Below are 72,089 nucleotides of genomic sequence, written 5' to 3' on the forward strand. Positions count from 1 at the left end.
TTGAGTAGACAACGTCAATATAGCATTATCAGACTGAGAGCAGTCTGGCCTGTAATGAGGGTACTTCTAGGTTATAAAACCTAACAAATGTAGACAGCGAGGCCCAGCCTGCTGCCATACAAATGTCATGGATAGAAACCCCACTTGACCATGCCCACGACGAGGCCATGCCTCTAGTCGAGTGGGCCCTCACCCCCAAAGGGCAGTTTAAACCCTTGGATGCATAAGCTGACGCGATAGCGTCCACTATCCATCTGGACAGGGTCTGTTTCAAGATGGCTAGCCCTTTAATGCGGCCACCGAACGAAACGAAAAGCTGCTCCGATTGCCTGAAAGCGGCGGAGCGCTCCACATAAATCCTTAATGCCCTCACCTGGCAGAGAAGGTTAACCCCTGCCTCACTATCAGACATAGGGAGGGCCGAGAGGGAGATAACTTGCGCTCTGAAAGGAGTCGTAAGCACTTTAGGGACGTAACCGTGTCTTGGTTTGAGGATGACCTTAGAGTCATTAGGCCCAAATTCCAAGCACGTAGCGCTTACTGAAAGCGCGTGCAGGTTGCCCACCCATTTTACTGAGGCTAGCGCCAACAGAAAAGCGTTTTTAAACGATAGGTATTTTAGCCCTACCGTGTGCAGAGGTTCAAACGGTTCGCCCTTCATGGCCTCGAGGACCGTAGAAAGGTCCCAAACCGGAACCGAGGGTGGCCGAGGAGGATTCATCCTCCTAGCACCCCTTAGGAAACGAATTATGAGGTCGTTCTTTCCTAACGACTGGCCGCTTGCAGGGTTTGTGAACGCTGCTATAGCCGCCACATACACTTTGAGTGTGGAAGGGGTTCTCCCGCTGTCCAACAGCTCTTGTAGGAAAGAAAGAACCACCGTTACCTCTGCTTTTAGCGGGTTCAAATCATGAGCTGAGCACCACTCAGCAAACACTGACCATTTAGAGTTGTAAAGCCGTCTAGTAGACCGAGCTCTTGCCTCTGTGATCGTGTTCAGCACTCCCTCTGGGAGGTGCAGTGATGGTAGTTGATCGCCCACACATGCAGAGCCCACAGCTCGGGGTATGGGTGCCACACCGTTCCCTGGGCCTGAGACAACAGGTCTTTCCTCAGCGGAATCGGCCATGGAGTTCTACCAGTTCTGGGAACCAGACTTGATTTTCGAGAAGTATCAAGCATTTGCTCTCCCTGAGTCGTTTGATTACCTGTGGTAACAGAGCGACCAGGGGAAAAGCATACAGCGGGCGTCTGGGCCAGGTTTGGGCCAGCGCGTCCATCTCTTTCGAGAAGAACATTGGGCAGTGAGCGTTGGCTTGCGACGCGAACAGGTCTACCTCTGCTCTGCTGAAAACGTCCCAGATATTTTGCACCGCGAGGGGGTGCAGGGACCACTCTCCTGGGGAGAGCTTTGCCCTGGATAACATATCTGGGCCCACATTCAGGACGCCCGGCACGTGCGCCGCTCTCAACGAGCGCAGATTGTGCTGGCTCCATAAGAGGAGGCGCTTTGCTATTAAAAAGAGGCTCCAGGATTTGAGGCCGCCCTGGCGATTTATGTAGGACACCACTGACGTATTGTCTGTTCTGACTAGAACGTGGTGGTTCCTCAGTGCAGGGAGGAAGAACTGAAGGGCATTCTCAAACGCTTTCATCTCCAGTCAGTTTATGTGGAGACGCTTTTCTGCGTCTGACCACAGGCCCATAGAAGGTCTCCCTTCGTATAGGGCGCCCCAACCCGTGTTGGATGCGTCTGTCGAGACCACTTTGATTCGTGAAGCGATGCCCAAGTTCACGCCTGACTGGTACCAGCCGGGTCTCGTCCACGGTTTCAGGGCGGAAACGCATGTCTGATTCACCGTGAGACGGAGCAGACCTGAGGTCCATGGTACTCGCCGTCTCAACCATAGTTAAAAAGGGCGCATATTCATCAAACCCAACTGTAGAACTGACGAGGCTGAGGCCATGAGACCCATCATCCTCTGGAACACCCTAAGGGGGAGATTTTTCCCCACAGTGAATGTCGCTGCCAGGCGCTGTATCACTGCCGCGCGTTCTCGCGTCAGGCGTGCCGCCATACAGTTGGAGTCTAGTTCTATCCCCAGAAAGGAAATTTTCTGGCTGGGGAGTAGATTGCTTTTGGCCCAATTGACTCTGAGACCCAACTGCTCGAGATGGGTCAGCAGTAGTGTTCTGTGTAACACCGATTCTTCTTCTGACTGTGCTATAATTAGCCAGTCGTCCAGATAGTTCAGGACTCTCACGCCCCTTCGTCTGAGGGGCGCGAGGGCCGTGTCCATGCACTTCGTAAATGTACGAGGTGCCAAAGACAGGCCTAAGGGAAGAACGGTGTACTGATAAGCCCGGCCCTCGAAGGCGAACCTCAAGAAGGGCCTGTGACGGGCTGCTATTTGGATCTGAAAATAAGCGTCTTTCAGATCCACTGATATAAACCAGTCCCCGGGTCGAATTCGAGCGAGAATTTGTCTGGTTGTAATCATTTTGAATGAGTGCTTCACCAGCGCTTTGTTCAGGTGTCTGAGATCTAGTATAGGGCGGAGCCCGCCATCCTTCTTTGGTACTGAGAAGTAACGGCTGTAAAACCCTGACTCGCTTCCTGCCGAGGGGACTGCTTCCACAGCCCCTTTTCTCAGTAAATTCGCTATTTCGGTGCGAAGTAGGTGTGCTACTTCCTGATTCACCGAGGTTTCGACCTGGGCTATGAAGCGCGGTGGTCTGCGAGCGAACTGAAGCGAGTATCCCCGTTTCACTATATTTAGCACCCATTTCGAAGCCCCTGGAATGCTTTCCCACGCTTTCGCGTGAATGGCCAGGGGTTGAATGAAATCTGGGTTGTGGTCGCTCGTATTCGGGGACCCGGAGACCCAGCCATGATGACGTACTTTGTTCATCACATTCATTTCGAGTGGGGCATACAGTGTTTCGCGCAGTATTTCTGTAACTGGCGGCCCAGCCATGAGCGCGGGCAGCTGCTTTGATACAGATACAGCTCTGTGGGCTCGCGGCGCTTGGTGCTGCGAGCTGTTCAAAGTGTGTGCGCTGAGAGGCAGACACGTGACCTGCACTCACCACACTGGCAGCGCGCACACTCACACATTGAGGCTCTATGTGTGTGCGCGGCGCAGATACAGTCATATTCACAAGCAGGGGTGAGCACTGTACAGCGGGCACATTCCCTGCACGTAAAACATGAACGGCGTGAGCCGGTTTGACTGATATGGACCCTGTGGTGGTGTGGGACACTGCAGTGGTGTGGGACACTGCATTGGTAGTGCTTGTGTGTAAGAGTGAACACTAGGAAGTGGGCACAATTCTTACACTTAGCGGTCGGGCGGCTAGAGCCAGCTTTATTGTTTTCGACCTTGAATGAGCGGTTCGTGCATACTTCGATGGCTGCCCGGCCGCAGCGGGGCTTGACCATCGGCATTTCCTAGAATGGCTAGGAAGACTTGGGAGGCTCAAAGCTCGGCGCGAGCTTGTGCCTGGGTCCCCGGGCGGGAGGCGGTCTGCGGCGGCTGGTGGAGCGCGAACGCTGACTTGCATCCCGGGCCTGGCGTTGTGAGGTGGGCGGTTGAGGTGGTGGGGGCGCTGTTTTCCGAGCGGGCGGCTGCTTCCTAGCGCGGCCCGCTACAGAAAATGTCTCATGGCCTGGGACGTTTGCTGCACCTCTGTATACCGCTCCATGAAGCCCTTCACCGAGGGACCGAACAAACCCGCTGGTGACACGGGGGCGTCGAGGAAAGTGGCGCGGTCAGACTCGGACATGTCGGACAGCGTCAGCCACAAGTGACGCTCAGTGACGGTGAGGGCGGCCATGTTGCGGCCGATAGCTTGAGCAGCGGTCTTGGTAGCTCTGAGAGCTAAGTCTGTTGCGCTTCTCAAGTCCGTCACGCGCTCTGCAGATGGGCCAGCCTCGTCCAGTGACCGGAGAAGGTTGGCCTGGTGGATCTGTAAAACGGCCATAGTATGCAGAGCGGAGGCAGCTTGACCGGCGGCGGCGTAGGCGCGACCGATCAGCGATGAAGTCATCCGGCAGGCTTTAGTGGGTAGGCTCGGCTTGGACCGCCATCCCGCAGGAGCGGGCACAAGTGAGTCGCTACCGCTTCCTCGACGGGAGGAACACAAAGATATCCCCTGTCTTTCGCGCCGTCAACCGCGGAGAGCGTCGAAGAGACAGAGGATTTTAGCCTGGCTGAGAAAGGAGCTCCCCAGGACTTGGAGAGCTCATCATGCAGTTCGGGGAGGAAGGGAGCAGGCCTCGAAACAGGTGCAGAGCGGCATCCAGGCAGAAAGCAGCCGTCCAACCTGTTAGGCGCGGGCTCCTTGGGCGTTGACCACTCGAGGCCGAGGTCTTCTACGGCCTTAGTAACAAGGCGGAGAAACTCGGCGTCGACAGAAGCCCTCACGCTGGATTCCTGCGTCGATGGGGCGGGGTCCGGGATGGACCAGCCCTCACTCTCGGACGCCAGAATGGAACAGCTGTCTTCCTCCTCGATGTCCCGCTCCATCTCGTCGGGCGCCGCGAAAGCGGGGCGCTGGCCGTCGAGAAAAGAGACGGGGGACTCAGAGAAAGAGGCTCACGGGGACCCCGCCGGCGAGTGCTCTTTCACTGAGACTTCTGGTGGCCTTTGTGAGTGGCGCTTTTTACGGCGCGGCCCAGCAGAAGGCGTAGAGGTAGCGGTTTTGGTGGTGAACAAAGCCTGTCGAGCCCGCAGGGTCGAGAGAGGCAAAGATTCGCACTCACGGCAGCCGCACTCAGAAGCACACAGCTCGTGGCGGTCCCCGTCGCTGAGAATGGCTTGGCACGAGCCGCAGGACATGATGGGCATTGAAAAATGCCTTTGCTCTTTTAGGAAGAGAAACGTGCGTGTCGCAGCGGCGAACACACACGGAGAGATTTGAAAAAGGATATGACCGCCGGGAGCGCAGCAGGTACGGCGAGCGAAGGTGGTGAATATCCATGCCGGTATGCTATCCCGCTGATATGCTGAACGACGGCGTTGCTTCTCTCTCTGGATCCAGCGAAGTCCTTCGCTGAAGGAGACGAAATCACTTGTGCAACCTGTGCAGTGGGGTTTTATAGGCGAAGCCACACCCTGTTCTGGCGGGCTATGACGACAGCGCGGGAAGGCTTCCCATTGGCACTGGTGTCATGCCAAGACGCACTGATAGGTTGCAGCAGTTGCCGCAGAGCAGCCAATAGGCACGCGAGCTGTCTCGCCTATGTCTGCCTGCTGCAGCAAATGCGTTTTACATTCTAAAAATTAAAAGGATAATTTTTGCTTCAGTATTCTCGAGAAAAGGAGTTTTCCCGTAGCGTAAGCTAAACTTACGCAACACGAGAGTACTCTCGTAAGAGAATCACAGTTATTTTCTGTAAAATTAGGATTTTCTTTTACAGTGCAAGTAAAACAGTGCGGGGACCGGATGGTCTGATTCCAGCCTTTTGCCAATAAACATTCATTAAATGATAAATTCTATTTTGAAGCAGAAGTGGCTGCTTTACAATAAACTTAATTATTTTTATATTTAGATTCTATATTCAGAAACATAAGTTTTCAAACTTGAAACCTATTATTTTGTTAAATAAGATAAAACATTACATGATTACAGTTTCATCTTTTGTCAGCAAAAAACTAAACAAAACAAAAACTTGTACTTTTGCACAGCCTACAAACCTGTCACTTTATTGAATGTGTAAATTCTTAGCCATGTTCTTTTTGTAAGTTATGGAGTTTGCTGTTGTTAAATGTGTCATTTAACTATTATTATGCTATTATTATTATTATTGTTAACTTTAATAATAATTATTATTATTATTGATTTTGTTGTATTATAAAGCTGTAAGAGAGCAATAATTAAAAGAAAAAGGCGGTTGGTATCTCCCCATAATAATAATAAGAACATCCCTGCTCGGACCATAGACTGTAAAAAGGCTCGGACCCGGAATAAAGTGACTTTTATTTTGAAACGTGCAACTTCCGGATGACGTCCGTGTTTACGATTGAACGCGTTTACGTTGCATTTCAAAACATTAGCAGCTAACGATAATATCTTCCAGTCAGAGATTTATTTACAGCAAATGATTACTGGTGAGTAGAGCTACTTACTATTAGTGTATCTATGGAAGGCTGTAAATATTTATTTTGATAATCCGATTGATCTATCAATCTGTCGATGGATAGATTTGACAGTGGTGTGGTGTGTAACTTAGTGTTTGTAGATGGTCCAGTAGAGTGTCCTGAAGACTCCAGCCCCTTCTCTTCCTCCCCCTTTTGATCCAGACCCTTATAATGTGGCCCCTCTACACCTATCATCAACTGCTAGCCTTCCTCCTCACCTTCCTCAGGTATGCTGTCCTGTTCCTACCACCTTCTGGTCTGTTCGTGCAATGGTAACTGTTAATCAGTTTCTACCTGCGTTACTGAGAGTATCTAGCTTTTCTTTAATATTGCTTTAATATTGTTATCTTTTCTATAATATTAATATAATATTTTCTACCTGCGTTGGCTGAAAGTCTGTGTGGGGGTCCCTGGATCTGTAGTGGATGAAAATACCTGCTTGAATGATTTGGTGACGTGTCAGGCACTGTTTTATGTATACTGACTCATAAATCTGTCTTGTTTGCCATCTTAGATGACGTAGCGCAAAGTTCTGTGTGCTGTCATTTAACTAGCTGTATTCTGATTACTTAAAATGTTATGGGTCATTCCATATCAAATCAACCAAATTTCAGAAACATACTAAAATGATTTTGTTAATACTTTTGAAGAAAGACAAATTGAAATAGTGACAAAAGCCAAAATATTAAATGCCATGGATCAATATTTACTGAATACTTTACAATTTTCAGATTTGGAGCCAAATTACATGAGGGTGAAAATGACTTTAGAAAAATGGCATCATCATTTTTATTTTCATACAGAAATTGGTAGGTCAGCTAGTAACTTTTAAGGGAAACATCACTTTTTGTGTTCCCCTGAAGTTTGCATGCCTGTACTTTGAGAAATATTAAAGGTATCTAAATATCCTTTTAGAAGTTGGTTCTTATCAGTTGTTTCTTTTGCATACAGCGAATACTTGTATACAAAGAGGAATGTCTGACTAACAAATAGAGACTAGAAATGTATCCTGTTTCCTTTTATCAGAATGATTGCATAGAACATACTTGTCAGACTGGCAAAATACACTTAAATTAACAATAGTGTATTCAATAGTTTTCAATAGTGTATTCATAAGTTTCTTTATTTGAATATAGATATATTCTAAGAGTTCAAATACACAGTATCGTAACTACATGCTTGAAACAAGTTTCATGGCAAACAGGAGAGTGTGCTTTCTCTCCCCACACATGTGTATTCAATAAACCAATATTTACCTCACCTGGATTGTTTAAGTATTACATTTTCGTCTTGTTATAAAATGTGCACATAGACTTAGTAGTATCCACTGCTGAGGAGCATATTTAACAGAATCACTGATATCACCTCAAACGAAAAGACATTCAAGGGATAATTTACTGGTATACCTTCCAGAGCTTGTTCGATATACATGAAATCCAAAAATTAGGTATTGCACCAGCTAAACTTGTTGTTTATATACAATGTATAGATTCAAAAATCAAAAGTCATTATTGTTTCTATGTGAATAAATAAAGGTGCATTTCTAGTTTTAACGTTGTTCTTATTCAAATATTCAAAAAGTATTTTCTGCGTGCAAAATTACCACATTAAAAATTGGTAAAATTCAACAGTTTGTAAATAGAGCCACATTGAGTATCCCAAATCCTAGGCTTTAAAAATTAAGATGCGAAAAGAAAAGGAAGGTTTGCTAAGAACCAGAATCTTTATTGATATTGCGATATCTTTAATACTTCTTGAGTTACAGGCATGTAAACTTTGGAAAAAGAATATTCTAGGTGTTCAGACAGTTACGTTCTAGGTATGTTATTGTTTTGATAAAGGGAAACAACATTTCTAGTTTCAAAATTATTTGTTCTTCAGACATTTCTCTTCAAAAGGAAAAAAAAAAATTAACTGTATGCAAAGTGACCCACATATGGTTTTTGACTACTGAAAATGTGGACAATTTAACAATTTTCTCATGAAGCCACACTGAGACCATATTTCTAGTTCTAAATCGTAGGATCTTGAGTTTGTTAAGAACCAGGATATATAAAATGTGAAGATATCTTTTATATTTTTTGAGTTATAAGCATGCAAACTTGAGGTGGGAAAATGCAAAAAGAGCTTTTCCCTCATTTTTGGACTGTCACCATTGCTGTCTAATGCAAACAAAGGATTGCTAAAGTCATTTGATTAAAAATAAATAACATCTCAGATCATTATCTAGTGCACAACAAGCACAATCAGGCCCTTAAGAGAGCAGCCAGATAAATGGAGTGCAACTGGAAGAAAACAAAACTAGAGGTATTTTGCATTTCATGGAAAGAGAGCACGATTGCATACAGAGAGGCCTTAAAAGCTGCTAGATCTGCTTATTTTTAAACCCTATTAGAAGAAAATAAACAAAACCCTAGGTATTTATTTGAAACAGGGGCTAAACTAATGAAAAATAAAGCTTCAAGCCCAGACGTTTCCAAGCAGCACAGCAGTAATGACTTTATGAACTACTTCAATTATAAGATTGATAATATCAGGGAGAAAATTATAACTATGCAACTGTCTACTACAGAATCGCATCAGGGAGTGCATTGTAGTCTCCCTAAGGAAAAATTCTATTCATTCATTGCTATAGGAGAGGAAGAATTTACTAAACTTGTTAAATCATCTAAATCGACAACATGTATGTTAGACCCTATACCGACTAAGCTACTGAAAGAGATGCTTCCAGAGGTCATAGATCCTCTTCTTAATATCATTAATTCATCTTTGTCATTAGGATACATACCAAAAACTTTTTAGCTGGCTATGATTAAACCCCTTGTTAAAAAAACACAACTTGATCCTACAGAATTAGTCAATTACAGGCCAATCTCGAATTTACCTTTTCCATCAAAGATACTAGAAAAGGCAGTATCTTCACAACTATGTTCCTTTTTAGAAAGAAATTATATCTTTGAGGATTTTCAATCAGGATTTAGACCGTATCATAGTACTGAGACAGCTCTCATTAGAGTCACAAATGATTTGCTCTTATCATCCGATCGTGGTTGTATATCTCTATTAGTGTTACTCGATCTTAGTTCTGCATTTGACACTATCGACCACAACATTCTTTTAAATAGACTTGAAAATTATGTTGGCATTAGTGGAATTGCATTAGCATAAGTTCCTACTACTTAATTCTCTGTCAAGTCTTCGTCGTCGTCGGTTAGGAACCTGAATGTGCTCTTTGATACCAATCTTTCATTTGAAAGTCACGTGTCTAGTATCTGTAAAACCACATTTTTTCATCTTTAAAATATATCTAAATTGCGTCATATGCTCTCAATGAAAAATGCCGAACAATTAGTTCATGCGTTCATGGCATCAAGGCTAGATTTTTGTAATGCTCTACTGGGTGGTTGTCCGGCACACTTAATAAACAAACTACAGCTGGTCCAAAATGCTGCAGCTAGAGTTCTTACCAGAACCAAAAAGTATGACCATATTAGCCCGGTTCTGTCAACACTGCATTGGCTCCCTATTAAACATAGTCAATTTTTTTTAAATATTGCTGATTGCTTACAAAGCACTAAACGGTTTAGCTCTGCAGTACTTGAGCGAGCTCTTAACGCATTATAGTCCTTCACGTCTATTGCGATCTCAAAATTCCGGCCAGTTGAAAATAGATTTTAGAATATCAAAATCGACTGCTGGCGGTAGATCCTTTTCCTATTTAGCACCAAAACTTTGGAACAATCTTCCTAACATTGTCCGGGAAGCAGACACACTCTTGTCAGTTTAAATCTAGACTAAAAACACATCTCTTTGGCCTAGTTTACACATAACACATTATAGACTTCTATAATTCAACGTTAGGCTGCATAGTTTAGGTCAGCCGGAACCGGGAACACTCCCCATAAATCCTGATGTACTTGTTACATCATAAGAAGGATGGCGTCTACGTTAATATTAGTCTCTCTGTTTATCCGAGGTTTACAGCAGTCCGCCAGATCCAGGCTGTATCCAGATCTGATGAAGGACCTGCACCTGGACACGGGCAACGCAGTCCTGAAGTGTCAACCAGTCCCTCCCCTGTGAACGCTTCCCTCCCCTCCCTTTACCTCAGTACAGATAAAATGTTGTCGGGATAATACCGGTTTGCATGGCTACGCAGACGCGACAAAAAAATTCTGTATTATACATTTTTTAAGGCCAGACATGTAGTTTATTGAGGGTTGATTTGTAAAGATGGACTACACGCCTGCGCACATATATATTCAAACGTGCATACCTTTGGACTGACCACGTAATGCGCATGTGCGTGACGTCTGCATTTTTGAGGTTTGCGCAGAGATAACAGATAATCGTTTGCACCTTCGAACCTATTTCAGGGAGTGCGTTCTCAAGACACCAGGCACTGTTTTGTGTGGATTGGGCGGCCGGAGCGCGTTAAGGGTTTTCCTGTTAGAACGGTGTTGTGTTAAGTTAGTAACTAATGATCTTCGCAATGGAAGGGAATCAATCAATCAAAACTAATTTTAGCTGGACAATAACTTTATCCTAGAGTTGTTGTAAAGCCTAAACAATCTTTTACGGTAATTTCCTATGATCACTGTAAAGCTGCTTTGAAACAATCCATATTTTTAAAAGCGTTATATAAATGAAGGTGACTTGACTTGAATAATGATGCTGACATTTTTCTAAAGGCACCCCCCCCCCCCACACACAATAAATATTCATCCATGGAATTTATTATTATGACTTTCCTTATGTATTTCTTTGACCAGAACCAGACATTTCAAAATCAAATTTTTTAGCCAGGTTGACAGAATTATGTAGCCTGGGTTTGCCCATGCTGCCTTGAGCGCAGCACGATTTTATTCACGCTGCTAGGCAGCCTGGATACCATGGACCAGATTTTCCCCTCAAAAAGGGAACCAACCGCAGAACGGGGAGGGAGCAGCAAGACGATGACGATGTCTATGCGACACACCGAAGCAGTTTGTTTATATCTATGGATCCAACATGGCATCAGACGCGAAGTTACCTTTCGATGCAGCCTTAGATAGTGTTCTAAGTAGTTTAGAACGCAAGTTTATTTCGTCTTCTTCCTCGTCGAATTTCTGTCGCTCTACATACGTCATCTGGTATAATTGAAACGATTGGCTATGAGCTACATACAGGCGCATTTCATAGACATTCTAGCGCCCAATAAACGGCTCTGGGCATTCGTAAACCACCCCTCAAATACGAGAAAATGAACATGTGGTTCCCAGACCACGTCTCAATGAGAAGAGGTCTGACGTTAGCCAGGCTAAGAATTATGACCTTTATATGATTAATCTACAGTAACTGTTATGCAGAAACCTAGCAGTGATTGGCTATAAATTAGCAATATCACAATAAAAAACGTTCACTCACTTCCACACTCAACAAAGTATTCATTCCCCTTCATTTTTTTCCACATTTTGTAATGTTGCAACCTTATGCTAAAATGCTCTAGATTACTTTTTTCTCCACCATTCTACGCCCCATATTGGCAAGTTGAAGACCAGATATGTAACAATGATAACAATGGTCTCTATGATCATCACCTTAGCTCATTGTTTTTGGGAAATGCTGCCCTGGTTATTTTAAACCTCTTCCATTTAAGAATTATTGAGCCCATCTGTGCTCATGTGAACCCTTTACTTAAAAAAATTTAAGTCTTTCCCAAATCTGTTTCTGAACTGTGCAGGTAGTCCCTTTGACCTCATAATTGACCTCATGGGTTTTGCTCTGTAATGATTTTTCAGCGGTGACTTGTAGGCAGGGTGTGTGTTTTTCCAAATCATGTGAAGTAATTAAATTTTTCACCAGTTAACTGGACAAAATAAGTGCCACAAGAAAGACTTTGAATACTTATGCAATGTAATGTGGTATTTTCCTTGTCATTATTGGTGCAACATGACAAAATGTGAAAAGAGTGAAAGGGAGTGAATACTTTTGCAAAGAACTATACGAGTGTTCACGATAAAGAAAGGAACATTTTTTAAAAAGAAGGAAAATCTAGTATAAACGCACATGGCAAGTTCTTAGAAATGCATGCTTTGTATTAATGTTGGTTTCATGTGGTTTTGAAAAGTCTAATTTTTCATGTATAATCATGCAGAAATGAAAAACATTGAGGAGTTACAGTAAGTGTATGTGTTGGCCCATATACATGAAGAACTAAATGAAGGACATCGTGTTAATGAGCTTGCATAATACATGTACTCATCTCCATTCATACTGTCTATTCTCCCCACTCTCTTCAGCTATGTCCTGCTTCACTCGTCACGTAAGACTTTTAGTAATGTGAAAGTGAGTATCTCAGCACAATGGACACCGTCAGGATTGCAGCAGAATGGCAGCGCTGTAGCGTTGTCTCCTGGAGTGGTACGCATATATTACATACTTCCCAATTTCTCTTGTTTCATTTCCCATTTTTTTTTAAATGATTTCTTTCTATATAAAGAAGCATAATTTTCCCTAGCCTGATAGATAATGATGTTAGTAATGAGTATTTCCAGTAATTTTGTTGTCGAAAAAAAAAAGTTACTGATTACTCAAATTTGAATCTTAATTCAATTGAAAAAAAAAAAAAATATATATATATATATACAGTACCAGTCAAAAGTTTGGAAACGTTACTATTTTTAATGTTTTTGAAAGAAGTCTCGTATGCTCATCAAGCCTGCAGTTAAAAAAAAAAAAGTAATATTATGAAATATTATTACAATTTAAAATAATGGTTCTCTTTTTTAATATACTTTAAAATGTAATTTATTTTTGTGATGCAAAGCTGAATTTTCATCAGCAAGTACTCCAGTCTTTGGTGTCTTATGATCCTTCAGAAATCATTCTAATATGCTGATTTATGATCAATGTTGGAAACAGTTGTGCTGCTTAATATTTTTTTTATAACCTGAGATACTTTTTTCAGGATTATTTGATGAATAAAAAGATAAAAAGAACTGTATTTATTTAGAATAGAAATCTTTTGTAACAATATACACTACCGTTCAAAAGTTTGGGAACAATAACTATTTTTTTTTTTAAAGAAATTAGTACTTTAATTCAACAAGGAGGTGTTAAATTGATAAAAGGTGATGGTAACGATTTATGTTGTTAGAAATGTTTTTATTTTGAATAAATGCTGTTTTTATGAATAAATGCTGTTAACGTTTTACTCATCAATGAATCCTGAAAAAAGTATTCCAAAAAAATATATTAAACAGCACAACTGTTTCCATCATTGATAATAACTGAGTATCAAATCATCATATTAGGATGATTTCTGAAGGATCAAAAGACACCAAAGACTGGAGTACTTGCTGATGAAAATTCAGCTTTGCATCACAAAAATAAATTACATTTTAAAATATATTAAAAAAGAGAACCATTATTTTAAATTGTAATAATATTTCATAATATTACTGTTTTTTTTTTTTTTTTTTTTTTAACTGCAGGCTTGATGAGCATAAGAGACTTCTTTCAAAAACATTAAAAATAGTAACGTTTCCAAACTTTTGACTGGTACTGTAAATAAAAACAGAAAATCAGAAGAAAAAAAACTTTTGAGAAGTAGATTGCAGCAATTAGTGGAATGCACAGAAGCTGTATAAGGTCTTTCACATTTGTTATGGTTTAACATAGTCTTATTCAAAACCAAGTAGTCCATGTCTTATCTGTTAACTTTACTGTGTGCTTTGAAGAACATGTGCTCTGCCATGTAGGGATGACACAACACTGTATTGATGCTTGTCTTTTGAATGCCTCACAGTACTGTATCAATATTATATTTCACATGAATACTTTTGTGAAAAAGGCGATGAGTCTGTGAAAGGGCAACACATGGTCAAGCATTAAGTCAGTACACACTTTATTCTTTCTGTTTGGCAAAAATACAAACTAACATTCTCACAACTTGCAATATAGTTGTACAAAGCATTGGAAAAGTCCAATGCAGACTTTTCAGTTTTTAATATTCATATAATAATAATGCTACTTTTTTGTTTTTACTTTTGTAGACATGGGAGGATAACAAACTGTTTGCTGATGTGAGGGAGGCCACTTTGTTTTTGGGTGCTCTGGACTCAATCTTTCTCTTCTCTTATGCTGTGGTAAGTTAAAAACAGTAATATTTTGTGTGTTTGCACTTTTTACTGTTTTGTTTCTGTATTTTTTTCTGTTTTGTGTAATTGCACTTTTTACTTGTGCAATTACACAAAACAGAACAATAAAGCTTGAAATCATTTTTAAAGTAAGAAAAGTTAGGTTTGGAGTCAGACCATTTCATTTTATTAATTAATTAATATTAACAATTGTATGAAGTGTGCCTTATCTTTCTCAATCCCATGATCATGAAGTGTATCATTATGTCAAATCCACTCAGCTGCAAATCAGTGCTCAATTTTTCATTAATTAAATGCTCCACAATCAATTCAAAATATTTTTGTATGTATGCAATGGAAAAATAAATAAAAAATAGTTTCCTTTTCACCTTTACAGAAATTACAAGAGTAATCAATATCTAATTTAAAGCGTTCCAGCACATGTTTTACTGATATATATATATATATATATATAAGATTATTTCAAAAGAGACTTTTGTTATTAATGTAAAATTTAGCCACTGTTCGCCAAGCATTATGCCAATTTACATCTTTAAACACAGATGACCAGAAAAGGTGAGCTGGAGGATAAACAATATCATTAAATATATTTGTAATGTAATTATTTGAGACTCTATTTTGTAAAATATTTGTATTGTAGAAATATGTTACCCATGATATCTGTAAAATTTAGATCTTCCTCCTGTAATGTATTTCTCAGAAAGATCAATACTTTTCCAGAGGATTGAATCCATTACAGCAGCAAAATCTTTAGGTCTAACTGGATGGAAAAAAAAAAAATCTCTATAAGGCATTGTTTAAAAGCTGACTAACTTATATAATATTATTTTCTTTGAATTTTTAAACAGTGTGATATCATCTATATCGACTTTATATTGGCATCGGCCATCAAAAATTCCTTATCAGTCGTGCACTAGCATATCCTGCTAGGCTGCATCAAGCAGTTTTTGTTTGGTTTTTGAAAAGTGAGTGAGACTTGATAATGTCAAATCGCATATAAAACAATAATTGTGATATTGTCGTAGAGGATTGCACACATCCCTATGTGACAGTGATTTGTTTGCTTTTCTTTTAGGGTTTGTATATCAGCGGGGTGATGGGCGATCGGTTCAACCTCCGCTATGTTCTGTCATTTGGTTTATGTGGATCAGCAATCACGGTTGGTATACTGTAATTAGAGCTGCGAAACAATTCAAATATTTAATTGTGATTAATCTAATATTTTATTAAGTTGAGCTGAATGCATTAAGTATAAAGCGAAGAAAACCTCTCGGTTACGTTTGGAGCCCTTGTTCCCTGAATAGTAGATGGTGCTATGGAAACACCCACCAGGTAGTACAATTCAGTCCCTCCAGGATTTCACGATTTTTTTGTGTGATTTTTGCGATCAAAATGACTGATTTTGTGGTGGTAATTTCCAGAAATTTGTGAAAAAATTTGCGATTTTTATATTTCATAATTAGGACATCACATTTACCATAAAAGTATTATGTCAGATGCACAATCGTCATACATGACACAAATCACAAACAAAATGCATAAAGCTTGTTTATTTTGGTCTAATCAAATTCTCATCAAATTAACTTTTAAAACAACCTATGGGCACAACCAGGAACATCCAAGAAATGATTTAAATAATCAAGTAAACACTCAGTAATGAAATAAGAACAAAGGAACAAATAACAAAAAGAAAAACTGGAGGGACTGACAATTGCTTGAATTGATATAGAATCAATGCGCCAATAGTGCAACAGTTGAATTCCGGAGGTAAAATTTCCATACATTATCTCCATGGTGGAATTGATTTGTAACAACAACTTATAAATGTTAAATGCTTTTGTTGAAGTCGTTAGTCAACATTTTCAACTTGTTTTTTATAATCATGTTTTACAATGAAATTCTTGGTAAAAAAAACGACATTACCCAAGATTCTGCAAAGAATCTCCACCAATCAGAGAATCGAAATAAGCAAGTTGCTGCAGAAGAACTCCTTAGTGTTTGATCAAATTGTTAATCAAAAAAGCACAGTTGAACTGTTGTCATCCAAACCTGGCCAGATAAACCTTCATTAAGAAGAACAATCTGTGGAGTGATGGCACACACATGTCCTTTTAAAGCACTGATGATGCGGTGCTTTAGAGTGCAACACTATCAGCCAATGAGAAAATTGTCACTCACACCTGGTTGGCGTTCCCATTATGTCAGCTACTGACACAGTGTCGAGCGAACCTATGAAAGGGAACAAAAATTCATGTCTTTATTTAATTACATTCACCCTCTCTTCTCTTTAGGAATTTATTTTTGGCACTTTGACAGAATGGCTTCACTTTTATAATGTGTACTTTTATTGCGTTTTGTGGGTGATAAATGGACTGCTGCAATCTACAGTTTGGCCCTGTGTGGTCGCCATCATGGGCAACTGGTTTGGGAAATCTGGGTAGGTGTCAGTATTTCACCTCATCCTGTAATTCACACACATGATTCCAAAAATTCCTGATTATTAAAAAAAATATATTTTATGCATGACTTCAGACTTTCATGCAAACATGCAGAATTTTTATGCAAAAATATCTGCAACTTATCATCCTTGATCTAGTTTAATTAGGTGCTAAATGCATTGAAATGACACTGCTGTGTGTTTTTACGCCAGTGCAAACTTTCTCCTTTCTTAGGCTTATTAAACACACTTTTAGCTGTTTTGTACAATTTATGTAGTAAATTGAGTGCTAAAACAATGAAGATAGCATGTGCCAACCCTGGTGTAGTTGCAAAATACAATTATCTTTCAAATTATGAATATGAATATAGTCATTATAAAGGGTATTTATACTAACAGATGATACACATTACACATTAACAACTGATGCAGGTGCACAAAAAAATATACACCCAATATCAAAACAAAATTGGCATTGTGCATGTGTGCACCCATAATTACATCATGATATACTTGTCACATGACATGGCATTATTGCACACGTGGTGGGACACATGATCAAAAATGTATTTCACGAACATACCTAATGTGCAAGTTTTTCTTTGAGAGAAACTGTATGTTTTGATTTCAAGGAATTCACAGACATGTAACAGTATGTTTCCTTATGGCAGTAATTTTACTTATACATTTTTCATATCTTTTATCTGCCAGCCGAGGCTTTGTGTTTGGACTGTGGAGTGCATGTGCATCCGTGGGGAATATTCTGGGTGCGTTTCTTGCCTCCAGTGTCCTGAAGTATGGCTATGAGGTAAGAGCACAGTACATTACTTCATTTTAGATCACGTTTATTAATGTTCCCATGAGGAAAACAGCTTAGTAAACATGATAAATAACATCTTAATGTAAATGTCAAAATGCAAAAAGATTTCTGTGAAAGTTATATTATATTATATTATATTATATTATATTATATTATATTATATTATATTATATTATATTATATTATATTATATTATATTATGTTAAAATTCATAAATGTATGTGTGAGGGTTATGCTTAGAGGAGGGGATCATTAGGGCTCAATCCCAATTCACCCCTTGGCCCTACCCCTCCGTTTTGCGCGTTCCCGTGAAGGGGTAGGCAGTCCCTCCAGGATTTCACGATTTTTTTGTGTGATTTTTGCGATTAAAATGACTGATTTTGTGGTGGTAATTTCCAGAAATTTGTGAAAAAATTTGCGATTTTATATTTCATAATTAGGACATCACATTTACCATAAAAGAATTATGTCAGATGCACAATAGTCATACATCAAACAAATCACAAACAAAATGCATAAAGCTTGTTTATTTTGGTCTAATCAAATTCTCATCAAATGAACTTTTAAAACAACCTATGGGCACAACACAAGACCAGGAACATCCAAGAAATTATTTAAATAATCAAGTAAACACTCAGTAGTGAAATGAGAACAAAGGAACAAATAACAAAAAGAAACAAAACAGGACAAATAAATACAAGGATACAGTTACAAACAGTGCATAATTAACGTTTTTTTTTTTTTTTTATTGTACTGTATTGTTGTTGCTTGATTAACATTAACAACACTGACAACAGCAGGTAAATTAGGTTACTGTCACTTTAAGACCTACTACAATAATGACAAACGTCCCATTCAGTTATTACTGATAGTTTTACGTCAATACTCGCCAAGATGAATATTTTGAAGTAATTGTAGCTATGTGTATTTGTTCAAGCGCTATAAAGAGAATTCAATACTCTAACGCTGACAGGCAGTGACACACACACACACACACACACACACACTGCAGTCAGGCAGTCACTCGGTCAACACAAAACAATTTACCCCCACTCTCGTGCAAGATATCACACACAGGATATATCAGGAATATCATGATATTGCTTAGCCCGCTCCTTGGCGCTTATGTGAGAGGGCAGGTGAGACAAATTTTCTTTCGCCATGTTTCTGACAGACCGCTCACAGACATCACGCCATGCGTGCGCAACATCTGTATCCACGTAAAATGCATTGCAACTTTAATTAAACGATATATTTCAATTGGGTGATTATAATTCAATGTTTTGTGAGGTCTTTCATTTTTGTGAATATTTTGCGGTTAAATTAGGAACTATGCAGGATCGCAAAAAAATGCGACAATTTGTTGATTTTGCGTTGTATTCAGCGATCGCGGAATCGCGAAAAACTGGAGGGACTGGGTAGGGCTGTCTCGATTCTCTTTTGGTTGGAGGGGTACCCAGCCAACATTTGTATGTGGGGCCCATATGGGTATGAAATGGGCTGAAAAATGGGCCCCATGTAGGATTGTCCGCGGGTTCCATAATGGCCCCATGTTAATTGCCCAGATAGATTTCATGTAGGATTGCACTTGGTACTAGGTGGGACCCAAGTGGGCAAAATGCACAAGACCCTTCTTGGTCCCAGCTTAGGTTTTTTGTAGGTACTACAAGGTTACTTCATGGGCCGAAATACGGGCTGTAAGTGGGTTTGTCCATGGGTTCCATGTTGGCCCCAGCAACTTACTTATTTAGGTTTTATGCAGGATTTCACAGGGCTTTAGGTGGGGCCCAACTAGGAATCATATGCATGTGGCCCAACTAGAGATCATCTGGGTTCCATCTAAATGAGTAGCAACACCACAAAAACAAGTTTTAAAGCATTAGAGCACACAGTGAGATTGAAATCTTTTCAAATTTAAATTTGATTGAAATTACCCATCATATTATGCTATATTCTGAAATTCCAGAGACAATAAAGAAGCAGATTTATGTCAGATTAAAGAGTCTCTTTAAAAGTTCTATAAAAGCTCTTTAAAGTTCTATACCTAATTGTTAAAATACATACTTTTAACCTGTATTTGACCCATTCTTTACTGAAAGCTTTGAACATTTGAACAGGAAATAAATTGGGGACAGTTAGAAGAAGCAGTAACTACACATGTATCAGTACAGCTTACACTGCAGACAGTCATTTGTGCATTCTGGACACTGTCCTCCATCTCTTGTCCCAGACTATTTTGAGAGTTCCCTCTCAGTTTCTTGCCAGTTGATCTGAGCAGTCTTCTTAAGAGCCTCTGCAAAACAAATTTGTTTTTGTAGTAGGGCTGGGTATCGTTCAAAAAATTTCGATACCGGTTCCTGAACGATACTTTTTTCGATACCAATTTTATGAAATCCATTTTAACAATATTACATAACACATTACCTCAGAAAAACTTTGGTTTTATTTTTTCAGTTTGACTCATGCTCCTTAGCCAGTGCACAAAGGAACACATTTTTTTTTTATAAAGAGCCTCATGCTCACCAAAGCTGAATTTGTTTGTTCAAAATTACAGTAAAACTTTTAACATTGTGAAATAGTATTACAATTTAAAATCTTATTTGACTATATTTCAAAATGTAATTTATTCCTGTGATGTCAAAGCTGAATTTTCAAAATCATTACTTCAGTGTCACATGATCCTTCAGCAATATGAAAACAGTTTGCTGCTTAATATTTTGGAAATTATGATACATTTTTTCATGATTCTTTGATGAATACAAATTTCAAAAGAACAGCATTTATTTGAAACAGAAATCTTTTGTAACATTACACATGTTTTAAGGTCATTTTTTATCACTTTAATGCATCCTACTGAAAAAAATTCTGACTAACCAACACATTTTTGAACGGCAGTGTACATTCAGTAGGTCATTATTGCAATATAAACACTGTCAGAGTGATCAACAAGGTATTTCTTCATTTACCAGTCTAAGACGGAGCAACTTTCTGCTCTTATGTTTACTCCGTGCACTGTCAAGATCTTCATCATATCTGTCGTGGTACCGGTCATGCAGCAATTATTTTACCGCAATTACTGCATCGCGCGCTGTTGGCATCGAGCCTGGAGAAATGTAGCCACACTTTTGATCGACTTTTCCACATCTTTAGAGTATTGTGTGTGTGTGTGTGTGTGTGTGTGTGTGTGTGATTGCGTCTCATATGAGTAGCCTATGTGAGCGGAGAGTTTGTGTGTGTGTGTGCTCGCGTCTCATTGAGTATGTGCGCGAGTTTGTGTGTGTGTGTGTGTGCTCGCGTCTCATATGAGTATGTGCGTGGAGAGTTTGTGTGTGCGTGCGCGTCTCATATGAGAATGCGCGTGGACAGTTTGAGTGCGCGCACGCGTCTCATATGAGTATGTGCGCGGAGAGTTCCTCGCGTAGAATTTTGTTCTACATCTCACTACCACTATGGTGATTTTCATGTTGTTTTACTGTTTTATTATTTAATAATTAACTGCCAAAGTCATATACTGTATACCTGGCTTTATAGCAATATTTAATAAATTCATAAAAAATGCAAATCAATTTTTTTTCTGCAAACTCCAACAGATTCTTTTTCTACATCTCACAGACTTACCACTATGGTGATTTTCATGTTGTTTTACTGTTTTATTATTGAATAATTAACTGTCAAACTGTCCATTGTCTTTGCATGAGGAATTGATAGATATGAGGATTGTCATGATTAGATGATGTATGGTGCATTAAAATAGAATTTTTTTTCAGCGTGGTAATGGAAAAGATTACTTTTCTTTCTTTCTTTTTTTTAAATTTTTTTTAAGAAATGTGTGTTTAGTTTTATTTCTATACTATATTTGCAATCCTCTATGGTAAGCTTTAGGCAAACACAAAATTGTAAGTCCAAACAAAATCACACAAAGCAAAAAGTTTCTGCTGCACTTCTCTCTTGAGATTGAAATTATATACATTATTATTATTATTATTGTTAATAATATGATTATATTTTAACATAAATTTAGATTTTTGAAGTGGTGTTTTGATCAAAATATCATACAATGCTAAAATAACAAAATAATAATTAGAAATAATAATAATTCAAAGATTATGTATTCCTTGAAGACATGACATTGATTCAACATACAGATTTTATAAAAAACAACAACAACTTTTCAACTCTTTAGTATTAAACGTTTCATTGTGACAACATTAAAACAACAACTGACATTATTTCAACCATATTTCAACTTTGAGGGTCAGTCATGTGCCAACTATGACTGAAAAGAAAAGTCTGTACTGTTGGCCTCGAAAGAAAACTGAACACAAAACACAATATGTTAAATGAATGAAACTGCACTTTATTCTGTACACCTGTATATGATGCAAATATGATTTCTGAATTTACATTGGATTTTCCCTTCAAACCATGAATTTCCATTCTATCTTTCTTTACTTGGGCTATTTCATCATCTGAACTGATGTGCCCCTCTCAATAATCAAAACCCTAACCCCAATATTCAAAATCAGAATTACATTGTCACTAACCGACTGACCAGAAAACTCTGGAGTATCTCCATTGAATAAGGGCTGTTGCTAGGGGTTTGATTTCTTCTACCCATCTCTAAGCCATTATAATGCCATTAATATGATAGATTTTGATAGACAGAATTTGATAGCTTCTGTAACCCATTCTTCATATTGTACAGTGACCATTTTCTGGATATTTTGAACCATTTGTATAGATTTTATATATAACTATATGGAGATAAGCATTTTGCAGTAACTCACAAAATCAGACCACTAAAAGTTGACACTTTGAATATTTAAAGTCATGGGTTGGAACTAATGTCTGCTGAACACCAACACTCCAGGACTGGATTTGAAGAGCCATGGCCTATACTGTAACCACATGCACTATATTGCCAAAAGTATTGGGACACCCCTCCAAATCATTGAATTCGGGTGTTTCAATCACTTCCATGGCCACAGTTGTATAAAATCAAGCACTAGACATGCAGACTTTTCTACAAACATTTGTGAAAGAATAGGTCGCTTTCAGGAGCTCAGTGAATTCAAGCGTGGTACCAGGTTTCCCCTGTGTAATAAGTCCATTTGTGAAATTTCCTCACTACTAAATATTCCACGGTCAACTGTTAGTGGTATTATAACAAAGATTATAAATTACAAATGTACTGTATATAACTGTTTTAATGATTGTGAAGATATGTTATTTACAAGTGTATAGTTTATGATGTAATTTACAGATGCACAATTTATATTTACTACAAAATTCATTATATTTACAATTATACTTGAATGTATTTCCCCATTCGTAACCCATATAGAGATTACCTATGTGGGTACCATCTTGGGCTCATGTTGGCAGCCTATATGGGACTGATTGTGTTTGCCCATGTCTGACCCATATGGTTTATCAAAGTGGGCCCCATATGTTTTTCCCATTCATAACCCATATAGAGATTACCTATGTGGATACCACCTTGCGCCCATGTAGGCAGCCTATATGGGACTGATTGTGTTTGCCCATGTCTGACCCATATGGTTTATCAAAGTGGGCCCCATATGTTTTTCCAATTCATAACCCATATAGAGATTACCTACGTGGGTACCACCTTGGGCTCATGTTGGCAGCCTATATATGACTGATTGTGTTTGCCCATGTCTGACACATATGGTTTATCAAAGTGGGCCCCATATGTTTTTCCTATTCATAACTCATATAGAGATTACCTATGTTGGTACCACCTTGGGCCCACGTTGGCAGCCTATATGGGTCTGATTGTGTTTGCCCATGTCTGACACATATGGTTTGGCCAAGCGGGCCCCATATGTATTTTCCCATTCAGAACCCATATAGAGATTACCTATGTGGGTACCACCTTGGGCTCATGTTGGCAGCCTACATAGGACTGATTTGGTTTTCCCATGTCTGACACATATGGTTTATCAAAGTGGGCCCCATATGTTTTTCCCATTCATAAACCATATAGAGATTACCTATGTGGGTACCACCTTGGGCCCATGTTGGCAGCCTATATGGGACTGATTGTGTTTGCCCATGTTTGACCCATATATTTTATCAAAGTGGAACCTATGTGTTTTTCCCATTCATAACCTATATAAAAATTACCTATGTGGATACCACCTTGGGCCCATGTTGGCAGCCTACATGGGACAGATTTTGTTTGCCCATGTCTGACACATATGGTTTGGCCAAGCGGGCCCCATATGTATTTCCCCATTCAGAAACCATATAGAGATTACCTATGTGGGTACCACCTTGGGCCCATGTAGGCAGCCTATATGGGACTGATTGTGTTTGCCCATGTCTGACCCATATGGTTTATCAAAGTGGGCCCCATATCTTTTCCCCATTCATAACCCATATAGAGATTGCCTATGTGGGTACCACCTTGGGCTCATGTTGGCAGCTTATAGGACTGATTGTGTTTGCCCATGTCTGACACATATGGTTTGGCCAAGCGTGCCCCATATGTATTTTCCCATTCAGAACCCATATAGAGATTACCTATGTGGGTACCACCTTGGGTTCATGTAGGCAGCCTATATGGGACTGATTGTGTTTGCCCATGTCTGACCCATATGGTTTATCAAAGTGGACCCCATATGTTTTTCCGATTCGTAACCCATATAGAAATTACCTATGTGGGTACCACCTTGGGCTCATGTAGGCAGCCTATATGGGGCTGATTGTGTTTGCCCATGTCTGACCCATATGGTTTATCAAAGTGGACCCCATATGTTTTTCCGATTCGTAACCCATATAGAGATTACCCATGTGGATACCACCTTGGGCTCATGTTGGCAGCCTATAGGGCTGATTGTGTTTGCCCATGTCTGACACATATGGTTTGGCCAAGCGGGCCCCATATGTATTTCCCCATTCAGAACCCATATAGAGATTACCTATGTGGGTACCAACTTGGGCCCATGTAGGCAGCCTATATGGGACTGATTGTGTTTGCCCATGTCTGACCCATATGGTTTATCAAAGTGGGCCCCATATCTTTTCCCCATTCATAACCCATATAGAGATTACCTATGTGGGATCTACTTTGGGCCCATGTTGGCAGCTTATATGGGACTGATTGTGTTTGCCCATGTCTGACACATATGGTTTGGCCAAGCGGGCCCCATGTGTATTTCCCCATTCAGGGCCCATATAGAGATTACCTATGTGGGTACCACCTTGGGCCCATGCAGGCAGCCTATATAGGACTGATTGTGTTTGCCCATGTCTGACCCATATGGTTTATCAAAGTGGGCCCCATATCTTTGCCCTATTCATTACCCATATAGAGATTACCTATGTGGGTACTACCTTGGGCCCATGTAGGCAGCCTATACACGGGTTTCTTGTATACAAACAATACCGGATGCGCGTGCATCCAGGAGGCAGAAAACCGCTAGCTGTTATGCCGAGTTCTGTAAAAAGAACATTGTAATTAACGTAGATTTCGAATTGTTTGTAATTTCTTGTTGACTCAGTAATAAACTGCAATTTCAGAGTTGGATCTGTTTGTTTGTGTTTCATATTAATATAACATTATGTAAAATGACCAACTGTTTACGAATCAAAATCCGGACATACTGTGATGTATGTATGAATTATCATGTTAGACTAAGTTAGTAATGTAATTAGGGTGACCACCATCAAACAAACCAAATGTGGGATGATTATAAGTTTGTGTGGGACATGTTACCAACACCAAAACATAACCTGAAACTGTTATATAATGTTTATCTAATTTAATAAAACATTTGTATTCTGCCTTTCAGCTGATAAAAATTCTTTGTTCTTTAGTTCCTTTCCTTCCAGAAAACACCATTACATCACTATGTAACATAACATGTCTTTATTTTACATGTCATTTAAATTCAACATCACTGAGCCCAAAGGCAGCAGGCATCATGCACATATATATATATATATATATATATATATATATATATATATATATATATATATATATATATATATATATATATATATATATATATATATATATATATAATTTATTATTATTATTATTATTATTATTATTATTATTATTATTATTATTTAAACAGTTCTGACCAACTCCAACTAAAACCCAACAAAATAAACAATGAACAAATAAAATATAAAACATGAAATTAGATCATTCACAGTCTTATATATTAAGAATATATTAAACCAAAAACGTTCATATTTTTTAGAAAGGATGTGAATTAAAACAACCACAGCAGGCACCAAGTTGATAAATTCTGTTAAATTTAAATGTACCAAATTATCTATTTGTTTTCTGACAGGAAACACATGGAACGAATACACCGCTCCACATTTTGATTGACAGCCGTCACAACCTACTAGTGACCGTGTTTACTCCTTTCCTTTCAACCATTGGATAGGATTTAAAAAAAGGCTCTTGTATTTGTACTTCTGACGAAGCGCTGTTAAATATAGGTGAAAAACTACTCGGCAAAAAGAATAAATAAAACTTACTCTCAGCAATGGTGAGATCTTGCTGGATCCCTACGCAATACATGACGATCTTTGGATTGTGGATGACAAGAAGTGGCCAGCAATTGTATGGCCTGATATATAGCCATGATTATCTTATTCAAGCAAGTGTGTATACAAGAGAAATGATTAGAGCGTACAAATCCCTTGATGCATACAACTACGTGCTATGTGCAGCTCGTCAAATTATGAATAGAAAGAATATAACATACAACTTCCTCCTTCTGTCCCACTCTTCCATTTGCCTAGATTTGGAATTACTTGCAACATGTATAATTTAAATGAGCAGATAAAACAACAGATAGACCTGCATGTAAATAAATTACGCAACAACTCCTTGGTATTTTGACTTAGCGACAACACCACCACTATGCTACTAGCCTAAACCCTTTATTCCAGTACGAAGCCCGCGGGTCTTTCTGCCTCCTGGTTGCGTGCGCAAGCAGTGATGACGTCGCCGAGAAATCCATGTATATGGGGCTGATTGTGTTTGCCAATGTCTAACCCATTTGATGTCTAACCCCCATTTGTGTTGCCCATTTTGAGCCCATGCACTCATTTCCCATTAGTGACCCAACTAGGACCCACATGGGGAGCCCACCTGTTTTTGCCCATGTGGGACCTACTTAGCTGACCCAAGTGGGCCCCAGATAAGATGCCCATTTTGGGACCATGCCCACTTGGTACCCACGTAGCCCAAGCATAAACCATGTGGGGCCCACATATACATGTTGGCTGGGTAGGGGTAGGGGTAGGGGTAGAGGTGGGGGAAGGGCCAGATAGCCCTTGAAACGAAGATTTTTCGGGACCACACTTCAAACATAGGGGTATGAGAAATGTACCTGCATACACCGGCTACAGAGGCAACATGACTGCCAATAATAATTTTCTTTATGTCACATTCAATCTTGTGTTCATATTTACGGTCGTGTTCTTCAAAAAAAACATTTGCAAAAAAATCGCTGAAGTTCGTTAACGATAGTCCCGCAACATATTTTCATGTCTGATAACTGGTGAATGTAATTGCGGCAGGGAATTGGCTTATCTTTTACCGTACGTCTGCTATGAACGCATTGTTTTCTTGTGGTTATTTGTGAACACAATATAAACGAACAGTGCTTACACAGTTTCGTGCTTTTTGCAACATGATCAAACAGTCTTGTAAGTTCTTTATCAAACAGGGACACCTGAGGAAACCCGGAGGCTTATTCGTTTTCGCGCTGACAACGAGCAACGTTTCCTGAAGTCCAAAAATACTTAGGCGTCGAAGATATCGTCGTCTCCGTTGTTTTCTGCGAACTTCAGAAGAAAAATGCAAAAAAATAGCTGTAACTCACGCAATTGAGATGACTACAGCTGACGACGGCATCTTGGAAGTTTGTGATAAACATTGGCGCATTTCCTGTGACGTAGGCGCTAGCAACGACATATAATGATGTGTAACGGTGTAGTAGTGGTGTCCCATTTCTTAGGGGAATATTTTCAACCCTACGCCTTGCCACTCTGTTTCAAGGGGCAAGGGTTAGGGGTAGGCGAAGGGGTATAAAATAGAATTGAGATTGGGCCTAGCTGTGTATACAAACAATATATTCTTGAAAAGTGTGTTTTTGAATGTGTGTATGTGTGTTTCAGTATGCTTTCCTCGTGACATCAGTGGTGCAGTTTGCGGGTGGTGTGGTGGTGTTTTTTGGCCTGCTCACATCCCCAAAAGAAATTGGTAAGTTCATTATGGACGCTGCCGATTCTTTGTTTCTCAGTGTTTCAGTTTATCAATGTCTCTTTTATTTTTTACATCCATGTACAGTTATAGGATTAGTTCACTTCAGAATTATAATTTACAAAGCGAACGTGCAAAGACTTATTCGCCCTTTACAAAAAAATAAAAGGGAAAACAACGATGTTGGACAATTTTGAAGTTGGAGGAGAAGTTTTTCGCCCTACCCTACATTTTCCGCCTACGTTAGGTTACCGCCTGGCCTGACCTTTCCAACGTGATTACGTAATGCGTGAAGTCGTGGAACGTGAAGGACGAGCATTTGTGGTTTTTTGGTTGTTGAAAATGACAGATGGTTTGGCTAAATAAGACCCTTATTCCTCGGCTGGGATCGTGTAGAGCCCTTTGAAGCTGCATTTAAACTGCAGTTTGGACCCCGTTGAAGTCCAATATATGGAGAAAAATCCTGGAATGTTTTCCTCAAAAACCTTTATTTCTTTTCTACTGAAGAAAGACATGAACATCTTGGATGACATGTGGGTGAGTAAATTATCAGGAAATTATAATTCTGAAGTGAACTACTCCTTTAAGACCATTTCACACATTCATTCTGATTTCGCATGTGCAAAATTTTTAGACAGACTGAATGAAAGTGCAAATTCACTGGTTACCTCGGTTACTCAGGCACACAAATCACTTGTCACAGAGATGAAAGGCAGTCACACAGTGTTTACAAGTTTAATAGCCTTTCAGATTTTTGTATTTACAGTGGTGAAAACCAGGGAGCATCGATGCTTGCTATGTTCTCTTAATGGAAATTCTGATGCGTGAAACATAAATTGCGCAAGCCAACTCAGTACACATTATGACATGTGAAAAATGTTATTTAATTGTATTATAACAGTTGGATAATACATTCTTCAGCATAAACAAACATTGATAGGTAGTTAACATCTTGCTACCATTTACAATTAAATTACAGCTGAAACGTTGAAGGGATGTGTAACAATAAAAGTATTTGTCATAATGTACTTTTCGATCTTACACGATATTGGGAGCTGATTGAGACGCACCCCCAGTGCCGGCCTGAGCCTTTTGGGGGCCCTAAGCAGAATTTGATTTGGGGGCCCCCTCCCACCACGCGGAGTCACCTGTGCTTGACGGTTATTGACACAAATGTCACGCTATAATGTTACATTATAAATTAATACAATGAGGTTATGTATTAATACAAAATAAATACTTAATAAAAAATAGATACTTAAAAAGTTTTAACTTTTTCTTTACTCTTTTACTAACTCTTTGAAACTTCTGAAAACAAACTGTCACAAAACATATTAAATAAATTATTTGCAAAATATCCTCCAACGTGTTGCAACACTTTGCAGTTTGAATGATGTCTTGTATGAACATGCCGGAGTATGTTTTTATGTTTCCACTGTTCGATCGCGCCCGCGCCCCACACACATATTCCAGCATTGTAATCTTGACAACGCAGCCTGTTCATTATAGCCGTAATAAAATATTATAGTCAACCTAACATATAAAAATTACGCTGCTCTGTTTAAATAGTCAGTAATACAATTTGTACCATTCAGCGTGAGCTCCGCTCCACTGTGATGTTTCCAAGCACATTTTTGCGCGTGTGAAGAGGATGATTTTTTCCGTCGATATTGGAACGTGAGTGAAGTACAAAGAAGCCTATGATAAAAAATAGTTTACCATCCAAATACATCGCGAATGTTGAAACATTTTGATTCTAATGAGAGAGATACGTGAGCCCAACGCCGCTTACTTTCACTTTCGCTTTTTAATTATTTAGTTTCGGATTGTTTATAGTTCTTTTTTTATTCTTGTTCTGTTCTGAATATTATTAAATTTAAAGGATAAATCATTGATTTAAATGTCAATCATCAATCACTGATCAAATCTAATTTTTGTGACATGGCTTAACATTACCGTGACTTTGTGCACGAATCGTCTATGCACGCGAGGTGTCTAGTTTATGCGCATGACTCAAACACTGGCAGACACAGCAGCAGTTGTAGGCAGGTATATTGATCATGAAATCAGAATTTTCTTGTCTTGAATTAGTCATTAATTCATTCATTTATGTCACTTGTTTAAGTCAATTCATATGTAAAAATAAAAAATAAAAAACAACTCAATTGGTGGCCCCCTGGTGGCCAGCTTATGCCTCGGGCCGGCTCTGCGCACCCCATAGTTGTATGTAACAGCAGCAGCTCTGGGCATGTGAACAAAAGCACACATCTTATTGGTGTTTTTGCTGTGTGATGGAAAAGAGATTAGATCCATAAAAAATCTTTCACATTAATGACGTGTCTGTGTCGGTCTGATCAGGCACAGATAACGACACAAGTCGTTAATTCATATCCAAATGTCTATCATACTAAATCAGCTCTCGGCTCCAATCAAACTCTCAAACACTATCAATGTCACTTAGAAGCTAGCCAAATTAGAAAGATACACATTGTTTATTCATTAACTTCATCAAATTCATTAACTGAATAAACTTATAGCACTATTTATTTAATTTGTATCTTTGTTCTGTTGTATTTATTTGTGCTATTGACTTATTTGTTTATTTGGTCTTATTTTATTTCTGACTGTTTATTTGTCTTTAATATTTTTTAACTTTATATTAGTTAAGCTAATAGTTTTTGCTATGGTTTTGAAATTGGATTGGAGAATAATGAAATTTCACTGGTATCTAATATTTTGTTGTCGTAACAACCTTATTTATTCAAATACAAGGTTACATTGGTCAAAAACAATGTAAACAATGTTTTATTTTTGGTGGCGGGGCCAGTAGAAAAATGTTTTTGTGTTGATCCCACAAATGGGCCCCTGCAATATTGAACTTGATGTAAAAGAGTGTTTTCATCTGTTGGTCTCTTTTTAAGGACTAAGTGACCCCTCTGAGACAGGTCTGAGATCATTGACAAGAGACTCAGACAGTCAGCGTCCTCTGATGAGTGATGATGAAGATGAGTTATGTGAGGAATATTCCTCCATTCAGCAGCAGGAAGAGGAACCTGAACCACAGCCCAAAGCCATCGGCTTCCTACAGGCCTTCTGCCTGCCTGGAGTCCTTCCCGTCTGTGTCCATTTAAACACTTCCTTACTTATCCTTATCCATTATTGTCGACTAGATTTGACATCTATTTATTGTCTGTCTCTTGCAGTATTCCCTGGCTTATGCATGTCTGAAGCTGGTCAACTACTCTTTCTTCTTCTGGCTGCCATTTTATCTCAGCAATAACTTTGGCTGGAAGGAAGTTCAGGCCGACCGACTATCTGTGTGGTATGATGTGGGTGGAATTATTGGTGAGTACCCAGTTTAGTCCTAAACAGATGTTACCAATCAAGTTTAAGGGCCAGATTTACTAACAGTAACAGTGGACACAGTTATTTTTGCGGCTGACCTTATTACATATGCATTTGTAGGAGTTTCGCTTTTTCAGGCACAAAATTTATGGGAGGAGAGTATTTAACCCTCAGAGGTCGGAGATCACGCCGGCGTGATCTGCTCGCTTTTTTCCTTATGAGTTGAATTGAGACCCAAAATACTCTTTTGACTTTGATTTTACAAAACAAGTTTCATACATCAATCGATTCTGTTAAATGTGTATTATTTTTGTGTATACTCACAATAAAAACAAAGTGCTGTGCTTTTTGCCAAATAAAGAAAAATAAACACGAAGCGAGTTCTGCCTTCTCTCTGCCAGTGTAGTCCATTCTGAAACGCGTCCGAAAATGAACAATAACTCAGCGAATACTCAGTCAAACAGGCATACAGTCACACAGGCATGAAGCTTGAATTCTCTTCTTTTTAATGAAGTAATTTATATAAAAAACAAATATTCTCATCTTGTGAAATCTGTATTAAAAGAGAGCGATTCCAGTCGAGCTAATTACATCTGATTCAGATGTAATGTGACTCCGCCCACGGAGAGCGCGCGCTATTCAAACGCAAATGGCTGAGGCAATCCGCGCAATCCTGTGAACGCCCCCATATCAGCTCGAGAAAAAACACAAGTTTATTCAGATCATTACTTGTTGACACCGTCTTGCAGCTGTGAGGAATAATAATGGAAAATGTCCCCCAGAAGTGCGGGTATATCGAGGAGCGAGCTGAGGAATACTAGTAAGTTTTTTCCTTCTCACGTGAATTTCTTCACGTGGGTTTCTGTTTATGAATGAATGAACGGCAGAGATGCGCGCTGTTTACCACAGCTGGCAAAGACAGTTTAAATTTAAATCGCGTGTGTGAATGAATGATGATGTTTCAGCAAGCTGTATTGCTATACTGAGATGAGTAAAAATCGACTGAAATATGTTGAAATAAAATGTAGGCTATTTGTATAAGCAACGTATTAAACTGCAAATTAACAATATGCCCTAATATTTCATGAAAACAACGTTACAGTCAGGCGAAATATGAAAGTAATGAATACATAGATAAAATGTAGGCCTATAATCATTTTTTTTTTACAAAGAAAGAGTACACTTGAAATATTGTTGAAATTGTAATATTGTTGTAATTGTAACCTTTTTAATAAAATGGCAAAACATATTTACAAGATAGATGTAAGCAAAATCTTAAATGGTCAATATAAGTCTTCTTCTAAATATATCTTTTGTTCTTGCATTGTGCCTCAGTCAGTGTCACACCTGAATGAATGGCTAATTATGCAGAGTCATTATGCAGAGTGGGTGGGACATTGTTGTAAACCACTCCTCATTCACGCCTCCTCGCATATTGGCTTTCCAAGCAAAACCTGTTTTACATCAATTTAAATAAATGTATGGTTTTATGTGAACGATAAAGCAAGACTATTTTCACATAATTTTGAAGAAAAAACACTAGGCGAGGACATCCATAAGTCTTATTGACACATATTTACTATGTGTTTTGTGGCCTTATTTCAGAAATTTTAGTTTTTAGTTTTTTCAATAACCATGCATAAACATTATTCTCTCAAAAATGAAAACATGTACATACACGTGGCTCACATATTATGGTAGCCCTGTTTGTGCTTTATAGAGTGAATTTACACCTTTGCCATTAATATGTTTATAAGCAACTGAAAAAAGCACAAATGTCAGGGCATGTCAGAACATCTCAAGGGCCCCAAAAACAGCTCAGACCCCAGAGGGTTAAATGAATCACGCAAGGTGATTTACTAAGGTTTGCACTTGTCAATGTACTGGTGTTTGCGCCATTATTTACCGCCCAAAAAAAGCACGTCTTAAACCAGACGTTACCTGGTAGATTACGGTGGTCATTATGGAAATGATCCAGCTGCGTTTGTGTTCTTTAATTTGCATGTCCTCAGCAGATCACATGCAGAACTTTCCACTCCCATCGGTGCTGTTTTGGAATTGCGCTCTCACGCTAATTTGTCCTGTTTAGTAAATCTGCCCCTTAGCATTCTCTGATCACTCTGAAAGAAACAACATCACATCTAACTGAAAGATGTTTGCTGTTACCAGTGTTTATCTCATCATTGGAATTACTGATGAAACTGGTTATTAACCAAGTTTTTTATTTATTTATGTCACTGATGGTAAACACAAAACAAAAAATGCACATCATACAGTAGTAACATAGTAACACACTGATCTTTTGGTATCTTTCTGTGTGGTATGAATTGGCCTTTACATCTTCACAAAATTATGTAAATGTCAAGTCAAGTCAAGCTGAACTAAATAACATGCTAGTCAGAATCTGCGAGTCACGCTGTGAATGGCTCTTTCCGTAACAATGCGCTAAAAAACACAAACAATGTAAAACTAAAGCACAAAGAATTTACACTATTGTAATTGACGCAGCGATGAAATGAAATGTTTCAGGGAAGCAGGCACGTGTTAGAAGTATAGGAAGTATAAAAGGGGTGTCTAGGGACTGTTCAGCAGGCATCACTGAGGCATGGCTAACGACGCAGTGTCTCGTTCCCTGTTCTCGAGAGGGAACTCGCGCTGCGTCGATGATGCTATTGGGGAACAATGTACATTCCCACCAAGCTGAGGGGAGTGCATGCCTATTATGGCTCGTGACAAAAACGTTTCAACCTGGGTCACATACAAGCTGTCAGTGACATTATTCCCTAGAATCACTGCCCAAGCTATAAGCCTCAAAGAGGCCTCCAAACACGGAAAAGCGGAGAAGCGCCATGTGTCTAACATCCAGCAGCTCCGTGATGTCATTATGGAGGAGTGGAAGAGGATCCCATCAACAACCTGTGCAGCTCTGGTGAATTCCATGCCTAGGAGAGGATTAAGGCAGTGCTAGATAACAATGGTGCTCACACAAAATATTGACACTTTGGATAGTTTTGACATGTTCACTTAGGGTGTACTCACTTTTGTTGCCAGCTATTTTGACAATAATGGCTGTATGTTGAGTTTTTTTCAGAGGACAGTAAATATATACTGCTATACAAGCAGAACATTGACTACTCTAAATATATCCAGGTTTAATTTCCATAGTATTGTCCCTTGAGAAGATATACTAAAATGTTTGCTGAGACAGAGCTTTTAGTGCCGATGCCTCTCCAGCAGCGAGATAGTTTGCAAACTTCTTGTCAATTGGTGGCATCGACACATACCCATGTTCATGCATCCCCTCGACATCAGCGTAGTTTGCCCGCTGCTGATGATGGATACGTGCAGAATATGGGTTCTTCCACGCCTTCTTGATCTCAGTATGCAGATCAGGAAGGAATGGAAGGCTCATGGGAGCTGGGGAGTTATGGTCAGAAAGGAACCGCTCATCCAGCGTGCCGCAAACTTGAAGTCCTTACTTCACGCGCTCCCACGGCAGCTGAAGCCTCGCTGAAGCACGCTCCATAACACCCAACAGCTCATAATACGCAGGGCAGGGAGGCTGTGAGGGTTCAGGTTGTACCTTTTCTCCATCCTCATCAGCCATCTCCTACTATCTCAGGCTAGGTGCCAGCAGAGCACTTGCTGCTGGATCAAAAGATGTAAGAGATGACACATCCTCATCCAGCATCTCACCCCCACAAGCTTCTGATGGGCGTGAGAGAGAAAGGCCTCTCTCAAACTCATTAGCGAGCTCCATCTGGGAACCCCATGATCCGAGTCTCCGCAGTGCCTCAGCACGAGCGGGACCCGAACCACTGGGCCCAGATGCCTGTCCCTCTTCCCTCGAGAAGAGGGCCAGATGAGAGCAGAGTTTTTTAAGTGGAAAACTCTCACATTCTGCACAATCAGATCTCTCAAGAGCTGATTGTGCGTGTTCTACACCCAAACAGTAAATGCACAAGTCATGTGGCATTTGATGTCAGAAAGAGACACGGATCCACACACTTCTTGAAACGCTTGTTTTCACTTGCCATAATTCTTACCTTTTTCAGGTAATTGTAAATCAGACAAAACAGTCCCTGAAGACGAAAAGAGGATGACATGTTCTCTAGGCGCCCCTTTTATATTCTGTATGATTGCTAATAGTATAATGTTGCACAGCTGTTTTTAACCTTGTTTTACCCCTAAGCAAAGAATGAAGAAATACTTTGCTCTGAGTATATTGGCGCCTTTAGACCTGAGGTACTTTGCAAACACAGTTTAAGGATTTTGCTCATCTCTTCTAGGAGGAACAGTACAAGGCTTGATCTCCGATCTTTTGGGAAAGCGAGCTCCTGTGTTAGTAGTCAGCTTGCTGCTGGCCATGGGAGCATTAGTGGGATACAGCCGTAAGTTTAGAGAAGACTGAATCATATTGTCTTGAGAATCTGAGTACCATTTCTGACACTTTCTTTTATTGCTTATTTTGAGAAATAACAGCTGAATAAATGTTTTTTTGTAACTTTTTTTTATTTCTTTCAATGCTTGCTCAGACTCTCCAAATGACCAGATAGTGAATGGAGCTCTTCTAGCAACAACAGGTGACACATTATAATATACTGAAACAATTTAAAATTATTTAATTTTTAACTATTAAATTTACATTTTTAAGCTCAGTCAACAGTTATTCCTCCTCCTTATCTAAGAATGTATTAACATTGAATATTTCGGGATAATTTTATTTCAGGTTTCCTTATTGGAGGCCCATCAAACATGATCAGTTCAGCAATCTCTGCAGATTTGGGCCGACAGGAGGCGCTGCAGAACAGTCAACAGGCTCTGGCCACAGTCACAGGAATCGTGGACGGCACAGGCAGCATTGGAGCTGCGGCGGGACAGGTAATGCATCTTCTAAAAGCATTCTTTAAATTGTTCTCTTTGTTTTTAAACCATTAACTTAGAGGTATCAAACCTCAGATTATTATGGAAGTTTAAAGTCAAGTCAAGTCAAGTCACCTTTATTTATATATAGCGCTTTTTATAATACAGATTGCATCAATGCAACTTCACAGTTATAACATGAAAATAATACAACAAAGTTTGTTTCTAGAAGAAAATTGCGTCATCGTCCACCCTAAGTAAGGCAGATCAATAATATTGTTGAATATTAAATGTCCCCAACTAAGCAAGCCAAAAGCCAAGGCAACAGTGGAAAGGAACCAAAACTCCATCAGGTGACAGAATGGAGAAAAAAACCTTGGGAGAGCCCAGGCTCAGTCGGGGGCCATTTCTCCTCTGGCCAGCGAGCAAACAGTGTATGATTATGATCCAGGCAGCATTACAGGTCAGAAGTCAGATTGGTTGTGTCGATGAGGCCTTCACAGGGCTGATGAGGCTGGCACTTCAGGGATGCGTCATGGATGGGTCCAGGTGCAGGTCCACCATCTGATCTGGATATGGCCGGGATCCATCTGACTTCAGTAAACAGAGAGGGGCTGGTTGACACTTCAGGACTGTGTTGTCATCGTGTCCAGGTGCAGGTCCTTCATCGGATCTGGATCCGGCGAACTGCGGTAAACCTCGGATAAACAGAGAGAAGTAGGATTAGGATTAGCGTAGACGCCATCCTTCTTATGATGTAACAAGTACATCAGGATTTATGGGGAGTGTTCCCGGTTCCGGCTGACCTAAACTATGCAGCCTAACTTTGAATTATAGAAGTCTATAATGTGTTACGTGTATGCTAGGTCAAAGAGATGTGTTTTTAGTCTAGATTTGAACTGACAGAGTGTGTCTGCTTCCCAGACAATGTTAGGAAGATTGTTGCTAAATAGGAAAAGGATTTACCGCCAGCAGTCGATTTTGATATTCTAGGTATTATCAACTGGCCGGAATTTTGGATCGCAATAGACGTGAAGGACTATAATGCGTTAAGTGCTCACTGAAGTACTGGGGAGCTAAACCAGTAATTATCCAATAATTAGAATCTCTGTTTTTTCAGAATTAAGTAGTAGGAAGTTGCTAGTCATCCAGTTTTTTACATCAGCTATGCATTCCGTTAATTTTGTGAATTGGTAAGTTTCGTCAGGGTGTGAAGAAATATAGAGCTGCGTATCATCAGCATAACAGTGAAAACTAATGCCATGCTTCCTAATGATATCTCCTAATGGTAGCATGTACAGAGTGAACAGCAACAGTCCTAGTACTGAGCCTTGTGGTACACCGTACGGAACTTGTGATCAATAAGACATCTCTTCATTTACTGCTACAAACTGATAACGGTCAGATAAGTATGATTTAAACCATGCTAATGCAATTCCAATAATGCCAACATAATTTTTGAGTCTATTTAAAAAAATGTTGTGGTCGATAGTGTCAAATGCAGCACTAAGATCGAGTAACACTAATAGAAAGATACAACCACGATCGGATGAAAAGAGCAAATCATTTGTGACTCTAATGAGAGCTGGCTCAGTACTATGGTACGGTCTAAATCCTGATTGAAAAATCACGCAGACATCATTTCTTTCTAAAAAGGAACATAGTTGTGAAGATACTGCCTTTTCTAGTGTCTTTGACAGAAAAGGTAGAGTAATTTACTATTTCTGTAGCAAGTTGTGTTTTTTTAACAAGCGGTTTAATCATAGCCTGCTTAAAAGTTTTTGGTACGTTTCCTATTGACAAAGATGAATTAATGATATTAAGAAGAGGATCTATGACCTCTTTCAGTAGCTTAGTCGGTATAGGGTCTAACATACACGTTGTCGATTTAGATGATTTAACGAGCAATTTTAGCAAATTCTTCCTCTTCTATAGCAATGAATAAATCAAAATTTTCCTTAGGGAGACTACAATGCGATACTGTAGTAGACGGTTGCATAGTTATAATTTTCTCCATGATATTATCAATCTTATAAGTGAAGAAGTTCATAAAGTCATTACTGCTGTGTTGCTTGGAAACTTCTGGGCTTGAAGCTTTATTTTTCGTTAGTTTAACCTTATAGGGTTGAAAGATAAGCAGATCTAGCAGCTTTTAAGGCCTCTCTGTATGCAATCGAGCTCTCTTTCCATGAAATGCGAAATACCTCTAGTTTTGTTTTCTTCCAGTTGCGCTCCATTTTTCTGGCTGCTCTCTTAAGAGCCTGAGTGTGCTCGTTGTACCACGGCGTTGGACTATTTTCTTTAATCTTCTTTAAGCGCAACGGAGCAACTGTGTCTAAAGTGCTGGAAAAGAGAGAGTTAAAAGTTTCTGTCGCAATATCGAGTTCTTCTAAGCTATCTGGGATGCTGAGATGATGAAACTGATCAGGAAGATTATTAATAAAGCAATCTTTAGTGGCAGAAGTGATAGGTCTAACATATTTGTTACACGGAGTCGGCTTTGCAGCCTTGGCTAAATTAAGTTTACACAAGACTAGATAATGATCTGAGATGTCCTCGCTCTGCTGCAGAATTTCAACGGCATCAACATTGATTCTGTGTGATAATATTAGATCTAGAGTATGATTACGACAATGAGTAGGTCGTGACACGTGTTGTCTAACTCCAGTAGAGTTAAGAATGTCTTTAAATGCCAATCCCAATGCATCTTTTTCAATATCTACATGTATCACCAACAATTAGGACTTTATCTGCAGCCAGTACTAACTCTGATAGAAACTCAGCAAAGTCTTTAATAAAGTCTGTATGGTGCCCTGGTGGCCTGTATACAGTACATCTCAAACGTGATTTATCATTTACACTTTTTTTTTTTTCAATTTACATTGCTACATTAAGCACAAACACTTCAAAAGAATTATATTTGAAACTAGACTTCTTAGTAATTTTGAAAATATTACCTTTGCCTTTCACACAAGGTTCATGTTTATAACAGTAATCTTGCGGGGTGGACTCATTTAAAGTAATGTAATCATTTGGTTTTAGCCAGGTTTCTGTCAAACACAGTACATATAGGTTAAAGTCTGTAATCATATCATTAAGAATAAGTGCTATTGAAGTAAGGGAATAAATATTCAGCAACCCAAGCTTTATCATTCGGTAGGTTTAGCCAGTCTGTCTAATCCTGACCTGAGCCCCAATTCATGTTTGAGCTCTAAGACTATGTGCCATATTACTAGAGAGAAGAGCAGCACCATCCCAGGAGGGATGAATACCATCTCTTTTTAACAGGTCAGGTCTGCCCCAAAAACTTTTCCAATTGTCTATGAATTCTATATTATTTTGCGGACACCACTTAGATGGTAGACAGAAGAGCAGTGTTTTGTCCCGCGACTGCAGCACCTCACCGTCACCCAATTGCCCTGCTGCACGGGCTCTACTACAGCCAGATCCGAACAATGTACAGAGTTCACTAAGTTAGTCGCATCCAAAGCAGTATCTAAAGCCCTTGCACTCTTACAATTAACCTCGATTAAAGTTTGGATGCGTGTCTCTAGTTCTGAAATCTTCCCCGTCAGCTTTACTATCTCCCTGCATTTATCACATGTAAATCCTGTGCTGACTAGGGTGACCAGACGTCCCGAAAAAATCGGGACAGTCCCAAGATCGAAGCGGTTGTCCCGAATCTTCAGAATCCGGCCCTAATTGCCCTGTAAATTATAGCCTACTAAAGCAAAATCTTGAGTAGTTATTGTCTGATAAAACATTAAAAACTGTCCATGGAGGTTGAGTCGTCATGCAGCCAGCCCCCGCCGGCTGCTCATTGGCTGCAGCATCTTTTTTGTTTCTTTTTTTGAATTTCTACAAAGATACCGTAGGCACGAATGAAGAGAGCGCAAGTTGCAGCAGCCTCGGGGACAGTGAATGTGGTAAAGGAGTGATTGATTGGTCCAAATGGTTGATTGCCTGCGTTTCCAGGCTAGCGGCACTGTGTGCAAAAAAATACTTCGGCCTAATGTCTGATGTCGGGTTACACAAAGCAAATCATCTACACAATTATTTATTTTTCTTATTTAATGACTGACAATTTAGTTGTAGGCTGATAATAATTTTGGCATAAGGCTTATTTGCGTTAGGCTATAGCCTGAAAGGTCTGATTTAAGCACTGTTACAACAGTCATTGTTTTTTTTTTTTTTTTCACAATGACATTTGAGTTCATGATTTTAATGTTGTTTTTTTGTGGCAGACTAAAGACTAATGACAGACTTTTGATCTTTGAATAAAAATATGTTTGGTTCAGGTTTGAAATTCATTTAAAAAATCACATGGAAACAGGATGAGGCACTTGACTATGTTGTTACCATCCAAATACAGAGGATATGAAGTGCAAGTGACAATAAGAGGAGAAGATGACATGACTCACCATGTTTGTTGACTGGTCCTACTCACCTAAGTTGTTTGATGAACTCGTAAAAGGCGCGAGTGTGTGCGAGAAAAAATAAATAAAGAGCAGACGGATGGCACGCTACTACTAACACGCGAATTACTAGTGTGTTGTGCTAGCAATAACGATTTAGATTGAAGCTAGCAATGTCAGGTTAATGTGTGATATTGAGTAAGCTATAAACAACAAGGAATGATAGTAAATAATGATTCAAAACAGAAAGATATACGAAGCTTAGACGCAAACCAACGCAACAGCAGCAGCAGGAGCAACGAGGCAAACAAGAGCAATCACAATGGGTAACTCTGGTGAGAGCAGGAAGAGTCTGTCTTAAAAAAATAAATAATAATAATTATTGAACCTTGCTGTATTAATGTGGCTCATGAAGTCCAGAATAATCCTTATGCTGCTTTAATAACTTGTACAGAACATTATTAATCAATAATGTCAGTCCTCTACTCATAATCCAATCAAATGCAAAAGGAATAAAATCAAGTCCCTATTCCACTGTATTTTCTTTTTCACTCTGAAATGTGTCACACTGCCAAAATTATATGCATTTTAGTTCTATGTGTGATATTTATTTTGTTTGTAAAGACATTATTTTCATTATTATGGACCCTTTTCACATTTCCAGGGTTCTCTGAAGCAGAAATCGTCATAGTTGGGTAAACTTCTATAGTGGTGAATGGGAGAGGACAGTAAATATCATTTTTATCAATAGCTAAAGAAAAAAACTGCGTTTCCACGACTTTCCAAAAGAGAAGAAAAAATAGAGAAACACTGATTACAACAGAAGAGAAAAAGATATCAAATTTGCCATCACTCCCTTGGCCATTGTATTAGAAACACCCGCGCAGCAGCGTTAATTCCTTTTCTTTGGCATTTACTTAGGTTGAAGGTTGAATTATTGTTATTAGAAAATAATGGACACGGCCACTTAAAGTGAATTATTTTATAATAATTAAATGGACTGGGAGTCAATATTTCACGTAGTAACAGAGGCTTGAGCCATTTATAGCAGTCTAATGCAGTTATTAAAGAGAGAGAGAGAGGGATTAACCGGGTGTGAATTACCTGAGAGTCTGCGCATCTCAACAGTGTTCGGCACCAGCGTCTCTACAAATAGCAAAACTGTAAGTTTATTTGCTTCAAGTACAGCGCCGTTATTACGTGTAGCTTTTAAGTTTCAAAACTATTTTATTTATAAAATCATCAGAGCAGCACTGACAACACATTTCTGTGCAAGTGTGTGTCCTTACTGTATGTGTGAATTTGAATGGGAGAGAGAGAGTGGGAGAAACATTATGTGCTTTCCATACATAATAAAACGTTATTTTGTGGCAAAATACATGGAAATAATTTGACGTTTTTATCCTTCTCTATTAAGCTTATAAGCTTGGTCAGTATCATTGTGGGTTTTGGTTCTTTTGCTGTTGTAGGCTGTAAAGACCTTTGAAATAACTGAAATCTTTTTTCTTAAAAAAATACAATTAAAAAACTAAAAACATATAGTTGATTCTAGATTTGTTGACTGAGTAAATGTCATCAAAATCTGTGAAAAAGGTTCCATTATTGTTCTTGTGTTTTTGCTGCTAAAACTTGATGTATAAGTACTAATTTTTAAAATGTCTCTGTCTTGTAGTACCTGGTGTCACTTATTGAGAGCAAATTTGGATGGATGTGTGTCTTCTATTTCTTCATAGTCATGGTAGGTAATTGTAATGGAACAGTGAAGCACTAAAGGCACATCTTTTCATTAGACAAAAACTATTCAGTGAACAGTGACTCATTTTTAATTGTCAAATAAAGTGTAATTTGTGTAATTAGCATCACCAGAATCATTAAAACAGGAAATGGACCAAAAATATGAATGACTCATCCTGAACCACACAGAATTGTGTTCAGTCAGATGCTCTCTAGAATAAGAATGTACCTCCCTTTAATACCATTTACCACTGACAAGCAAGCAGAAAAACATGCTTCTTAATAGTAATGTAACGAAAACGTATCGGCTATACTTAAAAAAAACTAAAGGAAGGGCACAATCTCTTTACTGTGTCCAATCCAAACTTCCTGTTTCAATAGGAAATACAAGAAAAGAAACACAAGAAAGAAAACTGTGCTTATCAAACCATTTCATGGACCTTTAAGTTTGTAAACGATTTGAACACTGCGTAAATGAGCATGATCTTCTCTTTAAATGTGCCATCTACTCTAAAGTCAGTATTCTGAAAGCTGAGAAGACATTGAGCTGAGACTTTAACATTTGTCTTTCTCTCATCCACAGACAGGGTGCAGCGCGCTCTTCATCATTCCACTCCTCTTCCGTGAAATCCGCTCCTTATGCCGAGACAGTCAAGCTCGTACACATCAGCTCTGAGGTCATTCGGGTGACTTCTTTTGCCTGAATCTTCATTGAAAATCTGACATTTTGAAAAATTGTAGCACCTCTTATTTAATTTTTTTTCTCGAAAACAGAAACCTCACATTTAGTCTGGCTACTCTACATCAAGTCATTGTTCAGACAGGCAGCAATTCTGTGTCTATTTTTCCTGTATTCTAGTCTGATCAGCAAACAAGAATAAACCTATCCTCAAGTAATTTCATTTATGAAAACAGTGAATGTTGCTTAAGGTCTGTTTCTGTTTTATTTCTGTGTATTGCTGTGCTGTTTTTTTTTTTTAACCATTTGTTTTTTAAATTCTAATTTTATAATTGTTAGAGGGCAGGACCCTCTTGAGTTTAATTCATGGTGATTGTAGCCTGATTAAATTGTTGTATTGAATGGTTGCTTGAACTGAAGAAGTAGATTCATAGCATCATCATGGGGTTGTAATTTATGTGTTAAATTTGCACCATTTTTTTAATTCACACTGAAAATATACTCAGTTACACTTTAGTATCACATATGTTAAGTGTATTATGGGATGTTTAAATGTAACACTACAGTTCAGCAATTTGATGTTTTGTTTTAACTATTGGAACGTGTACAGGTATTGCTTGAATGTTTGAATTATGTGATCCATTGTTCCTGCATATATACCTGTATATAAGTAATAATAAATTCAGGCAAACATCATGTCTTTATTGATTTAACACATTAGAGTCAATCTTTGATTCAGGCAAGGACTGATTAACAGAGCTTTACTGTTTTTACTGAGCTGTATGTCAATGTCAGTAAAGTGCACATTTTCAGTCAAGTGGCAACTGTTCAGTGGCAAATGTTTTTGGCATCCAGTCAAAACTATCCCTTATGAAACAAAAATATATGGGAATATACTGAAAAATGTGATATATTAGGTATATAGATATGTGATATATTAGGTATATAGATATATATACATTTCCATATATGGGAAACTGGTGCTTATATTTTCTAATATACTGTAATATATGCATGGACCATGTATGGTTGCATGTTCATACATGCAGTCCTGGACCACTAATGGTCTCTAAAATCAACTTAAGCTTACGATGCTTTTGGGAAATGCAGACCTGGTCAAAATTATTAGGACTACTGGTAAATATGAACGAAGTAGCCTGTGAAAATAAATCTGTATTGTTAATCCTTTTGACCTTTCATTCAAATAATTCACACAATTTTTTAACCTTTTATTGAAGTAAAACAATTGAAAGTCTCATTATGTAATGTTTTACTCTAAATACATATTGGCCACAATTAATGGCACACTTTTATTCAATACTTTTTGCAACCTCCCTTTGCCAAGAAAACAGCTCTGATTTATCATTATAGGTAACTTCTGATGGATTTGGAGAACACCTGACAAGAGATCAGAGAGCACTCCTTACAGAATCTCTAGAACCTTCAAATTCCCAGGTCAATGTTGGTGCACTGTTCTCTTCAGTTAAGATCAGGGGATTGGGATGAGACCCATTTTTGTGTTGATACTTGTTTTGAATCATTGTCTTAACCAGGGGCCTGTTTCAGAAAGGAGGTTCAACCAACTGAGTTAAAACTTGAACTCTGAGTTGACTTACCCTGAGATGGGAAACTCTTGAGTTTTCGGTTACAGAACAGCTGAAATGAGTTAGTTCAATCAACTCTTGAGTTGACTGACTCTAAGTTAAGCGCGTGCACCACAACTATAGAAAGTCATTATCAATGGAGCGCCATGGCAACAGCGCCAGACAGAAAGAGGTCTGCATTTTTCTCACCTGTAGAAAGACCACGCAAAGGGAATACTTTATAAACCGAGTTCTGTTTATTAGCCTCACTCGTACAGCTCTCAGTATCAGGTAGCAAAGCCTCGTATATCCACCAGCCCGTTTTGCGCAGGCGCAGTCTCTGATAACAAGTATGGTGGCTACAAAGGCACATTAAACTCCAAGCGAGCATTAGGTGAATGCTCTACATCCCCTTTCTTTAGCTTATAGTATCATAAACAACATATAACCATATTCAATTTGAACATCAGAACTTCAATGTTTAAACTGACTGAAACGTACACATAATAACCAATGTATCCAAGGAAGGCATGACTTTTGTTTTATTTTATTTTTTTTACATTTTTCCTTTTATATATATATTTTTTTTTTTAGTACAATGTGTCGTACCGAACATTAAGTGGTCCATTCATAGTCCAATATTCAGTCTTTGTATTTGGGGTTTGGTCTGACTGTACGACCAAAACGTGTTGTGTAGGGGCTCTTACCAGCGTAGGCAGGCGAAGTAGCTACGGGTACCTGGACTGGCGGTGGTACAGTGTCCATGGGATCCCTTTGTTCCTCCCCGTAGATGGGAGGTGTTTCACCGGCAGCTGGGTTGAGGGGTTGTAGGTCGACACAGTCAGGCTGATTTGGAGATCGCTCGGCGACAGGCAGAAGGTGTCTGCGGTTTCTCCTGTAGTCTTTGCCTCCAGACTGGATGATGTAAGACCGCGGCTCCTCACAGATTTTTCCTACTGTGCCCATGCGATCATACCCCCGGGGGGTCTGCATCCGGACCACTTCGCCTTCCAGCAGTGGTTGAAGAGGACGGCTGGACTTATCATAGCTCAGCTTCTGGGAGAGCCTCTTCTTCTGGAGCTGGGCTGTGACTTGTTGGGTGTTGAGGGATGCTGGCTGCAATAACTGTCTGTTGACTGGGAGGGTAGTACGGGTCTGCCTTGACATTAGTCTTTGTGCAGGTGAGCCAAGTTGTGCATCGCGAGGAATGTTCCTCATGTTTAAAAGGTTGAGGAACACGTCCGTACCATCCCTTTTTGACTTCTCCATCAGTTGCTTGGCACTTTGCACTGCTCTTTCAGCCAAGCCGTTGCACTGTGGGAACTCAGGACTGCTGGTTACATGCTTGAAGTCCCACTGTGTAGCAAAATCTCTGAATTTCTGGCTAGTGTACTGTCTGGCATTATCTGAGATGAGTAGATGTGGGGAGCCATGCACAGAAAAGTGTCTTTTCAGTTTTGTGAGGACTGTTGTAGAAGTGATGTCCTTGAGAAGGTCAATCTCATACCAGTTAGAGTACGAGTCTACAAGCACCTGAAAGTGCTTGCCATCCCATTCGAAGATGTCAGTTGCTACTGTAGACCATGGTAGGTCCGGAACTGGGTGTGACTGTAGTGGTTCTCTCCGCTGATGGGGCTTCTGACTGTTGCAAACAGAGCATGAGAGTACTGCTCTGTCAATGTCACTGCTCATAGTGGGCCAGAACACTATGTCCCGGGCTCTGCGTTTGGTGGACTCCGCTCCTGGATGTCCTCTGTGCACGATGTCTGTGTACGCTTTCTGCAGTGACTGGGGAACGACAAGTCTGTGACCTTTCATGACGACGCCCTCCTCGATGGTGAGCTCATCTCTGAATGGGAAAAAAGAACTGATGGATGGTGGAGCGTTATGCTGTTTGACGGGCCATCCGTGTTTGATGACAGAAGAGAGGGTTTGCAGTAGTCCGTCTTCTGCTGTGTGCCTCTTTAGTTCATCTAAGCGGCTGGATGAGACTCGGCTGACTGACATGACCTCAAAGTCGTTCAGCTCGTTTACATGTTGAAGTGTGGACGCTCTAGGTGCGCGTGACAGGGTATCGGCCAGGTACATGTGTTTACCTTTTTTGTAGACCAGGTCAATGTTATATTTTTGGAGCTGCAGCATCATGCGTTGCAGTCGTGCAGGCGCTGAGAAGATGGGCTTTCTGATGATGGTGATCAGAGGTTGATGGTCGGTCTCTATGGTGACAGGCTTCCCGTAGATGTAGTCATTGAAACGCGAACACGCAAACACCACTGCCAGGAGTTCTTTCTCAATTTGGGCATAGCGTGTCTCGGTCTCAGTCATTGTCCTTGATGCGTAGGCTATTGGTCTGCCCCCTTGTAAACATGCTGCTCCCAGTCCGTGTTGGGAAGCGTCACACGTGAGTGTGACTGGTTGGTCAACATCGTAGTATGACAGGACAGGCGGACTGGAGATGCATCTTCTCAATGTGTCGTATGCATCTTGGTGTTGCTTCAGCCAGAACTTTTGGTACGAACTTTCCCAGGTAATTTACCATGCCTAGAAATCGTTGTAGAGCTGTCACATCTCTGGGAACGGGCATTTCAGTGATTGCAGTGGTCTTGTCAGGATCTGCTTTTAGGCCTTCGCTGGTGAACACATGACCGACATAAGTTACCTCTGTCAGCCGGAACTTGCACTTGAGGGGGTTGAGTCTCAGATTGACTGTGCGCGCACGGTCAAGCACTCTCTTTAGGTTAGCATCGTGCTCCGCTTCCGTGCGGCCTCCGACAATTATGTCGTCGACGATGATGGCACATGGGTACCCCGCGAATATCTGTTCCATTGCGCGCTGGAATACTTCGCTGGCTGAGTTTATTCTGAACGGCATTCTTAGGAACCTGTAGCGTCCAAAAGGTGTGCTAAATGTGGTCAAGAGAGATGACTTACTGTCCAGGGATATCTGCCAAAATGAACTTTTGGCGTCCAGTACTGAAAACAGTGTTGCATTGGCCATCTGTGATGCAACCTCTTCAACCGTGCGCATCGGATGATGGGGGCGCAGATCCTTATGTCCTTTGTTTGCTTCTTGTTTGTTGCTACCATGGATGACACCCATTCAGTTGGCTCTGACACGGGAGTGATGACACCCAGGTCTGCCATTCTCTCCAGCTCCGCTTTCACTCTGTCCTGCATGGCTACAGGGATGCGGCGTGCTGGGCGGACGACGGGCTGCACGTCAGGGTCTATTTTCATAGAATATGTCACCGGTAGCTTGCCAAGTTCATCCTTGAATAGATCTGCATACTCTGTGAAGATCTTGTGTGGCAGGTTGATATCTGTGTTCACACTGAGTTGGTGAACATCCTTGCTCAGTGTCACTAGCTTCATGTGTAGGCTTGCTTGTAGGCCTAGTAGTGGCTGGACATTCCTCTCCACAACGTGGAATTGTAGTTTGTATTGCTGACCTGCAAGCTGACATTGCAGGACGACTGAGCCCAAAGTGCTGATCATGTTTCCCCCATATGCGACAAGGTTGGTGATTATTGAGCGGTCAATCGGTTCCCCGGTCTCCACATGTTTGAAAGCATCATAGGATAGAACGTTGCACTGTCCACCTGTGTCGACTTTCATCTCCACAGCTTTGCCATTGATGTGTACAGTGGCGAACGCCACATTTTTCTCATGTACATTTGAGTCTATTGTGTCCACGACAACTGGTGTTATTCCATCAATACAGAATGAGTCATCTTCGGCAGTGCTGCCCGTGGCCTGGTTCAGTTCGAGGTGGTGGACAGACTCTCTGGAGCTCTGCATCCTAGAGTATCTCTGCACTGACCTGCAGCATTTCTTGTAGTGGTTCCATTTTTTACATGCATGGCATTGTTGACCAGAAGCCGGACAACTTTCTCTCTTGGCATCATGGCTGCCACCACAATTATTACAGTTGACAATGGGCTGTTCATTTCTCCCTATCTGTGCTCTCTGTCGTGTCTCAAATCTCTGCTTCCTCCCACATTTGTACTGTAGACTGTCAACACTAGTAGGAGCATGTGACGATGACAATACCCTGGTGTGATGTTCTGTTTGCTCATAAATTTGACACACCGAGATAGCTTTAGCCAGAGTTAGCTCACTGTCACGCAGCATTATTTTTCTTAGATTATCATCAGTTATGCCACAGACCAGTCTGTCACGGATAAGCTCGTCTTGCAGTGTTCCGAAGTTACAGCTCTTTGCTTTTATCCTTAAATCTGTGACATATGATTCGAATGGCTCACCTTGATTTTGGAACCGTGTATTGAACTTGTGTCTCTCCACTATAATGTTTATTCGGGGACTGCAGATCGCCCGAAATTTCCTCTTTAAACATTCGGGGTTCTCTTTTGACTCAGCCGGAGTGATGATGGGTCCCGGTGCGTCGTCAACGTTGGGTCCTCTCACCGCGGGCGCGTAGACGAACGACCTCTCCCTTTCAATGGCCTCCGATCCTGCGAGATTAAGGAGAATGTAGGCTTGTGTGCGGGCCGGCTTGTCAGAGTGTGCCGCCGCGATGAAAATGTCATATTCCTGTTCGAATACTCGCCAATTCTCCGCGATGTTCTCATCAAAGACGAGGGGGTCCGGTCTGCGAAATCCGTCCGACATGATGCACTGTATGTCCGTTAGCAGGATAGCCGGGTAGCAACGTTATAAACTGGTTACGGTCCTTATTCGACCGGCAAGTAGTCGTGCGCTCCGTGATGAATGAACTGCACGATCAAATGTGTCCGTGTTCACTTCTGACACCATGTAGAAAGACCACGCAAAGGGAATACTTTATAAACCGAGTTCTGTTTATTAGCCTCACTCGTACAGCTCTCAGTATCAGGTAGCAAAGCCTCGTATATCCACCAGCCCGTTTTGTGCAGGCGCAGTCTCTGATAACAAGTATGGTGGCTACAAAGGCACATTAAACTCCAAGCGAGCATTAGGTGAATGCTCTACATCACCAGCAGAACTGGATGAGCTTCTGCAAGCATATGGAGAGTACAAACACATATTATTATTAAATATCGTCTCCGGCAGCAAAGGACAGAGAGTTAGCTAGGGAGAAAATAGTTGCTTGAGTCAATGCGTAAGTTTACATTTTAATTACTGTTATTCAGTGATGGGTGTAATTAATTACCAAGTAATCTAAATACTGTAATTTAATTAAAGGGATTACTCTTAATTATTCTGTAATTTAAAGTAAAATCTGATGTAATTACATTAGACTATAGAACAATTCTGTATATTTAACATACATTTTTAAAAGGTATGTAACCTTCTCCCTCTACACACTTTGGTCAATTCAAGAATAATTCATGCAATTGTATATTGTTTATTTGAAAGCATTAAAAGTGCAGTTTCTTGTCTCTCCTTGTATTGTTCAAGTGGTTGAGGTTGATATGGGATTTAGTAATTAGTGATAAGTAGACCAATACTTTCTAAAGATAGTCATTATTACATTAATCTAATTACACTGTTGAAGATGTCATTTGTAGTTAGTAATTAATAACTATTTTAGAGTAACTTACCCAACTGTTATAATATCAGATGTGAAACTGGAAGAACAGTATGTTATTCAACCTAATTTTAATTTTCATGTAGATGCAATCCTGCAGGTATTAAAAGAACATGGCAGCAGCTGAAAATTAAATATAAAAAACATAATTCAATCAGGTAAGGCTTGAGCATATCATGGGTGTAGGCTACCTGACTTTACAAACATTTGACATATTAAATAACTAAATAGCATCCAGTGTCTAGCAGTGCAGCAGCATTTTTGGCTGAGGGAATTCCTGGAGGGACTTCAGAGCCAGTCACTCCCGAAGATCCAAGGGCCTTCATAAAATGTAAGAGGTTTACATACATGTAGCGACAATGGCATCTGCTTTTCAAATTAAGGAATCATGTGACGTCAAAACCCATCGTCAAATGTCCTTGCTGGTTAATAGAGAGAGGTTATAGGGCAACATCCATCAAACTGACAGTTTTATGACCCTTAAGCCCCGCCCCCTTTTTGACCGTGGGAATTTTCCCACGCTTGCCCCGCCCCTTTCTACCCCCTCCCTCCCACCTCCGGACAGGTCACGTGACCGTGAGAATATTCCCACGCTTGCTCCTCCCATATGGGCGTGATCAGAACCAGGGATATATTATAAATTAAATTATATATTAAATTATATATTTAATAATATAAAACGTTGTATAAAGTTAAAATACACATGTGTTCTCACACATTTGTAAAACACATTAGTTGCACATTAAAAACTTTAAAATGTCAATGAAAAACATCTAAAACAACATTTTATGTTAAAAAAAAAATTTTCCCACGATCCACATTAAAACATTTAAAACAACATGTATTAAAATTATGCCGAGCAAATAGTTCTATTTTCTAATACATTTGAAGAAAAGTTGTACATTCACAATTACAAGAAAAAGTTGTACTTTCACAATTACATTGTGTTTAAAGACATTGAAAATAAATCATGGTTCAGTCATTTACAGGAGAGTATAACAAGTTAAGAGTTTTTTCATTACAAAAAGATAATTTTTTAAAAATGTAGATCCATAATTATTTAACTTTCACACATTATTTATAAAATGTTACATTTTACATAAAATATCTTTAAAAGTGTGTATTTTCTTAAAGATATAAAAAATGTGTTAGCATTAAAACATCTAAAACAACATTTTATGTTAAAGCATAAATGTTCAGTCATTTACAGAAGAGTATAACAAGTTAAGAGAGTTTTTCATTACAAAAAGATAATTTTTTAAAAATGTTGATCCATAAGCATTTAACTTTCACGCATTATTTATAAAATGTTACATTTTACATAAAGTATCTTTAAAAGTGTATATTTTCTTAAAGATATAAAAAAAATGTGTTAGCATTAAAACATCTAAAACAGCATTTTATGTTAAAACATAAATGTTAAAACATTGAAAAATCAATGTTCAGCTCCGGACCGTGGGAATTTTCCCATGATCCCCTTCCCTACAAACACCCCTACCCCTCCCCACATTTTTTAAAAATGTTGATCCATAAGCATTTAACTTTCACACATTATTTATAAAATGTTACATTTTACATAAAGTATCTTTAAAAGTTTAAATTGCATTTTCTTAAAGATATCAAAATGTGTTAGAATTAAAACATCTAAAACAACATTAAACAAATATTAAAACATATCAAATGCGTAAACACATACGTACATTTAAAAACTGACTTACGTTTTTACAATTTCACTTGTTGAAAGAAGTACAAAAGTCTCATTATCTCCAAAGATATATCCAGTTACAATAATGTTTAAACATCATATTGTTTAACAAATAACATTATGACAATATATATTAAAACTTTTTTAAGAAATGTACAATAAAGACATGATCAGGGATGAGATCAGTGTTTTTTATTTATTAAAGAAGGCAGATGTAATTTCATTACATGAAGTGTCCATCACTTTTAAAACATTAATGAAATAAGTTAAAATTGCATTTTTCTCTAAAAGAGTTATGAAAAATGAGTTAGCGTTATTTTAAGATGTTAAAATCAATAATTTACAGAAAGGTAAATGTATCCATCCACACATTATGTGTAAAATGCTACATTTAACATAAAATATCTTTAAAAAGTGTCTCAAACACATAATATTAAAACCACACCATGTTAAAAATCACAGTATCTAAAAAATAGCCTTACGTTATTGTAAATCCGTTTGTTGAAAGAGAGCCAAAAGATATATCCAATGGTGTATTCCACATCAAAGGTATATCCAATGTGTATCGAAAAGGTATATCCAAAACACGAAAGAATAATCCAACACCAAAGTAATATCCTGGGAGCTCAATGAAACATGTCCGAACAGTTACACCCCAAAAGTTAGACTGACCTGTGTGACATCTGCCCAGTAGCCACAGGTAGACCACTCCCACCCTAGACACCTCCCACCCCTAGACACCTCCCACACCAAGACCCCCTCCCAAGCCACCTATGTATCTAGTAACAGATCAGTGAGTTGTTTTAATTAAAGTTTTGTTTCACCTAATCATTTAAAAACTTTTTTAAAACAATGTATGTATAAAGTTAAAATACAACGGTTTAGTATTCGTACGTTTACAACGTTATCTGAAAAAGCTAGAATTAATAGCTAGATTTTAGTTAAAATTAATAGTTTAAATTATTAGTTAAGTTAGAGTTAATTCATGCTTTAGTTGAGTTATATTCACTAATTTACTCATTTATTCACTACAGCCCAATGGAGAAATCTGATTATTGTTTGAGAATGTGTATTTGGAATAAAAATAACGATTCTGTTCAAAACTATGTCCTTTTAACTTTAAACCGTGAAACGTAAGCGCTAGGCAAACATTTTCCACACACATGTGACACTTTCACATACAATTTTAATAATAAAATAACTTTAACTTTAATAAAATGATACAGACCTTTAAAATACAAAGGTGTATAGGGTAGTATTTAAAACGTTAGGCCTATCAGAAAAATGTAAACAATGTCTTCTTACATATACAGATTTTAAAACACTGTTAAAAACAAAAAGTCAACGTTAAATCATTTAAAACAAGTTATAGAATGTCTTTCACTAACAACTTTTAAAGATAGCAGAAAAATGGTAAATTATGTTTTAAACGTGAACATCATATCAGACATATCAAACAACAGTTAAAAAATAATACATGAAGTGAATCGTTTTTAACAAAACTTTTAAACATTACAATTCAATATAAACTTTTGTTTAGTTTTTAGCTAAAATATATATCTTTCACTGTCTCACAAAAGCATCCATGCGCTCGGAAAGCAAAACATGAATGAGAAATCCGGTCTGTGAAGCCAAGTCTACGTTGGTAAAAAATACTTAATCAAAACATTGTTTTAAATTTTGTACGTTTTATTTAATTTAGTTATTAATTCAGTATTAGATCTTTTTACTTATGTCTCATTGGAGGCCTCCGGATGACACAGATGTGACGTGACATCACAGTGTTTTCATTAAAGAAGACATATGTGCATTAATTACACTCATTACATATTAAACGTTAAAACAACAGTGAAATAAGTTAAAATTGCATTTTCTCTAAAAGAGTTATAAAAAAAATAGTTAGTGTTATTTTAAGATGTTAAAACATTAAAAATACAACGTTCAGTCATATACAGAAAAGTAAAAACAACTTAAGAGAGTTTTTTTCATTTACAAAAAAAAAAAAAAAGATCTAACTTCCATACAGTAGTGTTTAAAGGCATTAAAACGTTGTATAAGTTGAAAATACATTTGTAAAATGTTAAAACGTTAAAAACGATGTGCTTTAAACTTTTTAAAAAGTGAAGCAATGTATTGGGTAACAGATCAGCGACTTGTTTTTAATTAAAGAAAAGTTTTGTTTTCCATATATATGTAAAACTTTTTTAAAAACACTGTTTAAAGTTAAAATGCAATTGTTTAGTATTTGTACATTTTACAGCGTTATCTGAAAAAAGTTACAATGTGGTCCTTCACATACAGATTTAAAAACCTGTTAAAAACTAAAAAAGTCAACGTTAAATCATTTAAAACAAGTTATAGAATGTCTTTCACGAACGACTTTTAAAGATAGCCTACCAGAAAAAATGGAAAATTATGTTTTTAAGCAATGTTTCAAATGTGAGCATTTAACATATCAGACAACAACAGTTAAAAAATACGTAAAACGAATAGTTTTTAAGCAAAACCTTTTAACATTACAAATCACACTAAACTTTTGGCATTAAACATATCATGCAAAAGTAGTTAAAATATGTCTCAAACTATTTTTAAAAACATTAATACAACTCTTGCTTTACAAAAACTGGTATTACACTAAAACAAGGCACAAAATTTAATATTTCATTTACCCCTAAAGTGGGCATATAGTTATTTATTTATTTTTACAGACCTAAAATCATGATGCTTCAAAGTATGGATTGGAAGTAAATTACCAAAGACACAAATGACTTAAACATTTATACATTTGTGTGTTGCAAAAGCAGAAGCCTATCTTCTTTAAATAAAGATTCACCTTTATTTATACTTTAATTTCTTTAAAACAATCTGGTGACCTGCATTATTTCTGTGATTACTTGATTAGTAATATTGCGAGAGGTTTCCTAACACGTATAAAAACTCAGATGTGTTTGTGACAAACACGTCATCTTCACTTAGAAGACTTTTTTTTTTTTTTTTAAATGTATGACTGAACCCATTTTTCTTCTGAACAACTTACATTTCATATGAATTACCTGAGCCATTTAACAACCACAGGAAATGCATGTTGATTTCTAAGTTTCAGACATAATGCAAACATCCAATGTTCGAGAAAGCTATTGGTGTAATCTTTGTGAGATCTCACTCACAAACGCAAAACTTTGTGTTGGGTGATCCACACATAGCTTTACTAAAAGAAAATATTATGGAAGTCATTTTCAAACTGTGAGTGGGCTATGCTTCAATGTAATTATACCATATTTTATATATTAATATCATGGTTCCATGTTTTTTTAATGTTTGTTTGTTTGTTATTAACTAATACCTTTTTTAACTAACACTTCAACATCCTGCACAAATTGTTATTATTACACAGTTATTATGTGTGTGTCACTAAACAACATGGTTAAGCTAATGAATTACAGTTGATACGTGGTATTTTTACGTGAAAGGAGGGTTGACCTCTAGAATTTAGGTTTTACCAAAGTGTGGAACTTTGTTTAACAGTCTCGAGCTTGGATGAATATGCCTCTCTCAGTGCAATAGTCAGATGTGATTCTGTTGTAATAGTTTAAGTGTAAAACAGCATGCACTTTGTGTAATTCATAGAGGGAAAAGTTGCACTAAATGAAGTATCAATTTAGTCAAACAGAAAGACTATCACTTAAATTCTTAATTGTCATTTATTTCTATAGACAGCTCTCAATGAAAAGTCTTCACCTAAAACATAGGTCCAACATACAAAATGTAAAACAGGGTCATCATTTGCATGCTTTTGTGAATTTATAATAAACTATGTTTTTGAAGCCTCTTTTCTTAGAGGTTTGGGTCTTTTGAATCTTACATGGATGTTTTGGACACGTGTGATTCTGTATAAAGATTATGTTTTAAAGTTAGTCCATAAGCACAACTATTTACACACATACGAAGTAGGAGAATATCTAACTGTATATTGTAGATTGTGAACACTCCATTACCCGTTTATTTGGGGTCAGAGAACATCCTTAGCTCATACGTTTCTTTAATTTGTGCAGGATGTTGAAGTGTTAGTTAAAAAAGGTATTAGTTAATAACAAACAAACAAACAAACATTAAAACAACATGGAACCATGATATTAATATATAAAATATGGTATAATTACATTGAAGCATAGCCCACTCACAGTTTGAAAATGACTTCCATAATATTTTCTTTTAGTAAAGCTATGTGTGGATCACCCAACACAAAGTTTTGCGTTTGTGAGTGAGATCTCACAAAGATTACACCAATATTAGCTTTCTCGAACATTGGATGTTTGCATTATGTCTGAAACTTAGAAATCAACATGCATTTCCTGTGGTTGTTAAATGGCTCAGGTAATTCATATGAAATGTAAGTTGTTCAGAAGAAAAATGGGTTCAGTCATACATTTAAAAAAAAAAAAAAAAAGTCTTCTAAGTGAAGATGACGTGTTTGTCACAAACACATCTGAGTTTTTATACGTGTTAGGAAACCTCTCGCAATATTACTAATCAAGTAATCACAGAAATAATGCAGGTCACCAGATTGTTTTAAAGAAATTAAAGTATAAATAAAGGTGAATCTTTATTTAAAGAAGATAGGCTTCTGCTTTTGCAACACACAAATGTATAAATGTTTAAGTCGTTTGTGTCTTTGGTAATTTACTTCCAATCCATACTTTGAAGCATCATGATTTTAGGTCTGTAAAAATAAATAAATAACTATATGCCCACTTTAGGGGTAAATGAAATATTAAATTTTGTGCCTTGTTTTAGTGTAATACCAGTTTTTGTAAAGCAAGAGTTGTATTAATGTTTTTAAAAATAGTTTGAGACATATTTTAACTACTTTTGCATGATATGTTTAATGCCAAAAGTTTAGTGTGATTTGTAATGTTAAAAGGTTTTGCTTAAAAACTATTCGTTTTACGTATTTTTTAACTGTTGTTGTCTGATATGTTAAATGCTCACATTTGAAACATTGCTTAAAAACATAATTTTCCATTTTTTTCTGGTAGGCTATCTTTAAAAGTCGTTCGTGAAAGACATTCTATAACTTGTTTTAAATGATTTAACGTTGACTTTTTTAGTTTTTAACAGGTTTTTAAATCTGTATGTGAAGGACCACATTGTAACTTTTTTCAGATAACGCTGTAAAATGTACAAATACTAAACAATTGCATTTTAACTTTAAAAAGTGTTTTTAAAAAAGTTTTACATATATATGGAAAACAAAACTTTTCTTTAATTAAAAACAAGTCGCTGATCTGTTACCCAATACATTGCTTCACTTTTTAAAGTTTAAAGCACATCGTTTTTAACGTTTTAACATTTTACAAATGTATTTTCAACTTATACAACGTTTTAATGCCTTTAAACACTATGTAATTGTGAAAGTACAACTTTTCTTCAAATGTATGTTAGAAAATAGAACTATTTGCTTGATATAATTTTAATACATGTTGTTTTAGATGTTTTAATTCTAGAACATGTTTGCAATTCAAACTTTTTATAATTTTACAAATGTGTGTTTACCACCCTTTGTATTTTAGTGATAAACATTGTTTTAATGTCTTTTTTGTATGTGATTGTGAAAAGTACAACTTTAAATGTGGACCATGGGAATTTTCCCACATTGGAGGGCTCAGTCCAAAAGTGAGGTGGGGTGGGGTGGGGTGGGTGTTTGAGTGTACAGAGTTGTAAATTAAATATAATTTCTCCTGTGACATAGACGAAGCAAAGCATAGCAAATTTATTTATATAACACAATTTATACACTGGCAATTCAAAGTAGAAAGGATTAAATAATCACAAAAATGTATTCAGCCAATCGATGCTTTTCTGTGGGTATCCATTCGTTGCAGCCGTTAATCCTATTGGTGCGTATATCCATCAACAGATCCAAATGTGTCGCTCCATTTAAAAAACCTACGTGATTTTAGAAAAAATCTGTTCCAACACAGGTAAACCTTCCATTGAAACATGAATTTTAAATCGTAGTAGGCTATTTTAAGTGCTCATCCTCAGAAATAGACCACGAACATTCGGGTACATCCATTCCAAAAAAGTATGTAAACGTAATCCACGAGAAGTCGGTTTCGTGTGGCCGTGGTTAATCCAGCCCACTCGCCAATAAAGAGAGGCATATCCATTCCGTCATCTCTCCATACTCCTGTATAAAATAAAATCCAATTCCTTTCCGTAAAAAAACAAAACAAATTGGGATCGTCCGTTGATTTTGTGCTGTATCGCTCGTCGTTATCCAAGTTAACCAATCTGACTTCTCTATTGATTTAGTCATAAACATACGTAGCCTACACGCACGTCCTCCAGACAAGTGAAAAGTATTTCACTTGCGCTCCGCCGGCTCGAGGAGAAATCGCGTTAAACAAGGTCCATGTGCATCTTTTTTTTTTCGCGGCGCTAAGGTCGAATCCTCCATAGGTTGTCTCATCGTCTGACGTAGCCATAGTGTTCTACTTGAATAAAACCACGGGTGCTTCTCAATTCTTATTTGTGCATCCTCGTTTCCTCTCCTCGCTTCCTTTCCTCGCGTCTCAGCTCCGCCCCCTGTAGGATGCGAGGGAAGGCTGCAAGGAAAAGACGCGAGGACGGAGGGATCGAATGAAAGCTTTTTGTATACATTGGAATCCTTGATCACTCGAGCGTCACTTCATCGCGTCATCAGCAGCGCTCAGAGGATCTGCCCTCATGTTGTTGAAATTTGTTTATTTAATAAATTCATAATAAATAATAATAAAGAAAGATACCCTGTTGAAATATGTGAGGTGTGTGGTTTATATAAACTGCAAAATTAAAGTATAAATCAAAATTATTGTGACCGATGTGAAGGGGGAGGAGAATTGATACGTGCGTCACGTTTTAGTCGATAAAACTCTTCCGCATAGGATGCACCTGTGTATCCTCGCTCATGACTCCTCAGGAAGCCTCCTCACTCCTCGATCCTCGACTCCTCGCGGTGCAATTAGAGAATTGAGATGTCCTTCAAGATGGCTGAGCTCGATCGGTTTCCGGGTCATAGGATGGAGGACGGAGGAGAGAGGAGACGAGGAGGGATATTGAGAAGCACCCCACAAGTAGCCTATCTCGGGTCATGTTTGCGCTCCTTTTTTAAACACCTCATGTCATGTGACTGTGACGCTGTGGGAGGGGGATTCCCGTGAGTGATGTCATTTTAGGGATGTTCTTAAATCGAAAATAACCTCTCAGCTTTGAGAGGGGTGTGTTAGGGGGTGTGGTCTCTTTGAGCCGCTACACCGGTTTTCTATGGCCATTCAAGTCCGGCCAAGGAGCTGCGCGGTCGCTTTTTCTATTTGGGAGCTCGAAGGGGGGCGTGGGAAATTCCCACGGTGACTTCTGAGGAAACACTTTTATATCTTTTAAACTCTGAGTCTTTAACAATTGGTTATGTAAAAACGTAAAGCTTTTTAAACTAGTTTTATGTAAAAGTTTTACAAATAGCCTACTGTTGTCACGCTCATGGGTAGATGATGAAGATGAATGAAGGATGCGTAGTCAAAAGTACAAAAACAGCAAAGGTTTAATTCTCAATGGGCAAACAAACTGAACAGTGTGCTGGTGCACAAACAATAACCGACCATGATGAGTGAAAACCAGGAACTTAAATACACAGACAGATGAACACAAGACAGGTGATGCAGATGATGATGATGAACAGGTGGGTAACGAAGGGAGTGAGTTCAGGTGTGGAAACGAGGATTCTGGGAACTGTAGTGAGAACGAAGACAGGACGATGACAGGCGGTGAATGTGACATTACTCCCCCCTCCCGCAAGGCGCGTCCCGCGCTGAAGAAGGCAGCATACGGGAGGGGGGGTGGGCATCCTGGAGTCCGTGACGGGAAGGTGGCACAGGTTCAGGAGTACGGACTCCAGGATGGTGGCAGGACAGACAGAGGAGGTGATCAAGACAGTGCAGACAGACCAGGGGACCAAGGAGGTGCAGGCAGATAAGGGGAGCATGGCGGTGCGGACCCGTCGGGTGGCCGCGGCGGTGCGGGTCCTTCGGGAGGCCACGGCGGTGAAGACCCTTCAGGTGGCCGTGGCGGAGAAGACCCCTCAGGCGGCCATGGCGGAGACGACCCCTTGGGTGGCCATGGCGGAGACGACCCCTTGGGTGGCCATGGCGGTGCGGACCCTTCGGGCGGCCATGGCGGAGACGACCCCTCAGGTGGCCATGGCGGAGACGACCCTTCGGGTGGCCACGGCGGTGAAGACCCTTCGGGTGGCCACGGCGGAGAAGACCCTTCGGGTGGCCACGGCGGAGAAGACCCTTCGGGTGGCCATGGCGGAGAAGACCCTTCGGGTGGCCATGGCGGAGAAGACCCTTCGGTTGGCCATGGCGGAGAAGACCCTTCGGGTGGCCATGGCGGAGAAGACCCTTCGGGTGGCCATGGTGGTGAAGACCCTTCAGGTGGCCACGGCGGAGAAGACCCTTCAGGTGGCCATGGTGGTGAGGACCCCTCAGGTGGCCATGGCCCCTTGAGTGGCCAGGACGGAGCCCTATGGCCCCCCCCCAAAAAATACTTGGGAAAAGTCCCGGGTACCAGAGAGGGCTCGGTGCAGGGCAGCGATGAGGGCTCGGTGCTGGGCAGATCCAGCGACGAGGGCTCGGTGCTGGGCAGATCCAGCGACGAGGGCTCGGTGCTGGGCAGATCCAGCGGTGAGGGCTTTGTGCTGGGCAGATCCAGCGGTGAGGGCTTTGTGCTGGGCAGATCCAGCGGTGAGGGCTTTGTGCTGGGCAGATCCAGCGATGAGGGCTCTGTGCTGGGCAGATCCAGCGATGAGGGCTTTGTGCTGGGCAGATCCAGCGATGAGGGCTTTGTGCTGGGCAGATCCAGCGACGAAGAGAGCTCTGAGCTGGGCAGGACCAGCGGCGAAGAGGGTTCTGAGCTGGGCAGGACCAGCGGCGAAGAGGGCTCTGAGCTGGGCAGGACCAGCGGCGAAGAGGGCTCTGAGCTGGGCAGGACCAGCGGCGAAGAGGGCTCTGAGCTGGGCAGGACCAGCGGCGAAGAGGGCTCTGAGCTGGGCGGAACCAGCGGCGAAGAGGGCTCTGAGCTGGGCGGAACCAGCGGCGAAGAGGGCTCTGAGCTGGGCGGAACCAGCGGCGAAGAGGGCTCTGAGCTGGGCGGGACCAGCGGTGAAGAGGGCTCCGAGCCGGGCGGAACCAGCGGCGAAGAGGGCTCTGAACTGGACAGGACCAGCGATGAAGAAGGCTCTGGGCTGGACGGGACCAGCGGTGAAGAGGGCTCTGTGCTGGACGGGACCAGCGGTGAAGGCTCAGTGCTGGACGGGACCAGCGGTGAAGAAGGCTCAGTGCTGGACGGGACCAGCTGTGTAGAAGGCTCTGTGCTGGACGGGACCAGTGGTGAAGGCTCGATGCTGGGCGGGACCAGCGGTGAAGGCTCGGTGCTGGACGGGACCAGCGGTGAAGGCTCGGTGCTGGACGGGACCAGCGGTGAAGGCTCGGTGCTGGACGGGACCAGCGGTGAAGAGGACTTTGGCTCGTCAGGGCCGATGAGAGGAGGAAGGTCGCTGAAGACATCTACCCCATTCATAGGCTTGGCGGGCACGACGCTGTCAGTCACAGGCGCGGTGGGCGAGACGCTCTCAGTCACAAGGGCAGCGGGCACGACGCATACTGCCTTGGTCTCGGCAGATTTGACGTGAAGTGCAGGCTCGGCTGGACTGGCGTGAAGTGCAGGCTCGGCTGGACTGGTGCTCTGGATGAAGAGGGGTGGCTCAGCGGAGATAGCTGGTTCTGGATTAACTTCCACCGTGAAGGAGGAACCACACACCCAAAGAGTGCGGTCGATGAACTCCGTGAAGGGGAGGTGAAAATCGCCCCACAAGAGCATCTGATCTAGTGGATTACTCAATCCACTCCAAAACGTCATCTTCAGAATATGAGGATCTTTACTCACATCTTGGAAGTAGTCAAGGTATACTTCAACATATTCTTCCAGAGACAAACTCCCTTGCTCCATGTTTGGTTTTGGTCGGTTATTCTGTCACGCTCATGGGTAGATGATGAAGATGAATGAAGGATGCGTAGTCAAAAGTACAAAAACAGCAAAGGTTTAATTCTCAATGGGCAAACAAACTGAACAGTGTGCTGGTGCACAAACAATAACCGACCATGATGAGTGAAAACCAGGAACTTAAATACACAGACAGATGAACACAAGACAGGTGATGCAGATGATGATGATGAACAGGTGGGTAACGAAGGGAGTGAGTTCAGGTGTGGAAACGAGGATTCTGGGAACTGTAGTGAGAACGAAGACAGGACGATGACAGGCGGTGAATGTGACAACTGTATGGAAGTTAGATCTTTTTTTTTTTTTTTGTAAATGAAAAAAACTCTCTTAAGTTGTTTTTACTTTTCCGTATATGACTGAACGTTGTATTTTTAATGTTTTAACATCTTAAAATAACACTAACTATTTTTTTATAACTCTTTTAGAGAAAATGCAATTTTAACTTATTTCACTGTTGTTTTAACGTTTAATATGTAATGAGTGTAATTAATGCACATATGTCTTCTTTAATGAAAACACTGTGATGTCACGTCACATCTGTGTCATCCGGAGGCCTCCAATGAGACATAAGTAAAAAGATCTAATACTGAATTAATAACTAAATTAAATAAAACGTACAAAATTTAAAACAATGTTTTGATTAAGTATTTTTTACCAACGTAGACTTGGCTTCACAGACCGGATTTCTCATTCATGTTTTGCTTTCCGAGCGCATGGATGCTTTTGTGAGACAGTGAAAGATATATATTTTAGCTAAAAACTAAACAAAAGTTTATAGTGAATTGTAATGTTTAAAAGTTTTGCTTAAAAACGATTCACTTCATGTATTATTTTTTAACTGTTGTTTGATATGTCTGATATGATGTTCACGTTTAAAACATAATTTACCATTTTTCTGCTATCTTTAAAAGTTGTTAGTGAAAGACATTCTATAACTTGTTTTAAATGATTTAACGTTGACTTTTTGTTTTTAACAGTGTTTTAAAATCTGTATATGTAAGAAGACATTGTTTACATTTTTCTGATAGGCCTAACGTTTTAAATACTACCCTATACACCTTTGTATTTTAAAGGTCTGTATCATTTTATTAAAGTTAAAGTTATTTTATTATTAAAATTGTATGTGAAAGTGTCACATGTGTGTGGAAAATGTTTGCCTAGCGCTTACGTTTCACGGTTTAAAGTTAAAAGGACATAGTTTTGAACAGAATCGTTATTTTTATTCCAAATACACATTCTCAAACAATAATCAGATTTCTCCATTGGGCTGTAGTGAATAAATCAGTAAATTAGTGAATATAACTCAACTAAAGCATGAATTAACTCTAACTTAACTAATAATTTAAACTATTAATTTTAACTAAAATCTAGCTATTAATTCTAGCTTTTTCAGATAACGTTGTAAACGTACGAATACTAAACCGTTGTATTTTAACTTTATACATACATTGTTTTAAAAAAGTTTTTAAATGATTAGGTGAAACAAAACTTTAATTAAAACAACTCACTGATCTGTTACTAGATACATAGGTGGCTTGGGAGGGGGTCTTGGTGTGGGAGGTGTCTAGGGGTGGGAGGTGTCTAGGGTGGGAGTGGTCTACCTGTGGCTACTGGGCAGATGTCACACAGGTCAGTCTAACTTTTGGGGTGTAACTGTTCGGACATGTTTCATTGAGCTCCCAGGATATTACTTTGGTGTTGGATTATTCTTTCGTGTTTTGGATATACCTTTTGGATACACATTGGATATACCTTTGATGTGGAATACACCATTGGATATATCTTTTGACTCTCTTTCAACAAACGGATTTACAATAACGTAAGGCTATTTTTTAGATACTGTGATTTTTAACATGGTGTGGTTTTAATATTATGTGTTTGAGACACTTTTTAAAGATATTTTATGTTAAATGTAGCATTTTACACATAATGTGTGGATGGATACATTTACCTTTCTGTAAATTATTGATTTTAACATCTTAAAATAACGCTAACTCATTTTTCATAACTCTTTTAGAGAAAAATGCAATTTTAACTTATTTCATTAATGTTTTAAAAGTGATGGACACTTCATGTAATGAAATTACATCTGCCTTCTTTAATAAATAAAAAACACTGATCTCATCCCTGATCATGTCTTTATTGTACATTTCTTAAAAAAGTTTTAATATATATTGTCATAATGTTATTTGTTAAACAATATGATGTTTAAACATTATTGTAACTGGATATATCTTTGGAGATAATGAGACTTTTGTACTTCTTTCAACAAGTGAAATTGTAAAAACGTAAGTCAGTTTTTAAATGTACGTATGTGTTTACGCATTTGATATGTTTTAATATTTGTTTAATGTTGTTTTAGATGTTTTAATTCTAACACATTTTGATATCTTTAAGAAAATGCAATTTAAACTTTTAAAGATACTTTATGTAAAATGTAACATTTTATAAATAATGTGTGAAAGTTAAATGCTTATGGATCAACATTTTTAAAAAATGTGGGGAGGGGTAGGGGTGTTTGTAGGGAAGGGGATCATGGGAAAATTCCCACGGTCCGGAGCTGAACATTGATTTTTCAATGTTTTAACATTTATGTTTTAACATAAAATGCTGTTTTAGATGTTTTAATGCTAACACATTTTTTTTATATCTTTAAGAAAATATACACTTTTAAAGATACTTTATGTAAAATGTAACATTTTATAAATAATGCGTGAAAGTTAAATGCTTATGGATCAACATTTTTAAAAAATTATCTTTTTGTAATGAAAAACTCTGTTAACTTGTTATACTCTTCTGTAAATGACTGAACATTTATGCTTTAACATAAAATGTTGTTTTAGATGTTTTAATGCTAACGCATTTTTTATATCTTTAAGAAAATACACACTTTTAAAGATATTTTATGTAAAATGTAACATTTTATAAATAATGTGTGAAAGTTAAATGATTATGGATCTACATTTTTAAAAAATTATCTTTTTGTAATGAAAAAACTCTTAACTTGTTATACTCTCCTGTAAATGACTGAACCATGATTTATTTTCAATGTCTTTAAATACAATGTAATTGTGAAAGTACAACTTTTTCTTGTAATTGTGAATGTACAACTTTTCTTCAAATGTATTAGAAAATAGAACTATTTGCTCGGCATGATTTTAATACATGTTGTTTTAAATGTTTTAATGTGGTTCGTGGGAAAATTTCCCACGGTTTATGTTTTAACATAAAATGTTGTTTTAGATGTTTTTCATTGACATTTTAAAATTTTAATGTGCAACTAATGTGTTTTACAAATGTGTGAGAACACATGTGTATTTTAACTTTATACAACGTTTTATATTATTAAATATATAATTTAATATATAATTTAATTTATAATATATCCCTGGTTCTGATCACGCCCATATGGGAGGAGCAAGCGTGGGAATATTCTCACGGTCACGTGACCTGTCCGGAGGTGGGAGGGAGGGGGTAGAAAGGGGCGGGGCAAGCGTGGGAAAATTCCCACGGTCAAAAAGGGGGCGGGGCTTAAGGGTCATAAAACTGTCAGTTTGATGGATGTTGCCCTATAACCTCTCTCTGTTAATAATTTCCCCCAGAGGGACATTTGAGCCATAAAAGAGGACCCTGTTTTAAGAATCCCTTGTAAAACCCCCCATTTCAGCATGGACTCCCTGTGACTTTACAACCTCATGACCCACACACACACACACACACACACACACACACACCCCCACACACACAAAACCTCCTTTGAGTACAATTTCATGTAGAAATATGGCTCTTGAGTGTATACCTTCCGATATGTATGTGTGTGATTAGCTTTGCTTTATAATAGAGGTGTGGGTTGCTAAGAGTAAAATCTTTAATTCTAAATGTTCACTGAAAGAAGTTCCGTCTTTGCAACCAAGACTTTAAACCTCTCCCATCCCGGGAGATGAATCTTATTTTCCGGTAATCTTACATTCAGTGAGCCTTGTCAAACTTCCCGCGACACCAGAAGACGCAGTCGAAACAGGACATCGTCCGCGCTTTCCTGACTCTCAGCATCAACCAAACAGAAGACAAACTCGCAAGTAGGCTATATTTATCTGATAAAAGCTGTTCCAGGTGTCTCGCGAACTTAGGTTTCTGTATGTAATAATTACTAATTTTCCCTTCTCTCTACTTCTCTTTCTTTCATTTCGTTTCATTCTGATCACTTATGTTATTGTTTGGTTATATGTTTGTTTGTTTATTGTTTGCATTTTTACGTACGTTTATATTCGTAGCTCATATAATCTCTAGTTTTGCATTTATTAAAATTCATAAATACTTTTCACTGTCTCCGTGTTTGAAAAATCCACCTTATAAGTCAATGAATCTAAAAGATCTAAGCTACAAGCTCGATATTAGACTACATTCAGTAGTTTTAATTAATAAACTGAGAAAGTTTGATGTCCGTGGCCAGAACATAAACTCTCTCGAAGTTTGTGAATATCTCTTCTTAACTGTAATGATTTTACATTTGTTTCGCTGGACGAATTAAATGTTGGTCAGACCAGTTACAGAACAAGGTAATCTCGATAATTGATAAAATAAATGTACATGCTGTCAGGATCCGGGCTCTCTGTCTTTTCCTATCCATACATTTACACCCATCTGTTACATTCATTCATCCACACACACACACACACACACACACACACACACGTTCTCTCGTGATTCGCTCATCTCCTGCAGCCTTTCTCAATCAGCGTCCCCGCTACTTTGCGGTAACACCTGTCTCTAATTATTTCTGATTACCCTGTCTATTTCTAGTGTTTGTTCTCTCTGGTCTTTGTCGGATTATTATGTGTGAAATGTTCTCATGTTGACTGCTCACTGACCCAGTCTTGTCCTGTGCTACAGACCGCGTTCTATGCACCTCCAGTCTGCGAGCCTTCTGCTGTGGTGAGCCTATAAGTGGACTCTGCTCTGTTGTCAAGGAAACCCTGCACTTTTGAGGGATTGTTTTTCGGTTCTCCTTTTATTTTTCATGTGCCCGAAGTGAGCCATCTCTCTGGAGAGAGTTTTTATGTTCCCTTCTGTGCTGTTTGTCAGCCTGCTTTTGTGTTTCATTAAAGAGACTTTTTGCTGCATCCCCTCTGCTTTTGGATCTTATTACGACCCGTGACAGAATAATCCGACCACTGATATGGATCCAGCGAGGGAGGAGTCGATCGTGTCGGCTGTGGAAGCCCAGGGAACATTGCTGGGTCGACATCAGGAAGAATTGTTAGCGGCCAGACGGGCCGTGGAGAATCTGACCGCTCAGGTTAATGACCTGTCTACTCGTCTTCTCCATTCACAGACTGAATCCCCGCTTTCACGGACTTCCTCGTCTCCTGCTGAACCACGAATTAACAACCCCCCTTGCTACGCGGGAGAGCCAGCGGAATGCAGAGCGTTTCTGACCCAGTGTGAGGTGGCTTTTTCTTTACAACCGATGACTTACGCTGAGGATCAAGCTCGCATTGCATATGTTATCTCTCTGCTGACGGGACGTGCGCGCGACTGGGGTACTTCCGTATGGGAGGCAGGAGGTCCTTGTTGTCGACGTTTTGGTCTCTTCAGAGAGGAGATGATTAAGGTCTTTGACCAATCAGTTTTTGGACGTGAGGCTTCACGTCTGCTGACCACATTTCGTCAGGGGAGGCGATCTGTGGTAGATTATGCGATTGAATTTCGCACACTGTCTACTACCTGTGAGTGGAACGAGCCTGCTCTTGTGGCTCGTTTCCTGGAGGGGTTAAATATGGAACTTAAAGAAGAGATTTATGCTCGAGGTTCTCCGGACCAGCTCGATCCTCTCATTGAGTTGGCTATCCGTTTGGACAGATGCTTCGAACAGCGAAGACGTGCTCGTAGTACTTTCGTTCCACTTCGCGAGCCCCTCTCACGCAGTGCATCTTCCGTTCCTGAGTCCGAACCCATGCAGCTGGGTAATATCCGTCTCCAGCCGGTGGAGAGACAGCGCCGCATTTCGAACAAGCTCTGCCTCTATTGTGGTGCGGCTGGTCATTTTGCCACTACGTGTCCGGTAAAAGGAGGAGCTCGCCAGTAGACGGAGGAGTACTGGCGAGCGCGGCGGTGACATCCTCTCCCTCCAGATCCCGAACCACTCTGCCTGCGATTCTCCGGTGGTCCGGCCGATCCACTTCATGCCCTGCGCTGATCGACTCGGGGGCCGAGGGGAACTTTATCGATGAGGGATGGGCTCGGGAGCATGACATCCCCCTGGTGGATTTAACAGAAAGTTCTACTGTTTTTGCTTTAGATGGCAAGATGTTATCTAGGATCCGACGTGTTACCAGCCCGGTGAGTCTGACTGTGTCGGGTAACCACCAAGAGACTATTTCTTTTCTCATTTTTCATTCGCCTTTTGCTCCGGTTGTGTTGGGACACCCTTGGCTTACTCAGCATAACCCTCATATTAATTGGGTCAAGAGCTCTATTTTGTCTTGGAGTCTTCCCTGTCATGTGAATTGTTTAGTCTCTGCTATCCCTGTTGTTCCTTCTGTTTCTGTTTTTCAGGAGGAGCCTGGTGATCTGTCAGGGGTACCGGAGGAGTACCACGATTTGCGGGCGGTCTTCAGTAGGTCCCAGGCCGTCTCTCTTCCGCCACATCGCCCTTATGACTGCAGCATCGATCTCCTTCCCGGCACCGCGCCGCCCCGCGGTAGACTGTATTCTCTATCCGTACCTGAACGAGAGGCGTTAGAAAAGTATCTCTCTGAGTCACTGGAGGCTGGCATCATTGTCCCGTCCTCTTCTCCCGTGGGGGCAGGGTTTTTCTTTGTGAAGAAGAAGGATGGTTCGTTGCGCCCCTGCATCGATTATCGAGGGCTGAACGCCATAACGGTCAAGAATCGTTATCCCTTGCCCCTTATGGCGTCGGCCTTCGAGATCCTGCAGGGCGCAAAGTTCTTCACAAAGTTAGACTTGCGCAACGCTTACCATCTCGTTCGCATCAAACAGGGAGACGAATGGAAGACCGCTTTTAACACCCCTATTGGTCACTTCGAGTATCGCGTCCTTCCCTTTGGTTTGGTCAACGCCCCCGCCGTGTTCCAGGCATTGGTCAACGACGTCTTGCGTGACATGCTTAATGTCTTTGTATTCGTATATCTGGACGACATCCTCATTTTTTCAACTTCTCTCGAGGTACACGTTTTGCACGTTCGCCGAGTGTTGCAGCGTTTACTTGAGAATCGTCTCTTTGTTAAGTCTGAGAAGTGCGCGTTTCATGCTCGATCAGTAACATTCCTTGGCTCGGTGGTCTCTGCTGAGGGTATCAGCATGGATCCCGAGAAGGTGCGGGCAGTCCTCGATTGGCCGGTTCCCGAGTCTCGAGTTGCTCTACAGCGGTTTTTGGGATTCGCTAATTTTTATCGACGATTCGTTCGTAATTTTAGCCAGGTTGCCGCTCCGTTGTCTGCCCTCACTTCGACCAAGTCTCAATTTCTTTGGTCGGAAAGAGCGCAGAGCGCATTCGTTCGACTAAAGCGGTTGTTCACCTCAGCGCCCATTTTGGTTTCTCCGGATCCTGAAAGATTTATAGTAGAGGTTGACGCTTCCAACGTGGGAGTAGGGGCTATTTTGTCTCAACGTTCTTCCACTGATAGCAAGGTTCATCCATGCGCTTTTTTCTCGCATCGCCTGTCATCAGCGGAGCAAAATTACGATGTTGGTAATCGGGAACTCCTGGCGATTCACTTGGCGCTGGGAGAGTGGCGTCATTGGCTTGAGGGTGCCAAATTTCCGTTTGTTGTCTGGACTGACCACCGCAACCTTGAATACATCCGCTCCGCCAAGAGGCTTAACGCTCGGCAGGCTCGTTGGGCTTTGTTTTTTGGCCGTTTTGACTTTTCAATTTCGTACCGCCCCGGCGCTAAGAATCTTAAACCCGACGCCCTTTCACGACAGTTCTGCTCCACAGAGGACATTCCGTCCGAGGAGGTCATCATTCCTCAAACTTGTGTGGTCGGAGCTGCCATCTGGGGAGTCGAGCAGACCGTCAGGAGGGCTCTTTCACGAGCGATTAGACCTCCCTCCGCTCCTGAGGGGAGATTATTCGTACCCGAGACCGCTCGTTCGGTTGTTCTTCACTGGGGTCACTCCTCTAAGTTAGTCGCACACCCCGGTATCAGGGGTACCTTGGCTGCTATTCGCCAGAGGTTTTGGTGGCCTACTAGGGAGCGAGACGTATGTCGGTTTGTGGCCTCATGTCCGGTCTGCGCTCAGACCAAGTCCAGTAATGCTCCGCCAGCAGGTCTCCTTAGACCTCTCCCCATTCCGTCTCGTCCGTGGTCGCATATTGCCGTTGATTTCGTTACGGGTCTTCCATCGTCAGCTGGTAATACTGTTATTCTCACGGTCGTTGATCGTTTTTCTAAGGCTGCTCGTTTTATTCCGCTACCTAAGTTACCTTCGGCCCGTGAGACCGCCCAGATCATGGTTGATCACATTTTTAAGATTCACGGTCTTCCTTCGGACATTGTGTCTGACAGAGGGCCCCAATTTGCCTCTCTGTTCTGGAGGGAGTTCTGCCGACTGATTGGGGCGTCCCCCAGTCTGTCATCCGGATTCCATCCCCAGACCAATGGTCAAGCCGAACGGTCCAATCAGATCCTCGGGCGTCTGCTGCGCAGCTTGACCTTGAAGAATCCCGCGTCTTGGGCCGACCAACTCTCCTGGGCCGAATATGCCCATAATTCTTTTCCCTTGTCCGCTAGCGGTCTCTCTCCTTTTGAGAGCTGTCTGGGGTACCAACCCCCACTATTTGCGTCGCAGGAGTCTGAGTCTTCCGTTCCCTCTGTTCAGGCTTTTATTCAGAGATGTAAGCGTACGTGGAAGAGAGTGAGATCGGTGCTGTGTCAGACCAGAGTTCGTACCTGTAGAGCCGCTAACCGCCGTCGAGTTAGGGCCCCTAGATACGTGTGTGGGCAGAAGGTGTGGCTCTCTACTCGCAATCTGCCCATACACGAGGGCTCACGTAAGCTTACGCCCCGTTATGTTGGTCCCTTTCCTATCGTGAAGGTCGTAAGTCCAGCCGCCGTCAAATTAAGGCTGTCAGGTCAGTTACGCCGTATTCACCCAGTATTCCACGTGTCATGTGTCAAGCCTGTTTTCCGTGCTCCCGCCCGCCCGCCCCACCCTTCCCCCTCCACCTCTTGATGAGGTGGACTCTATTTATAGGGTTCGCAAGCTGCTTGACGTTCGTCCTCGGGGCCGTGGCCACCAGTTCCTGGTGGACTGGGAGGGGTACGGTCCCGAGGAGAGGCGGTGGATACCGGCCCGGGACATTCTGGACCGCTCCCTCATCGAGGATTTCTACCGGTCCCGCCAGATCCCTTCCTCTGGAGCGCCTGGTGACGCTCCTTGAGAGAGGGGTACTGTCAGGATCCGGGCTCTCTGTCTTTTCCTATCCATACATTTACACCCATCTGTTACATTCATTCATCCACACACACACACACACACACACACACACACACACACACACACACACACACACACACACACACACACACACACACACACACACACACGTTCTCTCGTGATTCGCTCATCTCCTGCAGCCTTTCTCAATCAGCGTCCCTGCTACTTTGCGGTAACACCTGTCTCTAATTATTTCTGATTACCCTGTCTATTTCTAGTGTTTGTTCTCTCTGGTCTTTGTCGGATTATTATGTGTGAAATGTTCTCATGTTGACTGCTCACTGACCCAGTCTTGTCCTGTGCTACAGACCGCGTTCTATGCACCTCCAGTCTGCGAGCCTTCTGCTGTGGTGAGCCTATAAGTGGACTCTGCTCTGTTGTCAAGGAAACCCTGCACTTTTGAGGGATTGTTTTTCGGTTCTCCTTTTATTTTTCATGTGCCCGAAGTGAGCCATCTCTCTGGAGAGAGTTTTTATGTTCCCTTCTGTGCTGTTTGTCAGCCTGCTTTTGTGTTTCATTAAAGAGACTTTTTGCTGCATCCCCTCTGCTTTTGGATCTTATTACAACCCGTGACACATGCGACTTATGAATTATGACCATGAGTCATAAATATTAATATTCCCAAAATTCCCCATATTCTTGAGCTAATTCATATTTACCCAGAGTCGTAAACGCTACATACAGTATGTGTTATTTTTTATATAGGCTATTTTTGATATTTCCATTTATTTTACTTTGGGTTGGGTTTTTTGTTGGTCCCAACAGATTCTGATGGTAATATCTGTCTTTCAATACACCAGAAATTATGACAAATAGTGTTATAAAGTGTACTCAACCAAATGCTCATCTTCACAGGACGATGCGGATAAAGAG

At 40.0% G+C, this 72,089-nt stretch overlaps 1 protein-coding gene across 4 annotated transcripts; it reads left to right on the top strand.

The window, feature by feature from the left end:
- The first annotated feature begins 5,976 nt into the window (after positions 1–5,976).
- Positions 5,977–43,531, top strand: slc37a3 (solute carrier family 37 member 3). 4 transcript variants are annotated; one of them, XM_081363559.1, is made up of 15 exons: positions 5,977–6,113; positions 6,236–6,370; positions 12,425–12,545; positions 14,180–14,272; positions 15,360–15,443; positions 16,576–16,721; positions 17,433–17,529; positions 27,718–27,802; positions 30,724–30,917; positions 31,006–31,147; positions 35,437–35,538; positions 35,683–35,730; positions 35,877–36,028; positions 42,098–42,163; positions 42,743–43,531. In XM_081363559.1, the coding sequence occupies exons 2-15, from the start codon at positions 6,315–6,317 to the stop codon at positions 42,833–42,835; spliced, it is 1,479 nt and encodes a 492-aa protein (XP_081219685.1). In that variant the 5' UTR covers positions 5,977–6,113; positions 6,236–6,314; the 3' UTR covers positions 42,836–43,531. The 4 variants fall into 4 exon arrangements, with proteins under 4 accessions (XP_081219685.1, XP_081219686.1, XP_081219687.1 ...); XM_081363560.1 differs by lacking the exon at positions 42,098–42,163; XM_081363561.1 differs by lacking the exon at positions 35,437–35,538 and having other exon boundaries at positions 6,004–6,113.
- The last annotated feature ends 28,558 nt before the right edge of the window (positions 43,532–72,089 follow it).

Source organism: Scardinius erythrophthalmus (genome assembly GCF_964197995.2).
Source record: "Scardinius erythrophthalmus genome assembly, chromosome: 4".
Lineage (NCBI taxonomy): Eukaryota > Metazoa > Chordata > Actinopteri > Cypriniformes > Leuciscidae > Scardinius > Scardinius erythrophthalmus.

Coding starts and splice junctions, on each gene's coding strand:
- slc37a3 (XM_081363559.1), top strand. CDS start 6,315: ATGTGGCCCCTCTACACCTATCATCAACTGCTAGCCTTCCTCCTCACC. Junction 6,371..12,424: donor TTCCTCCTCACCTTCCTCAG/GTATGCTGTCCT, acceptor CACTCTCTTCAG/CTATGTCCTGCTTCACTCGT. Junction 17,530..27,717: donor TCCTGAAGTATGGCTATGAG/GTAAGAGCACAG, acceptor TGTGTGTTTCAG/TATGCTTTCCTCGTGACATC.